This window comes from Lepidochelys kempii, chromosome 3 (genome assembly GCF_965140265.1).
Source record: "Lepidochelys kempii isolate rLepKem1 chromosome 3, rLepKem1.hap2, whole genome shotgun sequence".
Lineage (NCBI taxonomy): Eukaryota > Metazoa > Chordata > Testudines > Cheloniidae > Lepidochelys > Lepidochelys kempii.
The window spans coordinates 106,093,791-106,148,615 of record NC_133258.1 but is presented as its reverse complement, the minus strand read 5'-3'; the positions used below and the strand labels follow the sequence as shown (position 1 = coordinate 106,148,615).

The window sequence follows — 54,825 nt, the reverse complement described above, 5'->3', positions numbered from 1 at the left end:
CTGCTGCCATGACGTGTGCTACACCAGCTATGCTACTATTTTTGGCGTGCTGGTTCAGATAAGAGCTAACAGGAATAGGTCTTCATGAGCTGGGAATCACACCCCTAGCTCCAAGTGTAGACCTCTTCTTAAAGATGCAAAACAAGAAAGTAATGCCACAATCACAAATTCCACAAGGTTAGGGGGATGCTACATTACAGCTTGTACTAGTAAACACAAAACTCACGCTTAGAAAGAGAGGTGTAGTGGTTCTCACACTAGCCAGAGAACTGACGGGCTATATCAAGTGTCTGTGGCAAGGTGATCAGTGCATCATTATAGCTTATCTTTGTAGCTCCAGCAATTCCATTGATTGTTAAAGGGTGAACTTCTTCAGTGAGATGAATGCTTGGATTTATGTTTGTTCTATAGCAAAATCTCTAACTCAATTATTTTGGATTGTTTGTTTCTTGTATTGCTAAATGTCGAAGGCAAAAATATCTGCAGTCCATAGCTTTCCAGCACAAAAAAGATTCAGCGAGAACAATTTCCCTCCCATTTCAGGCTAAAGCCAGATGATGCAGAAATTAGAAAACCTTTTTGAAAAAATAAACAGTGTCGTCAATGGTCAGTTGTACTGAACGCAGCATTTCTGGGGGGAGGTAATGCATTTTCACATCTGGAGATTCGGGGTCACACCTGGATTAGATCAAAAGAGAAGACAACTTTGGTCCCCGTCCTAGACATTTTGAACACATCACAAAACCACCCTCCAGCCTTGCATTATTCAATGCAACTGGAAATGTCTGCTCAAAAAAGGCTAAGGACTTGAATAGTGAGGTTGGTGCAGGTCAGGAAAGAAATGTACCTGCAGATGTGAGAAACAGCTTGCTCTGAAACTTCCTGTACTATGCATGAGTCTACCCATGCTATTTGTTTTTCATTTTCAGGATCATTAAATTCATCCATAATGTTAAAAAACTAGATTAAAAAACCAAATTTACAAATTAAACACAATTGATATTTAAAACAAACCTGCTTATTCATCAACAGGGTTGGAAACATGGTAAGGTGGCTCCACACAAACACTGATCTCGAAGCAGCTTGATCATCTCCATTGTGTTAAAAAAAATCACATCTACATAGTTTGCACTGTGTGTGTGTGCAAAGTAATGACTGCCATGAATTTATGCAAGGCTTCTAAGTGTCCAGTTCATTAATCAGTCTCTGCCACAGAAGTGTTTCTAAATCACTTGATATAACATAGCATAACAGCTTAATCATAGCAGTGTAGGACTAGCAGGGACCTTGAGAGGTCATCTAGTCCAGTCTCCTGTGCTCAGTAACTAACCATTCCTGACATCCGATGAAGTGAGCTGTAGCTCACGAAAGCTTATGCTCAAATAAATTGGTTAGTCGGTAAGGTGCCACAAGTACTCCTTTTCTTTTTGCGAATACAGACTAACACGGCTGTTACTCTGAAACCTGTCATTCCTGACAGGTGTTTGCCTAACCTGTTCTTAAAAACCTCCAAGGATGGGGATTCCACAACCTCCCGAGGCAATTTGTTCCAGTGTTTAACCACCCTGACAGTTAGGAAGTTTTTCCTAATGTCCAGCCTAAACCTGCCTTGCTGCAATTTAAACCCATTGCTTCTTTCATAGAATCATAGAATATCAGGGTTGGAAGGGACCCCAGAAGGTCATCTAGTCCAACCCCCTGCTCAAAGCAGGACCAATTCCCAGTTAAATCATCCCAGCCAGGGCTTTGTCAAGCCTGACCTTAAAAACCTCTAAGGAAGGAGATTCTACCACCTCCCTAGGTAACGCATTCCAGTGTTTCACCACCCTCTTAGTGAAAAAGTTTTTCCTAATATCCAATCTAAACCTCCCCCACTGCAACTTGAGACCATTACTCCTCGTTCTGTCATCTGCTACCATTGAGAACAGTCTAGAGCCATCCTCTTTGGAACCCCCTTTCAGGTAGTTGAAAGCAGCTATCAAATCCCCCCTCATTCTTCTCTTCTGCAGACTAAACAATCCCAGCTCCCTCAGCCTCTCCTCATAACTCATGTGTTCCAGTCCCCTAATCATTTTTGTTGCCCTTCGCTGGACTCTCTCCAATTTATCCACATCCTTCTTGAAGTGTGGGGCCCAAAACTGGACACAGTACTCCAGATGAGGCCTCACCAATGTCAAATAGAGGGGAACGATCACGTCCCTCGATCTGCTCGCTATGCCCCTACTTATACATCCCAAAATGCCATTGGCCTTCTTGGCAACAAGGGCACACTGCTGACTCATATCCAGCTTCTTGTCCACTGTCACCCCTAGGTCCTTTTCCGCAGAACTGCTGCCTAGCCATTCGGTCCCTAGTCTGTAGCTGTGCATTGGGTTCTTCCGTCCTAAGTGCAGGACCCTGCACTTATCCTTATTGAACCTCATCAGATTCCTTTTGGCCCAATCTTCCAATTGGTCTAGGTCCTTCTGTATCCTATCCCTCCCCTCCAGCGTATCTACCACTCCTCCCAGTTTAGTATCATCCGCAAATTTGCTGAGAGTGCAATCCACAATATCCTCCAGATCATTTATGAAGATATTGAATAAAACCGGCCCCAGGACCGACCCTTGGGGCACTCCACTTGATACCGGCTGCCAACTAGACATGGAGCCATTGATCACTACCCGTTGAGCCCGACAATCTAGCCAGCTTTCTACCCACCTTATAGTGCATTCATCCAGCCCATACTTCCTTAACTTGCTGACAAGAATACTGTGGGAGACCGTGTCAAAAGCTTTGCTAAAGTCAAGAAACAATACATCCACTGCTTTCCCTTCATCCACAGAACCAGTAATCTCATCGTAAAAGGCGATTAGATTAGTCAGGCATGACCTTCCCTTGGTGAATCCATGCTGGCTGTTCCTGATCACTTTCCTCTCATGCAAGTGCTTCAGGATTGATTCTTTGAGGACCTGCTCCATGATTTTTCCAGGGACTGAGGTGAGGCTGACTGGCCTTAGTTCCCAGGATCTTCCTTCTTCCCTTTTTTAAAGATTGGCACTACATTAGCCTTTTTCCAGTCATCCGGGACTTCCCCGGTTCGCCACGAGTTTTCAAAGATAATGGCCAGTGGCTCTGCAATCACAGCCGCCAATTCCTTCAGCACTCTCAGATGCAACTCGTCCGGCCCCATGGACTTGTGCACGTCCAGCTTTTCTAAATAGTCCCTAACCGCCTCTATCTCCACAGAGGGCTGGCCATCTCTTCCGCATTTTGTGATGCCCAGCGCAGCAGTCTGGGAGCTGACCTTGTTAGTGAAAACAGAGGCAAAAAAAGCATTGAGTACATTAGCTTTTTCCACATCCTCTGTCACTAGGTTGCCTCCCTCATTCAGTAAGGGGCCCACACATTCCTTGGCTTTCTTCTTGTTGCCAACATACCTGAAGAAACCCTTCTTGTTACTCTTGACATCTCTGGCTAGCTGCAGCTCCAGGTGCGATTTGGCCCTCCTGATAACATTCCTACATGCCCGAGCAATATTTTTATACTCTTCCCTGGTCATATGTCCAACCTTCCACTTCTTGTAAGCTTCTTTTTTATGTTTAAGATCCGCTAGGATTTCACCATTAAGCCAAGCTGGTCGCCTGCCATATTTACTATTCTTTCGACTCATCGGGATGGTTTGTCCCTGTAACCTCAACAGGGATTCCTTGAAATACAGCCAGCTCTCCTGGACTCCTTTCCCCTTCAAGTTAGTCCCCCAGGGGATCCTGGCCATCCGTTCCCTGAGGGAGTCGAAGTCTGCTTTCCTGAAGTCCATGGTCCGTATCCTGCTGCTTACCTTTCTTCCCTGCGTCAGGATCCTGAACTCAACCAACTCATGGTCACTGCCTCCCAGATTCCCATCCACTTTTGCTTCCCCCACTAATTCTACCCGGTTTGTGAGCAGCAGGTCAAGAAAAGCGCCCCCCCTAGTTGGCTCCTCTAGCACTTGCGCCAGGAAATTGTCCCCTACGCTTTCCAAAAACTTCCTGGATTGTCTATGCACCGCTGTATTGCTCTCCCAGCAGATATCAGGAAAATTAAAGTCACCCATGAGAATCAGGGCATGCGATCTAGTAGCTTCCGTGAGCTGCCGGAAGAAAGCCTCATCCACCTCATCCCCCTGGTCCGGTGGTCTATAGCAGACTCCCACCACTACATCACTCTTGTTGCACACACTTCTAAACTTAATCCAGAGACACTCAGGTTTTTCTGCAGTTTCGTACCGGAGCTCTGAGCAGTCATATTGCTCCCTTACATACAGGGCTACTCCCCCACCTTTTCTGCCCTGCCTGTCCTTCCTGAACAGTTTATAACCATCCATGACAGTACTCCAGTCATGTGAGTTATCCCACCAAGTCTCTGTTATTCCGATCACGTCATAGTTCCTTGACATCACCAGGACCTCCAGTTCTCCCTGATTGTTTCCAAGGCTTTGTGCATTTGTATATAAGCACTTGAGATAACCTGTTGATCGCCCCTCATTGCCAGTATGAGGCAGGAGCCCTCCCCTCACAGACATTCCTGCCTGTGCTTCCTCCCGGTATCCCGCTTTCCCACTTACCTCAGGGCTTTGGTCTCCTTCCCCCGGTGAACCTAGTTTAAAGCCCTCCTCACTAGGTTAGCCAGCCTGCTGGCAAAGATGCTCTTCCCTCTCTTCATAAGATGGAGCCCGTCTCTGCCCAGCACTCCTCCTTCATGGAACACCATCCCATGGTCAAAGAAACCAAAGCCTTCTCTCCGACACCACCTGCGTAGCCATTCGTTGACTTCCACGATTCGACGCTCCCTACCTAGGCCTTTTCCTTCCACGGGGAGGATGGACGAGAACACCACTTGTGCCTCCAACTCCTTTATCCTTCTTCCTAGAGCCACATAGTCTGCAGTGATCCGCTCAAGGTCATTCTTGGCAGTATCATTGGTGCCCACGTGGAGAAGCAGGAAGGGGTAGCGATCCGAGGGCTTGATGAGTCTCGGCAGTCTCTCCGTCACATCGCGAATCTTAGCCCCTGGCAAGCAGCAGACTTCTTGGTTTTCCCGGTCAGGGCGGCAGATAGATGACTCAGTCCCCCGGAGGAGAGAGTCCCCGACCACCACCACCCGCCTTCTCCTCTTGGGAGTGGTGGTTCTTTGTCCTATCTTCAGAGGTTAAGGAGAACAATTTTTCACCCTCCTCTTGTAACAACCTTTTATGTACTTGAAAATTGTTATCATGTCCCCTCCCAGCCTTCTTTCCCCAGACTAAACAAACCCAATTTTTTCAATCTTCCCTGATAGCTCATGTTTTCTTTAATCATTTTTTTTTTTTGCTCTTCTCTGGACTTTCTCCGATTCTTTTCTCTAATGTGGGGCCCAGAGCGGGACACAATACTCCAGATGAGGCTTTACTTCTCCTGTCATGCTTACAACACTTCTGCTAATACATCTCAGAATATGTCTACTGCCCACATTACAGGGCGGCTGTGGCCACTCTGTGACATGGGCAGTGTAGACACACTTTATCTCCGAGGGAGGGCTCTCCCAGCAATAAAAAAACCCCACCCTGAACGAGCGGTGGTAGTTTTATTACCTGGAGACCGGCTCCCAGTGATAAAACGCTGTCTATACTGGTGCTTTTCAATGCTAAAACTTTTGTCGCTCAGGTAGTGTTTTTTTCACACGCCTCAATAACTAAAATTTTAGCGCTGAAAGTGGCAGTGTAGACACAGCCCAAGAATGTTGTTTGCCTTTTTTGCAACAACATTACACTGTTGATTCATACTTAGCTGGTGATCCACTATGACCCCCAGATCTCTTTCTGCAGTACTCCTTCCTTGGCAGTCATTTCCCATTTTGTATGTGTGCAACTGATTGTTCCTTCCTAAGTGGAGTACTTTGCATTTGTCCTTATTGAATTTCATCCTATTTACTTCAGACCACTTCTCCAGTTTCTCCAGATCATTTGGAATTTCAATCCTGTCCTCCAAAGCTTTTGCAACCCCTCCCAGCTTGGTATCGTCTGCAAACTTTATAAGTGTACTCTCTATACCATTATCTAAATCACTGATGAAGACATTGAACAGAACCAGACCCAGAAATGATCGCATGGGACCCCACTCAATATGCGCTTCCAGCTTGCCTGGGAACTACTAATAACTACTCTCTGGGAACAGTTTTCCAACCAGTTATGCACCCACTTTATAGTAGCTCCACCTAAGCTGTATTTCCCTAATTTGTTTATGAGAAAGCCATGAGAGACTATCAAAGCCTTACTAAAGTCAAGATATACCACATCTACAGCTTCCCCCTATCCACAAGTCTTGTTACCTGTCAAAGAAAGCTATTAGGTTGTTTTGATATGATTTGTTCTTGATAAATCCATGTTGACTGTTACTTATCACCTTATTATTTTCTAGGCGTTTGAAAATTGATTGCTTGATTATTTGCTCCATTATCTTTCTGGGTACTGAGGTTAACCTGAATGGTTATAATTCCCCAGATTGTCCTTATTTCCCCTTTTTATAGATTGGTATTATATTTGCCCTTTTCTGGTTCTCTGGAATCTCTCCTGTCTTCCATGAGTTTTCAAAGATAAAAACTAGTGGCTCATAAATCTCCTTGGTCAGCTCCTCGAGTATTCTAGGATGTGTTCCATCAGGCCCTGCCAACTTGAAGACATCTAACTTGTCTAAGTAATTTTTAACTTGTTCTTTCCCTATTTTAGCCTTCAATCCTACCTCATTTTCACTGGCATTCACTATGTTAGACATCCAATCATTACTAACCTTTTTGTTGAAAATTGAAACAAAAAGTAATTTAGCACTTTGGTCATTTCCACATTTTCTGTTGTCTTTCTCCCCACATTGAGTAACAGACCTACCCTATCCTTGGTCTTCCTCTTGCTTCCAATGAATTTGTAGAATGTTTTCTTGTTACCCTTTCTGTCTCTAAATAGTTTAATCTCATTTTGTACCATGGCCTTTAATTTTGTCTCTACATGCTCTTGTTGTTTGTTTATATCGGGGTGGGCAAACTACGGCCCGCGGGCCAGATCTGGCCTGCGAGCCATTTTAAGCCAGTCCGCAAGCCACACCATGGACTCAGCCCCGCGATGGCGCTCTGGCCAGGGCCCTGAGTCAGAGCCGCACCACGCGAATCTGTCCCACTCCATTGCTCTGGCTGGGGCACTGGGTTGGGGCTGCATCATGCAGCTCAGCCCCGCTCTGGTGCTCTGGCCAGGGTGCGGGGTCAGGGGTCAGACCACATGGCTCCTGGAAGCCACAGCATGGCCCCACTCCAGCTCCTACACACTCCAATGGGAGCTGCAGGGGTGGTGCCTATGGATGGGGCAGTGTGCAGAGCCACCTGGCCACACCTCCACATAGGAGCTGGAGAAGGGACATGCCACTGCTTCTGGGCGCTGCTTGAGGTAAGCGCCACTCAGACCTTGCACCTCCCTGAGCCTCTCCCCACGTCCCAATCCCCTGCCCCAGCCCTGATCACCCTCCTGCTCTCCAAACCCCTCGATCCCAGCCCGGAACACCCTCCTGAACTCCAAACCTCTCATCCCCAGCCCCATCCCAGAGCCTGCACTCCCAGCTGGAACCTGCACCCCTGCCCCAGCTCTGATTCCCCCGCCCCCGAACCCCTCGGTCCAAACCCAGAGCACCCTCCTACACCCCAAACTCCTCATCCCCAGCCCCACCCCACCCAAAGCCCCAATTTTGTAAGCATTCATGGCCCGCCATACAATTTCTGTTCCCCGATGTGGCCCTTGGGCCAAAAAGTTTGCCCGCCCCCTCCCCCCAGTTTATATTCATCCTTTGTAATTTGACCTAGTTTCCATTTTTGTAGGACTCTTTTTTCAGTTTCAGATCATTGAAGATCTCCTGGTTAAGCCAGGATGGTTTCTTGCCATACTTCCTATCTTTCCTATGCAGTGGGATAGTTTGCTCCTGTGCCCTTAATAATGTCTCTTTGAAAAACTGCCAATTCTTTCCAAGTGTTTTGCCCCTTATACTTGCTTTCCATGGGATCTCACTTACCAACTCCCTGAGTTTGCTAAAGTCTACCTTCTTGAAAGCCATTATCTTTATTCTGCTGTTCTCCCTCCTACCTTTCCTGAGAATCACAAACTCTATCATTTTATGATCACTTTCACCCAAGCTGCCTACCACTTTCAAATTCTCAACCAGTTTCTCCCTATTATCAAAATCAAATCTAGAACAGCCTCCATTCTAGTAGCTTTCTACACCTTCTGAAATAAAAAATATCTCCAATACATGCCAAAAACTTGTTGGATAACCTGTGGCCTGCTGTGTTATGTTCCCAACAGATACCTGGGTAGTTAAAGTCCCCCATCACCACCATATCCTGTGCTTTGGATGATTTTGTTAGTTATTTAAAAAAGCCTCATCCACCTCTTCTTCCTGGTTAGGTGGCCTGTAGTAGACCCCTACCATGCCATTGCCGTTGTTTTTTACCCCTTTTATCCTTATCTATAGACTTTCAACAAGTCTGTCTCCTATTTCCATCCCAACCTTAGTCCAAGTATATAGATCTTTGATATACAAGGCAACACCTCCTCCCTTTTTTCCCTGCCTGTCCTTCCTGAACAAGCTGCACCCTTCCATACCAATATTCCACTTGTGTATTATCCCACCAAGTCTCTGTGATGCCAACTATGTCATCGTTGTGTTTATTCACTAGCATTTCTAGTTCTTCCTGTTTATTCCCCACACTTCTCACATTAGTATACAGACAGCTAAAATACTGATTTGATTTTCCCCCACGTTTGCTCTTGTCTCTCTCTTATCCCCATTATAATGGCCCATGTTCCCCCCAGATTCCAACCCTTCTTCCAGGTCTCCACGTTTTGACTTATCAATGGGCTTTTGTCTCTTGCCCCCTTCAAGCCTAGTTTGTGAATGTTAATATAGGTCTGACATTATCACTAGTGCACTGTGAAGCCATGTGTAAGTTAGGAAGAGAAGTATGGCATGAGCACTGGACTGGGTATCAGGAGCTCCCAGCTCTTGCAACCCTGGGTGCCTTGAACAAACAAACTGATTTTTCTGCTCAATTTCCCCATGTGGAAAATGGAGTGTTGGGCTTGAGTCCCAGTTATTTTGGTGCAAATCTCTGTGTGACGCTTTTATTAAGAATGGCCTTTTTGTTATAACTTAAATCAGCAAAAAATCTACTGAAATTATGTAAAAATAGAGCATTTTTATTCCATTTTGAAGTGAAACAGATTACTTAGCCAAAAATCACTATTCATTATTAATATTAATTAATTTTATTTAGCAAGTACCTAAAGGGTGTGAGGTGCCTTGTAGCATACACAAAAGGGGGGGGGGGGGTTTAACTGAGGTCATGTGTAAGTTAGTAACTCATACAGGTTTGTCCACCTTTATACTCAGACTTCATAAGCCTGATTGTGATCTCCTACTCTGGTGTAATTCCAATTACGTGAATGGGGTTACACTAGTGTACGAAGGGATTTAGGCCCCCTGGGGGCTACCTGCAGCTATTTGACAAATTTCTAAAGGACACTCATGATCTGAGGAACTGGAAGTTGCAAGGTAAGTCAGGGTGGGAGCTGCACAATTTTCTGCCTCCTTGCTGTGTAAAGGAGACCAGTTCAGAATCCTTTAGAGATGGTGGCACTTGTAGACAGCTGTACAGGAGCCAAAGCTAGTATAATGTACTCTAATTTATCTACATTCACTCACAATTTAGCCCTGTGACTCTCCATGAGTGACTCTAGACCATGTCTTTATGAGAAGAGTTGCAGTGGTCTAATTAAATCAGATTTAAATTGGTCTAGTTAAGCAGCTGCAACCTCCTGATATAAATACAATAAAACCAGTTTAACCCTTGCTGAAATCAATCCATTTTAAAATTGGTTTATTTAAACTAGTACAAATTTTCTCATGTGGACCAGGCTTACAATTTATTAATAAGAAAGTGTAACTCACTCAACATATATCCGTACCTTCTTTAGGCTTGCTTTGAATCCCCTCTGAATTTGGCCTATGGCCTCTGCCCTAGTTTACAAAACTAAGTTTAGACATAACAGACAAAAAAGAGGTAAGGTAGGGGGAGAAAAGGATACCATAAAAAAGTACTTTGGTTTGTAAAGTCTTCCATGGTATTACAGTTAGGCAGACTTGGCAGTAGAGACAAGTGAACTGAAATCAATGGATCCGTTGGTGGCAATGTCCCAGAAGGAGTAGGAGCTGGGCTACCCAACACTCACCTCTCCTGCCAAAGCTGGTGATCCCAGTGCATTTTCAGTGGAGAAGTTCAGACTGAGTGTGCCAAAATCCATGCAATTAGCACATTTCAAGTAATACTGTGGCAATACCACCATGCAGGATGTGGAAACTAAATAGAATGCAGTCATGTTCCTTGGCATGAACTGAGTTAAGCACAAGGATTCCACAACCCCTTCAAGATCCTGAGACATACTTTTATCAGGTTGTGCCTAATGCTATCAAGACAAACTCATCCCTGGTCCAAGGCCAGTAATTCCAGGAAAGATCCAGGGTTGAATTTGGCACATTGTCACTTGCCAGTAGTTTCTCCCAAGATTAATTTTATTTTGTAGGAATACTAAAGTAGCTGATAAAATATCCTGGTATAAATCCCTTCCCTCGCCTGCCTTTTCTGAAATTCTAATCTCTGCTTTTGCTCACTCTGCCAAATGAAAATCAATGCCCCTCCCTTAATTAACTTTCCATTGTGGATTAGTCCACCGAGGGAATTGAGATCTTAATTGTAAAGTCCTCTGTCTTGTTCTGCTGTGTGCCTTCATCCAAATTTCCTTCCTGTACTTTACAAATCCGATTTGACTCTTTTCTTGCTGTGGAGGGGATTTATGTGGGTAATTCCTCTTTAGAGTCAGTGAACCCATGCAACATAGAACAGGAATTGGCCCTACTACGTACTCAGCAAAATGTACTGTTTGGCCTGCACCTTGCTAGCGACAATACTAGACTCATAACTGATGGGTGTTGATATCTTCTGTTGTTCCCCTTCTGCTGCCTGTCCATCACAGTCTGTATAGCGTCAAATATCCATAGTGGAAACATTAACCAATGGTAGAGAGGACTTCTGTGCTGCTCAGAAAAATCTCTAGCCTAAAACTGAAGTGGAATTTAGCCGTTTAATTAGTGCTTGTGTGATAAATGAAGGGGGAAGAGGTAGCTCCTTTTTATGGACAGCCAGCCAGCCAGTTAGCTATAAAACCCCTGTTAGTAACTGTTCTCTACTTGGTTTACCTGTAAAGGGTTAAAAAGTCCATAGGTAAAAGAAAGGGAGTGGGCACCTGACCAAAAGAGCCAATGGGAAGGCTAGAACTTTTTAAAATTGGGAAAAAACTTCCCCTTTGTCTGTCTGTGTTGTTCTCCCGGAGACCAGGGATAGGGCTGGAACTATGCTGTAAAAAGCTTTGGGCCAGGTATGAAAAATCATCACATCATACCTAGAAACTACTCATTTGAAACCCCAGATATGTAAGTAGATCAGGAAATGTCTAGGAAGACATGATTAAGTTTATCTGTTTTATTTCTTTATGGCTTGTGGACTCCTCTGCGCTCACCCCAAATGCTTTTGTTTTGCTTGTAACCTTTAAATTGGACCTCAAGAAAATCTTCTTAATGCTTAATTATTGTATTTGCTCTTTTTAAATCTAGCAATAGCCTAAGTTTTCAGATATATTTTTCTTTCTGTTTTTAATAAAATTTACCTTTTTTAAGAACAGGATTGGAATTTTGTATCCTAAGAGGTTTGTGCACGTTTAATTAGCTGGTGGCAACAGCTGATTTCCTTTGTTTTCTTTCTCAGCTCTTCCCCGGAGCGGGGATGAAAGGGCTTGAGGATACCCCCCCGGGAAGGAATTCCGAAGTGCACCTTCCTGGGTTTTCAAAGGGGTTTTTGCACTTGGGTGGTAGCAGCATCTACGCATCCAAGGTCAGAAAAAATCTGTAACCTTGGGAGTTTAATACAAGCATGGAGTAGCCAATATTAATTTTTAGAATCTTTGCGCCCTACCCCACCCTCCGTCCTCTTCTGCACTCGAAGTGCCAGAGTGGGGAATCAACCTTGACAGCTTGTATAAAGAAAAAGTCCTGGTTACAGAGCTTGTAATCTTTAAAGGAACATTTTTTTTTTCATTGTCATAAAAGGTATTTGACTTTTGTTACTTTCTTCAACGTCTTAGGCCTCATCTACACTACAACTGCTTTGTACCTATACTGGCAGAGCCCCCAAGCATAGATACAGCATATACAACAGGAGGAGTTTTTCTGTCAGCATAATAACACCATCTCCTCAAATGATGCTGACAGAAGAATTCTTCTCTCAGTATAGCTGTCATTATACTGGGGTTTTGCAGGCATAGCTCTGTCAGCTCCGAGGCGGGGTTCACATCCCTGACTGACATAGCTATATTGACAAAACTTTAGAATAGATCTAGCCCATATCTTTCTACAGTCAGAATTCTGGGTGGCCCAGAAACTTACCGTTCCTATGGGAGATATCAAGAGGCTAGGGTCCCGTGCAGAGACTTGCTGAGTGCCCTCAATTATCCTGTGTGTTTTGAGAAATATGTGACTAATATAGTTCTCCTTTCAAAACACGTGGAAAAGAAAGGACCACAGTGTGAGGATTCTGCTGTTTGCAAACAGTATATACTTTATCTTGCTTTTGACAGCTGAGTGATGTTTCCTGGAGCCAGTCTTGAGCAATTAACTTTAGCCTATGTTTAATCAAATTCCAAACAAGGTGGATAGGTTAGTCTCTAAGCACCTTCAGCCCAACATGTCTAAAAGCTCAGACAGAGAAAGCAAGCAGGACTGAGTTATTGGCAATTCACTATTACTATTTAAGTCTTCTTGATTTTATGGTTGGATTAACCTCCCAGGACTCTGTTCCACAGCTCTGATTCTTGTGTTAGTGCAGTTATATAGAGCAACAGTGTCTTATTATTCAGTAATTCTATCAGGATAACCAGTGAGATGGTGGTTTTTTATTTTGAAAATGTCATATTGGAGCTTTTTATTTTTTAAAAAATGGTTGCTACGTTGGTACGTAGCAGGCAAAATGTGATGCAGAAGCAGTCGGATGGATCTTACACTTGTGTCTTTTTCAAAACAAAACCAATGCATTGTAGGTGTAACAAAAGGCTGCAGCTTCAGGTTAAATTATGCAAGTGGACCCAGGTAGAAACCCTTGAATACATGCACTCCAGGCTGGACCACAGAAAATCAGAACTCTAGTGAGGATAAGGAGGATGAGTTCCTTCTTGAAAACCTACCTTAGACAGGGAGAAGCTTCTAATGTTATTATGGTTGGCCCAATCTTGCAAGCCTTACTCACATGATCAGTCTCATTGAAGGATTACTCAGATGGGTAACAGCTAAAGCATCAGGCTGTGTCTAGCGAATAATACACTAAAACAGCAAACGTAGTTTGCACTGCATGTCCTATTAAATTGGGACATTGCTGACTGAAAGAATATCCTGCAAAAATCTATGAGTAATACATACTTAAGGCCAAAAGTATTCTAAATTAAAATGCAGTAAGTCAATATGATGAAGTATATTGGCTGCATCTTAAAAAGAAACCAGTTTTTGATGTATATAGCTAGGCTGTACAAGCACTGGAATGAACAGAAGAGGTTTCATAGAACGCTGTCAGAACAGTAATCAAATACCAATATAGCTGTGTGAAATTTGGATCTGTATTTTTAGGTACACACCCCCACACGCATATGCAGCCTCAATAGCTTATTCCTCTCCTCTAATACAATCAGGGATGCCTCCAGCAGGAACATGAGGCCAGGCACATTTCTAACCCAATTTACCTACACCACCCCCACTTAACTACCTACTGTATCATGCAACAGTAGGATTTTTTTCCCCTGTGACTCTAGCCTACCTCTGTAGTCTCATAACAATTACTCTTTAGGAACATAGGAATTGCTCTACTGGATTAAACCGGAGGTCCATCTAGTTACCATCTTGTCTTTGAAAGTGGCCAGCACCAGGTGACTTAGAGGAAAGGGTAAGAACCCTGCAGTAGGAAGATGTGGAATAATCTGTCTCTACCAGATAAGAGATTGGTTTAAGCCCTGAGCATGAGGTTTAATATCCTCTCTAAAATTATTTTAAATTATAATTATAAATTAAATTATAATTCCAGATTCATTATTGTTGTATTCCTTTTTCTTTTCTTTTTTTCCAAATACTCCATACATTAGTCCAATGTATGGGTACATCTTTCCTTACTCAGGAGCTGGATGATGTACAGGGTTCTTATCATTGTGCCACCTCTGTATCCATCACCTCAGTGCAACATCTGCCTCCAAAATTTAGGACTGGACAATTTTTCTGCTGGCTCATTACCCAATCTCTCGTTTCAGATTCTCATCACATCCATCTGAGCCAATAGGTTATGCTTGCCCCATAGGGGTCATGTGCCTATCTTCCCTTCTGACCTTCCTTGTCCTATCTTCTGTAAGCCCCCAGGGTCTTGTTCTCTCTTGTAGCAACCTGACTCATTCAAGTATCCCACTCAGGTCTTGGAGTTTTTTAGGCATCTCTCCATTCTGAAATTCCTATTTGTTGCATAAAATGGTGGAAAATTCTCATTACAGAAACCTCTGCTGAAATGTGCATGTATAACTTGCCTGCATTTTAGGCCAGGAGGCAACCAACCTGATGTGGGGACCAAGAAGGTACCTGGGCTTCCTCCCAACATGATTTCAGAGATAAAGTTCTCAGTCCCAGTGCAGAGAACCCTTTCTGGCTGGCAATGCAGTGCAGGATTTTCCTATTTCCCTGACATGCACCAGAGGGGCAGTTCTATCAACAGATGGAGGAACAAATAAGGCTTTAATAGGCTGCATGCTATTTATTCTCACTTGTAAATGGAATAGTTTATACAGCACATAGGGGCTTTGCTATACTGTAGCATTAGGCTCCAGAGAGCGGACCTAGGAATAGGACTCCCACTTTTTCAATGAGATGTATCCCCTTTTCTCCATGCCCTCCCTTCCCACTTAATAAACCTACCTTTCTAGTCACTATGCAGTGATTGATATACTCACAAAAAATTAATGTCACTATGTCCTTGAATACTCCAGGGCTTCCCCACCACTACTCATTTCTGAAAAGTGACTGACTCCCCCCCCCCACTGGATGCATCCGATGAAGTGAGCTGTAGCTCATGAAAGCTTATGCTCAAATAATTTGTTAGTCTCTAAGGTGCCACAAGTACTCCTTTTCTTTTTGTCCAGTGTTAATACATTTTGAGAAAGCTAGTTTAAATTATTCCCTAAATGGACCAAAATGCACACCACAATGATTTAAACCATTAAAAAAACCTCACACAGTTAGCTTTCTGGAATTTATTTCTTTTTTTAATACAGAGAAATTGCAACAAAAAAATCCTATAACACCACACGCAAACAATATCATAACCAATTATTTTAATATCAACATTAATTTGCTATATACATATTCTTCCCTCTGCAAAAGTGCATTCTAAAAATGTCTCTAAAAGAAACCTTTACTGACAAGTTGTTGTTTTTTAAATGGTTTTAATGGTGACATCACAATGTATTTGTCCATGGTTACCTGATACAGTAAAGTGAGCAGTATAAAACTAAAGAAACTGGGTTAAATGTCTCCCTCTCGTTGGAATACATTTTCTGAAACTGACTTATTCCTCCAATTAAACCACCTTAGAAATTAATTTTTATAGACTAATTACTACTAGACAAAAGCAAATTCTGTATTTTTAGCTCAATAGGGTACAAAGTACTGCATCTTTTAAAATGGCTTTGTAGCAGCAGATAGAACAAGAATTTCACCCAGTTCATGTTGAAAGATATCACACATTTTAGTATGTAAAATTATCTGTTTTGTTAATTACATGTACCAAAATCTGGTTTTAGAAGTCCTATTGATGGAAAAATTAATTTGCATATATGCAACGTAAAGTTTATCTGAATGCAAGCATCTCCTTTGGAAAGTTCATTTGGAGACTGTAGATATAAAGAGTACATGTCCTCACTATGACATACCTATAGAGTGAGCAGAATGAGCCTCCAAAAGTCAATGGACTGTATTATGGCTTACAAATGCAAGTTTCACATGCACCACTTTAAGCAGACCACAGTGGAGGAAAAGGGGGACAGAGAGGAAGACTTGAGCCAGACAGTCCAAGCAACCAGCTTTTTAAAGTAGACAAATTGTTTCCTAGTTGAAACATTTAAAAGCTCAAGACATTTTCCACCCTTCACCAAGATGCAAAGCAAATCAATTTAAGTCTCCAGTTTAAATCTTAATGTATATTTTAAAAGCCACCATTGGATCCCAACCCTATAATTGGATCCTTGCACATGTGCAGAGCCCAGCTGAAGTCTGCATTGGCAAAAAGGTCTGCCTGTACAGATTAGATTGCAAGACTGAGGTCTGAGTTGGCATGTTAAGCAAAATACAACTTTAGGTAACGTAACTTGAGATCCAGTTCTCACTACATCAAGAAGCACAAAAAGCATTTTCTACAAATTAGGGACAATTTACTTTGCAGGGGAGGGTAAGAGGAATATTTTCATAGTTCAGTTGGCTTTCAATAAGGATACTTTTTACCCATGTGATGCTAACATCCACCTGAAAGCTGTATTTTTATAAGAAAATAGGCATTGTTTCAAGCAGTAGCATCGATGCATTCAATAGCAAAATAAAAAGTTTCTCAAGACTTAAATTGTTTTATTTTCTTGGACACAGTTCCACCTACAGTCCTCTGAACACTTTCTTTCAAGATGACCTTAAACATGCTTTATCCCATCACACTGTTTGTTGAGTTCTTGGCACTGCTTTGCAGATACTGTACAGTCTTTCAGAGTAGCAGCCGTGTTAGTCTGTATGCATCCGATGAAATGAGCTGTAGCTCACGAAAGTTTATGCTCAAATAAATTTGTTAGTTTCTAAGGTGCCACAAGTCCTCCTTTTCTTGTACAGTCTTTGTCATACCTTTATCCTTTTTTAAAAATGGCCAAAGTCATATTTTGCCTGTACTCATGCTACAGATTGTCATACATAAATTAAGCCATTGAAAGACAGACATATTAACTGGAATATTTAGGAAAGCCCCAAAGAAACCAAGACTCTGATTCTCCACTCCCTTGCATAGTCACTTTGCAAAGTGAGTGAAAAGCAGGTATAGCATGCTACCATTCTCATTTTCTTTGATACCAACTTTGCACTGGTATAAATGACCACACGAGACTCAAGGCAGAGAAGAATCTGGCCCAAATATTGAATGATACAGCAGTCTAAGTGCCCTCTGTTCCTCTCCTTATGTTTAAAGCAGTTTCTCATTGCAACATGATTTTAGATCACCAAAATGCAAAGATGGGTGCAGTAGACTACATCTACAATCAAGTCAGTTAAAGAGATTTTAATAATGCTTTCAGGCACACATGCTAGATCATTTGAAATAACTAAATATTTAGTCATTGAGTGCACAGGTGGTGCCTGTGTATTAAAATACGCTCTACATGTCTTGAGGGCTTGTCTTCACTGAGGAGTTAACTTAAATTATAACTCTACACTCATCTACCCACAAACCCTTAACTCAAATGCTTTTAACTCAAGTTGGCTGGCCTGTCACGGGATTCAGGCTACAGCTTAAGTTAGCATAACGCATCAGCTGCTAACATAACCTTTCTGCAAGTTATATTTTGCAGAGAGGGCTCTCTCACTCGAGTGAGGCTAACTTGAAAGGAGAAAACTCTGCAGTGAAGACAGTGGTCTTGTCTACACTACAGAGCCTTTATCAGTCATAGTCATGCTAGCAAAGAACCCTACTGGAGATGCAGCACATGAGGACAAAAGACGACATCCTGCCAGCGCAGCTATACCATCTCCCTGAAGGCCGCTTCTGTTGGTATAGCGTCTAAACTGGTTGTTTTGCCAGCATAGCTATGTCGGCTAGCTGTGTATCTGTGTGATTCTCTCGCTCCAGCATTTTCCGAGCCAACATAGCTATGCCAACAAAACTTTATAGTGTTGTTGTCCAAGCCATAGCCTCATGAAAGGAAAAATATGCACTGAGTTTCTTTGTGAATACAAAATCAGTCACTAAATAACCTGGGCACAGAGTTCAAGTACCAGGTGTATGTTTTGTTTTGTAAACAGGTAGAAAAAACAGTCAATACAGTAGGTCACCAGTTTTCTTTTGCTTCTCGCCCACTTTGGTTGTATGTTTTTTGCATTCTTTTATAGGACATGCAGAATATCAAAGCCATTTTAAATTCATACTTGCAATAAACATTATAATTGGGGGAACCCATATTTTGTTGTATAAACAGTGCCTTACCACTTAAACACTGTTAGTTTTTTTTAATGTGATAACAGACACCATAGTGATGAATGTGCTATGAAGAAGACTCCTCAAGATCAATCTAAGTTAAGTAATAGACTTTTTATTTTTAAATTCTTGCACAGAAGAAAAATAGGGAAACAAAGAAAGAGAACATTGGCAAACTTTATGGAGACGACCCCTCTGATACCAATTCATTATCTGGTATAGTCTGTTACATGTGGGAATGTAAAGAGGAATTACACTCAACTTTTTTAAAATACACATCGTTTCCAAGTCCTCAGAATCAACTGGACAATATCTGGATTTACATATTTTTGAAAGACTAAGGTGCAATAGCTATTTCAGCAAATGTACTAAACTTCGTTTGAAATAAAGTCATGACGCATTCTCATACTAATATGGCACAAATACCTCACAGTGCTCACAGATCTGACTCAGCCCAGATAATATTTTTCAAGATCCTCTTTACAAGTCAATCATACCAGCCTCAGGCATGCTGTCTAAAGTTCCAACCCCCACCACACATGTGCACACACACCCCCCTTCATAACTGGTTTGCAATGCACCACATCTTCCTATGTGTTCCTTCTGTGCATCACAACAAAGTTCTAAAAATATTTGCAAAGCAAATAACTTTAAATAAAGTGTATTAAAATCTCAAGCTTGTTTTTGTATAAACAATTGACCTGACTGCTAAAACTACAACACTGGTGGAAACAGTACTATCTCCATACAATCTGTCAGTGAGGGTAACTCATATCAGATATATGCTGCAGGAAGACACCATGCCAAAAAAGGTTTCTAAGGTTACGTTTTCTGGCACAGATTTACATTCACTCGTCACAATATTTTAGTTTACCCAATTCTGGGAATCTGAAAGCAGACCAGCTAGTATAATTTAAGGGTTTTTTAGGTCTAATCCTGCCCCCATTGAAATCAATGGTAAAGCTCCTAAAGAATTCAGTGGTAACAAGATTGGGTCCTTCATGAAGATTTCCCCTCTCACCAAGCCCTAAAGGTGGTGGGCCCACAAAATCTTCCATTTCCAAATGGGTCTCATCCTGTTTTGTAAAACCCTTCCACCCCTTTAAGCTCTTCTGTGATGATACAAAAATTAAAACCAAACCATTTAAGCTGAAATTTCCCCCATTCTTGGCATTAGTTGCCTTGCCTCCACCCTTTGCTGAAATCTTTTCAGGAGGACCAGGTCTTAGTAACACGCATATACATATTAATATTATATGTACATAGACACACAAAGAAGCTGCTCTTTCAGTTAGAAAAGAAATTAATTTTGTCACAGAATGGATCCTATAAAAAGGTGTCTAATAAAGTAGTAATACCCATAAAATAGCTATTACTAAAGCAAAGCTTTCGTCAATAAGCCTCCAGAACTTTAAATGAAGAGAATGGCTTCACAAAGTGGTAGTCTAGATTTCCACAGTGGGGGCACTGCTGGACGTTGCTGTATTCAGAGAAATACTGCATCCCAATCCGTACGTCTATTACTGGCTTTCCACAGTGCTTACAGTTCAGTCGAGCCTGTCAAAAAGTAGACAGAAACACTGTGAAACACTCCAATTTGCTTCCACCCTTGCCATAGACAAAGAGAATACACCTCACACAATCCATTTCTCTTTCCTAAGGACAGGCTTGATTAGGAAAGTATAGCTTATGAGATTTGATGGCAAGGGCCACTACTTAACTGGAATGGCAACTTCCTTCACTGGAATGCCTTCAGGTGATTTGGCAAAAGTACTGAACACCTCAATTCCCAATGAAACCCCTTGCAATATTTAGCGCAAAGCGATAATCAAATAGGTAACTCATCTGCATTCTGATGGTAACCTGGCTCCTTAGATAAGGCTTCAAATGTTGCTTCAATTCCTCCTTCCAAGTACATTTTTTCATCAGGCTGGCATCATCACATGACTTTCCAGATTTTTGGTGGACTAATTTAAGGGTAAAATTAACAAGAATGCCTAAATTCTATTTTCAAAAGTGACTGAGGTGTCTAAATCATTTAGGCACTTTTGAAAATTTTACCCTGTGTGCATTTCAGTTGGGGGTGGAGTGTGCTGGGGAGAACTGCTGAGGCATGATGTGTTTACCTTAACTCTTTAGTAAGCCAGCATCTTTAGACTAAGTACAGCACAGCAATGACCGAAGCAAGAAAATGTTCAGATAACATAGTATGATTAATTTGGTCAGAGACCATCTAAGCAGGGAATCCCAACTGAGCACAGTCCATGCTAGTAAGTTCTATAGATGGTGGTGGATTTCCCACTTCATACAGTAGCTATAGTTAGGATATATGAGCTAAAGTATAGGAATAAGCAAGTTCTGCTGAGTTTTTGTAAATTAACATTCTAGAAAATCTACAGAAAGTACATTATAATATAATTATATTACATGTACCTGTATGGATGTTATTAATGAACTTCTGAATTCTTGAGACATTGGGAAAAAACCTCAATTTATCCTATGTGAAAATGAAATATAGTTCTACCTTTGACTCCTAATACTGATAGGAATTCAGATCTGACTGGTCAATCAAGCAGAATTTCCAACTGTGTAAATACATATGTTGGTTTTGTGTTTATTAATCCCTAAAATAAAACTCAAACCCTTCACACCATTATCGCTGTTATGTGCTGTTGTTAAATGCTGAAGTAAAAAAGAAAAGGAATTTTTAAGTCTGTGCCATACAATTCTTTATCTACATAGTTAAAAACTATTATTGTGATGCTGTTTAGACTTCCTATATTTAAACATAATCTGACTATCCTGCGTATCAGCATTTTAATCTTTATGAATTAACAGATTTACAGGTTACGGTATTTCAGCATCATGATATGGTATTTTTAAAGTACTGTGCATGATGAAATATATTTAAACATTAACAGTCTATGTAAGAGTTAGATATTACTATAGTACAGCAATATAGTATACAAAGTATTTTACAAATTCCTATTAGACAGGACCTTGCCTTGAGGAGTCAACATTATTTGGATAGATGAGAACCAAACTGTAAATGTAAGGGTGAGAATAGACAGAGCCATCAGCAACAGACCGCTGGGTAAAATATGTGACTCTTAAGGAGAGATTTGGGAGTGCAAAAATGCAGGCCACTTGACAAAAACAGAACAGCAGGCTGTTGCAAGCACAGCAGGGAATGTGCAAAAACAGACTCAAGAGTGGGAGGAGAGAAGATAAGCAGAGAATAGAGTCCATAATGGAGTGTAGGAGGAAACAAGGGCTGATAGGTATGGAGGTGGGGTCTGAGCTGCAAGAGCCTTAACAAGACAGCCTAATGGGTGCTTCTGAACATAAACCACATCTCAAAAGAACAGTAATGATCTTCAATAAGAGATCTTAATTCATTTATGTACAACTCAGGTTGAGAGGACATTAAAAGCCAGTGTCTGATCTGCTTAGAAGCTAAAGATTCCAAAGCATTCTTTGATGGAACATGCGTTTGCAATAATCTCCTTGGCCAAAGTTTCACTTTGTCCATCACTGTTGTGCTCTGAGATTTTTTAGAATAAGGTACCAGATACTACTTTTCAGTTAAAATAATTTAAGGCAATTCAGATTTAGTTTACATAATGTATCTTAACTCTGCCCCTTTGCACACATGCTTTACAATAGGGTCTTCTGTTACATGGTCATGCAACACACCTGTAGGTGCAGTAGCAAAGATGAACATATCTAATAATTTAGGTGACTGAAAACTAATCATTTTGTATTCTATTATATTGAATTGCTTACCAAGTACTTTCACACTGCCCACTGATCATATAACTAAGACTCTTGTAATATGCACACATAGGGAACAAGAATTAAGATGAAAGTGTGAAACAATCTAAATTGCCTGATTTTTGCAAGATCAAAATGTCAGCCTTAATACTGCATTTAAAAAAAACCTTCCTATTTAAAGAGAGGCTCACAATTTAAGAAGTGCACAAAACTGTGAGGTAGCGCTCTTTACTGTAGCTGCTACTATGGGAGCCAATTAACTACAAAGCTTGATGTTTACTCATCTTCTCCAGGAGCAGCAACAACTCTCTTCTTCTTATTACCTACCATTGTTTATTTTTAATTTTAAACATACGCATTAGTAATGAGAGCTAATGAACATTTGTGCTCTGACAAGGTTTCTTTGATTGCAAGGTCTCCAGGGCAGGGACAGTCTTCCCCTGGTATCTTCTACAGAGATAAGCAACTTGTTGGTACTTAGGGCTAGTCTACACTGGCAGCACTTTAACATGTGTGGTCGCAGCGCTGTGAGGCTCTAAAAAAAAAAAAAAAAAAAACCACCTCAACAAGGGACACAGCTCCCAGTGCTTTACAGCACTGCAACTTGTTGCGCTCGGGGGAGGTGTTTTTTCACACCCCTGAGCAAGGAAGTTGCAACACTGTTAATTGCCAGTGTAGACAAGCCCTTAGTAGTAATAATACAAAGACATTGCCCAGGAAAGAAAGGTAACTGGGTAAACAATGCATGAAGGTTTATCCCCATTTGGGAGGAATTCATCTGAATACAACAGAGCTACTTATTGAACTGACTCAACCTGTTTCTCCTTTCCCCTCCCCCCCGCCCCCAGGCCATTTGCTGAACAGACTCCCCTAGCACTTGCTTGGTGTGACTCCTATAATTAATCAATGGAGTATCACTTTGGGCTTGGCTACACTTATATTTTACAGTGCTCTAACTTGCTGGCTCAGGGGGTGTGAAAAATCTGAGCACAGCAAGTCTGAACGCTTTAAAGCGCTAGTGTAGACAGGCTCCAAGCGCTGAGAGCGAATCCCCTCGTGGAGGTGGATTACCAGGAGCGCGGAGAGAGCTCTGCCAGCGCTCGAGTGTGACCACACTCGCGCTTCAGAGCGCTGCTGTGGGAGCGTTCTCGCAGCAGCGCTTTGAAGTTTCCAGCGTAGACATACTCTTATACCTCTACTGGATCATCATTTCAGCGTTACACCAGAAATTAACATTTTACGAACTACTGTCCACGGCTGCAAGGTGTTGAGCATCTCCAGTCCATCAAATCACTTCACCACACGTTAATCTGCAGCAACTGCACCTCCACACAGCAAGATTCTGAGCATTCTGTCCCCTCCATGAGATTTTCTCTATCTAAGGTATAAACTGGACTACAGTCAAGTCAAAACCAAGTTTCCTCAAAATTTGAAGATTTGCAGGATAACTTCACTTTACTCATTCTGAAGATAAGAGAGAAAGGGGAATTCTTTGAGCACAGAAAATCTCTAAGCGTTTCCATTACTTTTGCCTTTTCACCTGGACTACCCCTTGATAAAACAGCTGTAGTTCAAAACAACTGACCAGACCTTGAATAAAAGTGCTATTTTAACAGTAATTGCAGTTTTGCTACTACATTGCTATAATCCCAAAATGAACTGTGATGCAAAAGCTTGATTTGCATGAGATATTTTGTTGTGATTATCCAATCTAAGCATCAAGGTTTAATGCATTTTAAATTATTCTTAAATGTATCTTCATTCTAGCCCCTGCACCAATGGTTTACATTAGTTTGTGTCTAATTTTTTTTAGACCTCCTGTTCCTGCAGACCCCTGCACATGAAAATTTCATAGATTTTAAGACAAGAAGGGGACCATTAGATCATCTAGTCTGGCCTCTGGTATGTGATGCTGGTTTGTGCTCTTAAACTAGGGGATTTCAGGAGGAAGGAGGGAAAATAGACACAAAAACTTTTGCTTTGTTTACCGTCAGTTGGAGCTTCACCTTATTATGCATAATACTAACCTGACAACAGGGAGAGGCTGCCAGAATATCATAGGTATACATGGTTCCCAGTTGATGCCAGCTTCCATCCCATCGGGACTTGCACTTAATGCAGATAATTTTGTGAACCCCTTCTAAGCAGTCGACACAAACAGCATAGAGGTGCATAAGCCTTCCTGTGGACAGGAAACACATTTCTTAAGGAAAGGAGACATTATCCAAAAGTTTTAAGCAGACATTTCCTGTAATGTGCCATTTTGTCATTATACAAATAATATTTTTTTTAAGAGAGAGAATGACAAAGTACAGAATGCTACTTTATAGACATGCCCAAAGTGTTTTCTAAAGGGGCAAAAGGTCCCACTTTGTTTTTGTTTTTTTTTTTTTAAAGTGGGATGTCAGATCCTTAATTTTCTCTTTGCTGGAGGATTTTGGCAAAATACTATGAGGACCTGGAAAGTGATGTCACATCAAACTGACTCTCCAACTCCAATAATTCATCCACTGTCAATTCCCACCTCAAGGAAGAAGAGTTGCAGCTCACTTGCCAGTCTGGTTTGACAGTTATATTCAAGTCTGCCAAATGTCTTGCCAAGATTTTCCAGCAAAGAGAAGGAAATAATGACGTGTCATTCCTAATGTGAGAAACCATAAAAAAGTAGAAAAAAGCAAAACTGCAACTCTTGGTTTTGCTTGGCAGTACACTTTAAGGCATGTGTATTGAAGACATGAGCAAATGATGCTTTAATGCATATTACTTTTTCAGATCTCTATACAAACTTCAAAATACCATATAGTATGTTAGACACTTTCAATTCCAGTGTGAAGTGTTAAAATAACTCTCTCTCCATCATATTTAATCAGAGACTTCCTATGCAGGGGTGAATTGTCAAGAGTTGGGTAAATTACACTGACTTCCATTGCTGCAGACAGTTCAGACTTCAAGACTGAATATTTACTTTATAAAAACCATGAACAGACTTATCAGTGGAGACTTACCCCAAGATACAAAATTCAGATGATAATATAAAAAGCTTCACACAAGTTTTGGAGATCCAGTATTTTGATCTGGGCTCATCCCCATGTTATTGAACTGAGCACTGGCTATTTGACTATGTACATCATACTGTAATACAAAAATCATCACCGGATATTTTGCATTACTGGTATGCAAGAAAGTTATGATCTAATATTCAACTACAAATACCATCTACAAAAGAGTTGTGTGTTGTGATTTTCAGGAAACAGGCACTTATGAATTAAAGTGTTGAATGTACAATTTCTTAATTAAAGTAATGAATTCATGAATCTAGCAGCTGCTTTGGAAAAAATCTCAAAATATAGAAAATGTCTGGAAGCCAACAAGTACAGTTAGTCTATATCAGAGATTTTAAACAAGTTTTTTTTTTTTTAAGCAAACCTTTTAGAGAAATTGAGTGGAGAATAAAGCCTTCCAATAAAGCTTTCAATTATTTTTGCACTCCTGTAACTTTAAACCGGTAAAAAAGAGATCCCAATCTGAGAAAAATTTATGAGTTTTTAAGCAAAATTCTACAATCTTCAAAAAGTAGTTTATTATGGGAGTTTTATTACTCAGACCCTGCCTTACAATACTCCTAGAGTACAAATACATCAAGATCTGTTGCTCAGGTGAATATCTGGAAATGTAATCTTCGACATAATTCCATGCATTAGAAATCTTTTACTGTGTACCAGAATTAATAACTTTTTTATAGAAGACAGCTTTAAATGTACTTTACAGTATTCATAGCTTCTGCACACACAGAAATATTTCATCTTCACCACCATTAATTTTGAGATTCCTAGTTAAATGGCTTGATGGCTAAATCACTCACTGAAATAAAGAAATAATTTGTTTAACTCAGGAGGGAAACAGTGTCCTGGAACAGAGATTCACAGTTTAACTTTGTATGTTAAAATGTGCACTAACAGAAGATTAAATGTAATCTTCTTGTAACAAATCATTCTATTTAAGACAAAGGAAAGTAAACTTCAACAATTTAGACAATCTCCTTGGATCTAGTATTTCACAGGTTTACATAGATCTTCTAAAAGTTAGGAAGTAATGAAATACATGTAAGTAATAGTCATGTTAAGAAGAGTTTCTGATTATTTTTGACAAGTGTTAAATTGACATGTGACATTTTAATCGTTGCAAAAGTATTGATTAAATTTGGCAAAACCATGAGCACATTATGCACATCTCCTCCAAAAAAGGGACAAACACTCTTGCCCCATATCACTACATATTTATCTTAGATCATTTGCTCTTTGTCTGTCATTTTTTTTCCTTTTGCAGTACATTAGGTATTACGGAAACAATTCTGTTAGCATGGACAGAGCTTAGTGACTTAGTGCAATGTAATATTTATACCATTGTTTGTTAAATCAAGTAAGCTTATTTAATGGGTACAACGACCATGTATGGGATATAACAAACTTCATGAACAGGAAAAAAAATACATCTTAAAAATACCTGCTTTATGGGGTTGTCTTACTCCCACTTTCTTGCTTTTTCCATTAAATTCTCAAAGTAATCCCTGCTGTGTCAACCAAAGTAGTAATAATTCTGTTGACACTTGTCTTGCACAGATTGTTGCCCCTCCCTTCTTTGGTCAATTCCCTAGATTGTGCGCGCAGTTAGAGGTAGCAAGGCATAGCCTTCTTAGTCCTGCATATTATGCTAGCCCATCACCCTCTTTCTCACCACAAAATAACTTACTGGTTGTTGGGCTTTTTATTTTATTTTTTTTTTAAATTTAAACCAAACTGGCCCCCAGCAAGCTATCCAGCCACAAAGTGGCATGACCGGCTCCTCTGGTAGATGTCTAATTTCAGCCCCTAATCTAGGCTGCAACAGGAAATTTAATTTTAAGACAATGCATGACTTACTGTAAAACTCTCAGCAAATAAGGCAGTGCACGTGCAGTGCAACACAGAGTGGCTGGAAAACCATTACATGCTGTGCCTGGAACCCCGAAGGAAAGTCCCTTTGTTGTAGAACTAATAGCAAGGTATGTCAACGTTTACACCTCCCAGCCTATACAATATATCCCTGTTTCATGAGCATACTTATACCAAACTTTATTACTTCGATTTGACCCAATGATAAACTGGAAATGAATTTAGGCTTTACAAAAGCACTTGCTGCATGGGGATGAAAATCTAAAATGAAATGCACAAAAAGCAGTTCAATCATTTTAAAGAGACCCAACACAACTGACAAGACAACCTGTACCTTGAAGGTGACAGGGAACATCATATTCAATTTCATCGTGTCTCGATGGACTAAGAAACAGGGTTCCATCCACTAGTGGAAACTGTTCAAATACGGGCAGTGCCCTGTGGCACAGCGCACAGTTTACAACATTCCTATGGCTGGCACTAAGTGCTGCAAGAATAAATTTCCGTAGGTCCTCCCCTTGACCCACTTGGGCATCATCTTCCATCCGTACATGGAAAGTATTCAATTTATGCCTCGGTATATGAGTAAGTAGCTCAGATAGGTCAAGCCTTCTCAAAAATTGCACAGGGGCATCAAAATGTCCTGATCTATGCACTTGCAATCCAGATGCCCCGTAATCAAAATGGGCATTCCTGAACATGCCACCACCAGTCATGTTCTTTTTATGAGGTTCTAAGTGAATGGCATTCTTTAAAAATTCTCCTAAGTATCGTGAAGAACGAGGGCCGCTAAAATGTGCGGGGGCAAGAATAGAGTAGCCTGTAGGAGGGGACTGGCCAGGAGAGCCACAGGGAGAACGAACTGCATAGCTCCCACTAATTATGCCTTTCTCTTGAGAGTTCTGCCTGTCCATCGAATGTCTTCGCTGAATATCATGATTGAAACCTTTTTGTGGCTTGTTGACAGGCCTGCACTTTTTAGCATCTTCCACAGACTCTGCCATGGACCTGCCTGAACTCTTCTCTGACACAGACTTTTTCTTCTTCTCATCCTGCATTCGCTTCACTTGGTACCAGTCCGTGTCTTTCTTTAAGTGACCCTGCCCACATCGGCAGGAGCAAAAGCGAAAAGCGAGATCATATCCCTTTTTTGTCCACATGTTTTGACGACACTGCTTTTCGTTCCAACTCCTTGCTCTGCCAATGCAGTTAAACTGAACAAGAATGCTGCTTTCCCACTCATAAAAACATTGAAGGTGCATCCAGGTGCTGTAGGGACAATGTTCATTGTTGCATACAACCTTCTGGTAGTCATCTTTTTCTAGATCAACAGGCCTTCCAAAGCTACAGATCAGTGGAGTAGCACAAGGTGCTTCTGTGGGACATAAAACAGAGACATTAGACCTTATGCTGAATGCAATTTATTTGCAATATTTATTTTAGGTTTGCCTGATCAGGCGTATAGGGAATCCACCACAATTACTGATTTATTTATTATCATGGTTTTACAAACTGAGAGACTTCTGCAATATAAACAAGATTAGAAAAAACTGCCACATTAGGCTCTCATCCGACAGAGACTTAAACACCTGTGTCACTTCAGGTTCATGAATGGTCCCACTCAATGGCACTATTCAGGCATGTAAAAGGACACATGTTAAGCCTTCACAAGACTGGGGCCTTAGTGTATTAATAGTTTTTCTTTTGTTGTTTCTAGTGTCGCACTGTGGGTCAAGCCCTAAAGCCTATACATAGCAAGTATATGCGGGGTCCATGCAGGGTGCTCACTGGGAGAAAAAAGTCCTTCTCTAGAAGTCTGTCCATGGCCATGACTACACCCTCAAGCCTAGAGTAGTCTCTGTGGCCGATGCAGCTGCCTCCTCGACAGGGTTTGTCGGCCAGAGCTGCATATTCACCTTACCCCTCTTTGGCTATGCTAGAACGCAGGGAGCTCTGGAAGAGCCACCATTCCTGCATGAGCTTCCAGCAGGCAGCCTGCTTCCTTTCCCTTCCCCTCATGCCCCCACTAAATCAGTTCAGCCACACTGAAGGCTTTTGGAAACCACTGAGTCAAGGTATGATTTACCCTTATGTGAATCCCAAACCAGCTTAACTAGCAGCCTTTGCTATGTTCTGGAGCAAGAACAGTCCATTTGAATTTCCCTGTCATATGAAACTGTCTGCTTCTGTACCTGTGTTTTCCATTATTATGGTTTATCTATTTTTTCCCTAATCTAAATGTCTGTTGTAATATATGGAGAAACCATTTGGCTGGCTTTTGGACTTGTAACTGAAGATGAGAAGGGCTAGAAGCGGTACCGCTGCCGCTTTCTGGATTGCTGAATATGAAAACTTTTTTTTTTTTGGGGGGGGGGGGGGGGCGACAACTTCTAATACACGAAGGATTTTTGCAGTATAGTTAACCTTGGTCAAACCTTAGGAGATTTGACTCTGATAAGCATCAACATTTTCAGGCACTGAACCCAATATTGAGGATATTCTTTCACCTCCCACAACTTTTCTTACCCTGCACTTCCTCCCTCCACCTCACTTCCCAGAAATCATTCAGAATTTTAGCAGATCAGGCAGGTACTATGGCATTCAGATAATACCACCCTTCTCCAGGGCTTCTGTGGTCAAAGGCAGCCCGGAGCCCAATGTGCAAAAAAGAGTGCACAAGTCAGGGAGCAGAAGGCACATCAGGAGAGCTGACAGAACTCCTGGACTCTGCAGAAGAATTATATGGGAAGTAGATAAGCCTAGTGGGGAGGGAATTTCATCCCAAGCTGGGGGACAGCCAACAGCTACAGAGGAGCCCACAGTTCAGGCGGAGACATCCCTCAGGGATCACAGAATCACAGAAGATTAAGGTTGGAAGAGACCTCAGGAGGTCATCTAGTCCAACCCCCTGCTCAAAGCAAAACCAACCCCAACTGACGAATATATTAAAGGGAGACTCAATATCTTACTACAGAGGACAGAAAATAACTTGGTTAAGTAGAAGTAGGAGCTAGTGAGGAAACAGTCAAAAGTAAGAGTCCCATTTAGGTATAACACATGAAGTGGGGGAGGTTTAGATTGGATATTAGGAAAAACTTTTTCACTAAGAGGGTGGTGAAACACTGGAATGCGTTACCTAGGGAGGTGGTAGAATCTCCTTCCTTAGAGGTTTTTAAGGTCAGGCTTGACAAAGCCCTGGCTGGGATTATTTAACTGGGAATTGGTCCTGCTTTGAGCAGGGGGTTGGACTAGATGATCTTCTGGGGTCCCTTCCAACCCTGATATTCTATGATTCTATGATTCTAAGTCAAGCCACTGAATCTTGACCAAACGCTTACATACAAATACTAGGAGTCTAAATACTAAAGATGGGTGAATTAGAGTGCCTGGCATTAAATGAGGATATTGAAATAATAGGCCTTGTGGAAACTTGATGGGATAAGGAACATCAAGGGGACACCATAATACCAGGGTACCAAATATACAGAAATACACAGTAAGGTCACACTAGTGGAGGAGTGGCACTATATGTGAAAGAAAGCATAGCATCAAATAAAACAAAAATCTTAACCGAATCAAACTATCACAGTATCTCTATGGACAGAAATTCCATGCTTGAACAATAAAAGTATAGCGCTAGGAATATTTTACCGACCACCTGGCCAGGATGGTGACGGAGCATGAAATGCTCAGGGAAATTAGAGAGGATACAAAGGCAGAAAAAACCCAATAATGATAGGGGATTTCATTATATCCTTATATTGACTGGGTATGTGTCACCTCAGGAAGGGATGCAGAGATAAAATTATTAGACCCTTAAATGGCTGCTTTGTGGAACAGCTTGAACACACACACAGGGAGAGGCAAATCTTGATTTAGTCCGAAGTGGAGCACAGGATCTGGTCCAAGAAGAAAATATAGCTGAACCACTCAGTAATAGCTGACCATAACATAACGAAATTTAACATCATTGTAGAGGGGAAAATGCCAAAGAAACCCACCACAGCAGCATTTACCTTCAAAAACGGGAACATTACAAAAATGAGGAGGCTAGTTAAATGAAAATTAAAAGGGTTAGCCATAAGAGTGAAATGCCTGTAAGATGCATGGAAACTATTTAAAACACCATAATAGAGGTTCAAACAAAATGTATATCCCAAATTTAAAAAAAAAAAAAAAAACGTAAGAGGACCAAAAATAAACAAGACACTGTGACTGAACAGCAGAGTAAAAGAGATGGCTAGTGGGAAAAGGGCATCCTTTAAAAACTAGAAGCGAAATCTTAGTGTGCGATGTATAGAAAGGAGCATAAACTCTGGCAAATCAAAAGCATAAGGCAGGCAGGCCAAGAAAGAATTTCAAAGCAACTAGGGAAAAACACAAAAACTAAGAGCAAAAACATGTTTAAGTCCATCAGAAAAAGGGAGGCTGCCAAACAGTTAGTTGGGTCACTAGACGGATCTAGGTGTTAAAGGAGCAATCTGGGAACATGAGGCCATCTCAGAGAAGATAAATAAATTATCTGCATCAGTCTTCACAGCAGAGGCTGTGGAGGAGAGCCATTCTTCTTAGGTGACAAATCTGAGTAACCATCCCAAATTGAGGTGTCAATAGAGGAGGTATTGGAACAAACTGATACAATGAACAGTAATAAGTCAACAGAACCAGATGGCATTCATCCAAGAGTTCTGAAGAAACTAATATGAAATTGCTGAACTAACAACTGTGGTTTGTAACCTATCGCTTAAATCAGCCACTGTACCAGATGATTTGGAGGGTAGTGAATGTAATGCTGATTTTTTTAAAAAAAAGGCTCCAGAGGCAAATCCTGGCAATTATAGCCTGGTAAGCCTAACTTCAGTACTGAGCAAACTGGTTGAAACCAGAGTAAAGAACAGAATGATCAGACACACAGATGAACACAATAGGTCAGGGAGCATCAACATGGCTTTCGTAAAGGAAAATCATGCCTCCCCAACTTATTAGAATTCTTTGAGGGGAATCAACAAGCATGTGGACATGAGTGATCCAGTTGATATAGTGTACCGAGACTTTCAGAAAGCCTTTGACAAGGTCCCTCACCAAAGGCTCTTTTGCAAAGTAAGCAGTCATGGGATAACAGGGAAGGTCCTCTCATAGATCAGTAACTGATTAAAAGATAGGAAACAAGGGTAAGAATAAATGGACAGTTTTCACAATAGACAGCAGTAAATAGCAGGGTTCCTTAAGGATCTCTACTGGGACCTGTGCTGTCCAGCATATTCAGAAACAGTTTGGAAAAAGCTCTGCTTCAGCTGCTTCTGGCCATCACTAAAAACATTACGCTGATTTAAAATACGTTACTTTTATTTAACAGCCACCTCCACTTTAAGAAACTTTCCATAATCTTATACAGTGGCCATGCATAGACACATGCAGTTCATTTTAAGACAATCAAATCTTCAACATTCTAGTAGTATTGTTGCCCTTTCCTATAATGTTCTGTTAAAAGGATAATAAAGCCACAGAACCTTTAGCAAATTCATGAAAGGTAAAGAACTGAAAGCTCTGGAAACCTTTTTATCCAAAACATACATACAGACAGCATGGAAAAAAACTACCAATGCTGCTCCACCAATGTGCCTCAACTTTCCTCTGAAGAGATCTACCTCTTAGTGTAAGAGGTCAATTGAGTCTCCATAATTATTTATTCGATCATTCTCCTCTCTGTTCCTAATGCCAACAATGGTGTCCACAATAGTGGCAGTTTCTGAGATGTAGATACCTTTTCTCTCAAAGTGTGAAGAGTATGCATTCCATTTCAGAATACATATTCTGTAAACAGATCAGATGCAGAGAGGAAAACACCACAAGTAAACAAGCTGGATGGAGAGCGTCAGGAGACAGCTATGGTATCCCTCTAGCACCATTTAGGAAGCTCATCCAACTAATACCAGGCCTGTTTTCCTACTAGTTATCTAAGCTCACAGAAACTATGGTGGGGTTTTGTTGAGTTTTATATTTCTAGTCTTCATTTATTATTATTTGTTGTTACTATGGCTCTTAAAACTTCTCTTCAAGCTGCTGACGTGTATTACTGGGTATACTAACATTGGCTAAGATAACAAAAAACTGAGTTTCCTAACCCAGCTACTCATCTGATACTGCCCATTTCAATTCAACAGACATCATGCCACATCAAGCAATGCTTGTGCAGGCTTTTTTCCTTTGGCTCTAGCAAGTAGTAATACTTTTATGATACTTAAGATTTGAAAAAGTGTATCTTTTGATTATAGCATATTAGGCAATAATATGCAATGTATCCCAGAAGAGCTAATTAAAATTAAACCATCAAAGGCACATCATAATAAACCCGATGCTGAAAAAGTTTTTTTTAAAAAAAGTACACTGTGAAAATCTCTCATTTACACATCCTCCAGCATTCGTCTACTTTGTAATGCAGTCTTTCATACCATTTTTGAGGGAAAGAAACCAAAAGTCCAATACCCCCGTAAAAAGTTTAAATATTCTCTAATATTTGTGTGCACAAACACAACTGAGATGGCCTATAATTTAATTATCGTTTTAATTTTATGTCCAGAGTTCTCCAATGTTATGTTTTATTAAAACACCCTTTGGAACAGAGCACAAGCACTAAATCTGTTCCTTGTTATTAACTATTTTAATTGTCCTCATCATCATCAAGGATCTACAACCTATCCTGAAGGATGACCCATCATTCTCATAGATCTTGGGAGACAGGCCAGTCCTTGCTTACAGACAGCCCCCCAACCTGAAGCAAATACTTACCAGCAACCACACAACAAAAACACTAACCCAGGAACCTATCCTTGCAACAAAGCCCATTGCCAACTGTGTCCACATATCTATTCAGGGGACACCATCATAGGCCTAATCACATCAGCCACACTATTACAGGCTCGTTCACCCGCACATCTACCAATGTGATATATGCCATCATGTGCCAGCAATGCCTCTCTGCCATGTACATTGGCCAAACCAGACAGTCTCTACGTTAAAGAATAAATGGACACAAATCGGACGTCAGGAATTAGAACATTCAATAACCAGTTGGAGAACACTTCAATCTCTCTGGTCACTCGATTACAGACCTAAAAGTGGCATTTCTTCAACAAAAAAAACCTTCAAAAACAGACTCCAATGAGAGACTGCTGAATTGGAATTAATTTCAAAACTGGACACCATTACATTAGGCTTGAATAAAGACTGGGAGTGGATGTGTCATTACACAAAGTAAAACTATTTCCCCAGGTTTATTTCCCCCCCCCCCCCATACCGTTCCTCACACGTTCTTGTCAACTGCTGGAAATGGCCCATCTTGATTATCACTACAAAAGGTTTTTTTTTTTGTTTTGTTTTCTTTCCCTCTCCTGCTGGTAATAGCTCACCTTACCTGATCACTCTCGTTACAGTGTGTATGCTAACACCCATTGTTTCATGTTCTCTGGGTATATAAAATCTCCACACTGTATTTTCCACTGCATGCATCCGATGAAGTGAGCTATAGTTCATGAAAGCTTATGCTCAAATATATCTGTTAGTCTCTAGGGTGCCACAAGTACTTCTTCTCTTATCATAAGTAAAGCTGATAAAACACTTCCTTTGTCCCACCCTCGTAACACATACAGTTTGCTAAATGCCAAAAATAAAATATCCATAACCATTTGGACAATACTCGTGCCTCAGCAGCATGCAAACAAAAAATGGGATTCATAAAATAAATGCTAGAAATAAACAAAAAAATAGCCCATGCTTTGCACGGAGGGCATCCATAATCATTTTTTGTTGTTGTTTGTAATCTTCTTTGTTACATCTAATGGATATTTTAACGGCAATTGCAAAAGAGTGGGAGGGATTCCCCCCCCCTTTTTTTTCCTTTTCTTTTGCGCTGTTTCATGATGGATAAAGTGCTTTGAAAGGGATTTGGTTTTGTTCCCTTCCCCACAGCCTTAGAAATATCAGAACTGTGAAATGTGGTCTTCCTTAGTTTTTCTGAAGAACCTACTGGATGTCTCAGCATTGTACAGTGGGCAGGGCAAGGCTCCTGTCTCTCCTGCACAAAGGTACAATTGCAGAATGGGTGGCTCTGGAGCCTGACCATGTAGTAGTGAGAGACAACAGTGGGGCTCCATATGGACCACAAGGCTTGTCGACACTCAGCTAATTGCAGAATGGGACCTAAGAATCCAACAAGAGTATTATCCAGATGAACATACACGTGGGTATGTATCTGGATGGCAACATACCAAAATAACTGTTCTGCACTGTAAGACAAAACAATACCTCTCATCCCTTCATCCCTCTAGTTGCTGTCCCTCTCTTATAATGGATTGGGTGGGGCTTTCCTTTTAAGAAATGTCTTCACTGTGTTCTGTGCAGATATTGGATCTGGTCCACTTCTACGCTAATGTAACTCCATTGATTTCAATGGAATTATACCAGTGTAAAATTGAAGTACTGTGTTGACTCAGGCCCACAGCAGCTGAATGTATGTAAATATCAAAACACATTTGAATACATTATAGAAATTTTTAAAAATACATATTAAGTCCACTTTCTTCTACTCCCAACTGCCTCACATCACTCAAAATATTTAATGACCAATTTGAAAGGAACCCCTTGGTCTGGATGCCTAATGGGTACAGGCCACTGTAAATTTTGAAGTTTGGGCTCCGTATGTGCTTCCATATACTCCACACCCACTACAGAGTGAAGTGGCTTGGGAGAATGGTCACCAGACCAACTAGGTCCAGAAAGATTTAGATGGAAGGGATGTCTTGCCAGGAAATGCAATACCTCCACACACACACAAATCATCATCTCATTACTGAGTTATCTGGGACAATCTTCAATTTGAGTGAAGATCTTCTATCACAAAAATCAAATTAGATTACAATTTCAACTAAATCTAAGACAGGATCAAATAAAACTTGATCACCACATAACTAGGGCCTTACCATCCTAAATCATGGTAATCTTATAACTTAACGATTAAGCTTAGAATTTTAATACCAGAGGAAGTAACTTAAACTTGGTCCCAAAGAATGATGATATGCATGTGATGGATACATACAGATACTTATAAACTAGAATGCACAAATATTCCTATTCCCTTGGTTTGCTTACTGATGTGATTTCTTTTCCATTTCCTGCTTTGAGAAATTACACATTATGTTCTTGGTGTGGGTTTTTGTACTGTGTTGTTACTCTTACATATACAGGCTTGTAAGAAGTAAAACAATGTTTAAGCAGGTGGTTCTCAACCAGGGGTCTTCCAGAGGGTACATCAACTCATCTAGATGTTTGCCTAGTTTTACAACAGGATACATAAAAAGCACTAGTGAAGTCAGTACAAACTAAAATTTTGTACCAACAATGACTTTATACTGGTCTATATACTATACACAAATGTAAATACAATATTTATATTCCAATTGTTTTATTTTATAATTGTAAGGTAAAAATGAAAAAGCAAGTAATTTTTCAAGTAATAGTGTGCTATGACACTTTTGTATTTTTATGTCTGATTTTGCAAGCAAGTCATTTTTAAGTGAGGCGAAATTTAGGGTTACGCAAGACAAATAAGACTTCTGAAGGGGATACAGTAGTTTTAAACCAGTTTTAAACCTTTTTCAGATATAAAAGGCAAAAAGCAACTGGTTAAAAGAAAAGGTATATCTGAAGTGAAATTTTCAGGATAGTCCAGTTGAATCAATAGTTCTCTTGAATCAATAGTGAAATGCTTATAGAAGATACTAGGGATCTGTATGCAACCAATGTATGCCAGAAGGATTGTGAATAGACTGTTTTCCTACATATTGTGCCTCCTCAGCCAACAGTCTACGATAAACCAGGAACAGATTAAACTTTTCCATAACTTCTTCCTTGTCCCTCATGTGCTTACTTTATTTTTGTAGGAAGCAGTCTTATGAAGCTGTAGTCTTACTTTACTGTAATGTCTATTCACTATAATACTGTCTCTTTGCAAAAAGAGTAGTTGATACAAAAAGTTTTAAATACAAAGACTACATGAGTGAAATTCTAAGGTTTTAGATTGCAACTGCAAAGAAATAAGGAAAAAGTCAAACATACAATTCAAATAGCATCAGGGATTCATCCTACATTATTTATATGTAAAGTCAACATTATTATGTACAGTACAACAAAATATGTGCACATATACTAATGTTTAAGTACATGTAATGATTATTTCATATATACACATCTGATGCTAATCAATTATTGATACAGGAACCATATATTTGTGTTTCCTGACTTAAACAATTCAAGTTTCGATTTTAGTGCTCCAAGCTATTTTTAAATAGACAAACAGTTTGCTCAAACATTCATTTAAACAAGTTTCAAATTTACCTTTGAATTACAATCCTCCATCTCAAGGACTGAGATCACTAAAAATCTATCGAAATTAAACCAACTGTAAAACCTAGTTAGTTTAGCATGTGGTAATATGGCTTGTTTTCTTAAACACCAAGCAATTGTTTTAAAGAATACTATAGCCAGTACTACAAAACAGTGACTGAGCTTTTTTCAAAATCTCAATATTTTACGTTTATTAGGAAATAAGGAAAACAGAGCAGAGCTTTAACTTGCTGACATTCCCTTGGAGGAACCCTTTCTGAGTGGCAGACTCTCAAGGGGTTCCACACTACCTTAAGGGCAGGTCATGTGGCCTCAATGCCTCTGAGACTGAACCTCTGGGCTCCTGCATCACACCATGAGATCTGCTCACCAAGTTCAGCCGAGATAGACTCTTGATCAGAGACTTGTATGCTGTAAGGAACCCTTGCACTGCAGGAAGTATTTGCAATGACACCAGGCAGCTTTTTCAAAACATTAGGATTTATTAGTGAACCAGAACATAGCATCTGGAAGTCGTTAGGTTAGCATAGTGCATTCTCGCCAAGCCAGCCTTCCACCCAGTGAAGCTCCCATGGAATCCCTTCCTGGCTCTAACTCTGTGTCTCACCAAAGGGCAGCCCTTAACCCAGCCACCTGACACCTTTCTCCTTTGTTCTCAGGCTGGGGGCTGTGCTCTGCTTCCCTGATGGAGGTGGGGGGAAATCTCCTTCCCCTGGGTTGTTTGTTGCTATGAATATCCTGCCCATTGGGGTTCCTCTTGTCTTTTCAGATTCTCTATTGATATGGTCAGTTTCAGCCCATCCTTTAAAGATCCATTCATTCTACCCCAGACAGCTATGTGACACAAACACCCCATGTCTCTTACTCTGCTCCAAGAGCAGCTTTAACCCTTTTGCACCCATTGGGTAGCAATGCAAAGTACTGAGGCATGCACATGATTCATAAAAATATTACAGACAAATCCCACTTCATCACACAAGCATCTTCATTTTTCCCCCATTAAACACGATGATAGTTTATTTTCTCCCAATCTGTTTAGCAAATATGAATACTGTACTCAAAAATAAAATATTGTTCCTTTTGCCAGAGGCTTGTTTAGCATTTAAACTCAATCTGCTTCCAGGTAGCTGTCTAACCACTTGCATCCATTTAATGGTTCCACTTTCCAATTTTGGAAGCCAACATGCACTTCAGAACAGGTCCCTTCCAGTTCTGATATTGAGTGGTTGGCAAGACTAATGAATGATTAGCAGATGCCTATGTCATAAAAGTATCCATTTAGTAGAGCTTTTTGCAACATTTAGGCATCTTTGCCAAATGCCAACTTAAGTAGTTCTGCTCTGCCTATCTATAATTCCTCCTATAGTTTTACCTGAAGTTGCTATTCTCTTGTTCTGTGATTCTTTTAAGGAGGGCAAATGAACATGTGGTATTGCTGTAACAGAATGGCTTCTAGGTTTATGCCCAGACGTGGCTGCATTTCAGAGACACGAATATCAAGTTCTGATTCACCAAATATATGATTGTTTAAACAAGCCTTGTTTCCATACAAGTGATTTCATGTATTGGTGCAGTAATTGTTTTGTGACAGTTGAACAAATACTTTTATATAGCTTAGCGTCTAATAAACAGATCAGTCCTCCCAGTTGTAAGACACATTTACCTGTTTCTACTGACTGAGAAAAACAGAATGACAAACGCATAAGAACTCCCCCCATACACACACACACTTGATGATGTAAAGACAATTTGAATTCACTCTTTGAAGCCTTCCCCATGGCCTTTAATTCTTTGAAGCTCTTCAGAAAACTAATCCCTATGTCTCAGGAAGAAGAGCCTAATAATTAATGCAGATTTCCAGTGCTTCCGCCCTAGTAGACTAGCAGTGTGAAATTCCAATTCATGATATGAATAAAAGGGTCACTGCAGTGAGATTACTGAATTCCCCTCTTAAGTACAGTACCCATTCCTAAAGAAAGGAACTGAGGCCTGGTCTATACTACAAACTTGGTTGATGTAAACCAGTGGCTCTCAAACTTTTTTTACTGGTGACCCCTTTCACATAACAAGCCTTTGAGTGTGACGCCCCCTTATAAATTAAAGACACTTTTATAAATGCTGGAGGCAAAGCGGAGTTTGGAGCAGAGGTTGACAGCTAGCGACCCCCCATGTAATAACCTCACAACCTGCTGAGGGGTCCCGACCCCCAGTTTGAGAATCCCTGATGTAAACTGTCTTACACTGACCTAACTCTGTAAGTGTTTCCATTAAAATGTAGCTCCCACCGATGCTGCTTGCCCATTATACTTAATAACTCCACCTCCGCGAAAGGCGTCGTGCTTAAGTCTATGTAGTTAGGTTGACACAATGTCAGTGCAGACACTGTGTTGCTTACATTGACTTGCTGCCATTCAGAAACCATCCCACGATGCCCCACACTGGCAGTTAAATCGGTGCAAGCGCTCCTGGTGAGGATGTGCACTGCCAACCCAAGGAGCATAGTGTGGACATATAAACCAATTCAATTACTGTGGTGGCTATACGTCAATGTAACTTAGGTCTACTTAATTTTGTAGCGTAGACTTGCCCTGAATCTTAGTGTAGCTGCTTTAAGTGGATGGGAGAGAGCTCTCTCGTTGGCTTAATTATTCCAGCCCCCATGAGCAGCAGTAGGTATGTCAGCTGGAGAAGCTCTCTCCCCAACATAGCGCTGTCCACACTGGCACTTAAGTCAGCATAAGTTATGTAGCTCAGGATGGGTAGCTAATTTACACCCCTGAGCAACATAGCCTAAGTCAACATAAGTTATGGCTACACTACAGCTCTACTTATAGTAGAAACACATCCTCCCTCTCTCTCTCTCCCTCCCTTCCTAACGTTACAACTGCAGTTTAGATGTATCCCATCTTCACAGCCTTGCACTCTTCCATGACACTCCAGTGCTGCAGTCACTGGTTTCTTATTCAAAGTTGAGATAGCCTTCTGCATCTGAACTTTCACTTCTGTGAACTAAGCTGTTTCCTCAAAACTTCTGCATTTCTGTAATCCTGAATTTCTGTGAAAAGGACTCTAATTAGAAGAAGGGTGAGACTTTTTTTTAATCATTATTTTGTGTGTTATTGTAATTCAGGTGCCTTTTTAAGGTTCCAAACCATATGGATTTATTTCCTATAATTTAGGCCCAATCTTGCAACATGCTGAGAACCCACAACTCCCAATGTCTGTACCCCTGAAGAGCAATGGGAGCTCAAACACTTGGCATCTCAGTTGATCTAACCTTTAGGCTGAACCTATTAAACTGCGAACACACAATAACTTTTGTCTAATATTCTATAGGCGGAAAAGTAGAGGAGCAAGGATGGGTTCAGGACCACAACTATCAAGCAGATAAAAGTGTGTGTCTGTATGATGATGTAAGGGCGGGTAGAGAAAGAGCTTACAGATCTCTCCCATGCCCAGAAATTGTTTTGTCACTGCTGTTTACAAACAAATGGGAGGGAGATCTGGAATGAGTGGATGCAAAGAAAACTCCCCTCTTAGTTCTTTCAACAGTCTCTCACCAGTTTCAAAGAAGTCTGTTTTTAAAATACCTTCTAAAGCAAAGCCTAGTAATAAATATAGGTCCGTGAGCATGGAATCCAGCCCATGGTTAACCATTTTGAGAGCATATAATTTTTTTAATTTCCTGACATCTGCATGTATATTTGCTTACCTCACACGTATACAGGAACAGTCTTTATTGTATTCATCAATACTACACAATTGCCTCTATCTGCACAGATTTGTAATTTTATGAACTGTTTTGTCCACAAAAGCAAGTATTTGCAGTTTCTAGAATCCTACAAATAGGTATTACAAATACAGCATGAAGGCTCTTTTCAAAAATAAAGTGCACTGGTGTAGACAATAAAACAGTTATGTTCAACTGAGTTTGGAGATAAATAGAATTATGAAGCGCAAGTTATGCTTTAGTATCCTATTATAGGTCATATTTTTATGTCCTTACACTTAGCAGTACTTTAACTCCACAAGTGGTCCCATTTAAATCACTCAACGAGTAGAGAATATTTGATAGAGAATATTTATCAGTGCTTAGCCATAGTGATTTGTATTCCATAAATATATATTGTGACAAAGTTCCTGCTCTACCTTGGTGGGTCTTGCGCTTATTGGCGGATTTGATCGCCTTGGAGCTTTGTGGCAGCCCTCAGCTTGGATGTTTTTCTGAATTCACAGTCCAGGTCGACTCCTCCTGTGTCTGACCAGGAGTTGAGAGGATTTGGGGGGAACCCAGGCCCGCCCTCTACTCCGGGTTCCAGCCCAGGACCCTGTGGAATGCAGCTGTCTAGAGTGCCTCCTGGAACAGCTGTGCGACAGCTGCATCTCCCTGGGCTACTTCCCCATGGCCTCCTCCCAACACCTTCTTTATCCTCACCGTAGGACCTTCCTCCTGGTGTCTGAAAATGCTTGTACATCTCAGTCCTCCAACAGTCCACGTTCTCACTCTCAGTTCCTAGTGCCTGGAGCAGGGGCTCCGCAAGGAGATCTTCCCCCACGGAGGCTACCACGGACCTGGTCGCTGTGAACAGTTTCCAGGTCCGGAGGAGGTCCTGGTAGAAGACCGGCAGCCTGGAGAGGTCTCGCGGAAGACCCGTCGGATAGAGATAAAGGAGCTGCCGGTCATATTGGAGCCCTCGGAAGTGGCGCAGGAAGGTGTGCGCCAATACGCTCCATGCCGCACTACCTGCACCATAAAGGAGCCTCTGCAGGGCCTGGAGGCGGAAGACATGGACCTGAGTGCGGAGACACTTCAGGCCCTGCCCTCCCTCCTCCAGGGGTAGATGGAGAACCCCTGCAGAGACCCAGTGCAGTCCTGACCAGAAGAACTCCAGAATCAACGTCCGCAGGTTGGCCAAGAAATCCGGGGCCGGGACCAGGGTGTTGAGCCGGTACCAGAGCATGGACAGGACTAGCTGATTAAGCACCAGTGCCCGCCCTCAAAGGGAGAGACACCAGAGTAGTCCTGTCCATCTCCGGAGCCGCTCTACCACCCTGCCCTCTAAACCGTGCCAGTTCTCCTGCGGAGACAGATGTGTGGCAGAAAGGTAAATGCCGAGATAGAGCACCGGACCCGCGCTCCACCGGATGGTTTGAAGCGCGGGTGGGAGGGAGCTCACCCCTACCACCAAGCCAGAGCTCTTGACCCAGTTGACCCGGGCAGAAGAGGCTGCCGAGTAAACGGCCTGGCAAGCCTCCACCCGCGCCAAGTCGCTCGGGTCCTGGACCACAAGGAGCACATCTTCGGCGTACGCCGACAGGACCAGCCGCAGCTCCGGTTCCCGCAGCGCCAACCGTGTCAACCTCCTGCAGAGGAGACAGAGGAAGGGCTCAATCGCCAGAGCGTACAGCTGGCCCGAGAGGGAGCACCCCTGCAGTACGCCTTGCCCGAAGCGGACCGGTTCGGCCAGGGTCCAGTTGAGCCTGACCAGACACTATACGGAGGCGTACAGCACCTGGAGAAAACCCACAAACTGGGGTTCGAAGCCAAACGCTCGCAGAGTGCTCAGGAGATACCCTGTTGAACGCCTTCTCCTGATCCAGGGACAGGAGGGCGATCGACAGGCTGTCCCTTCACCCGAATTCCAAGAGGTCCCGGACCAGATACAGGTTGTCGAAGATGGTGCGGCCCAGTACGATGTAGGTCTGGTCTGGGTGGATCACGTCCGCCAGCACGGATCCTAACCGCAGCGAGATGGCTTTCGCTGCGACCTTATAGTCCGTGCTGAGGAGCGAGACGGGACGCCAATTTCGTAAATCGCGGAGGTCCCCCTTCTTTGGCAATAAGGAGAGCATGGCTCGCCTGCACGAAAGAGGGAGGACCCCTCTCTGCAAAGACTCGGCCCAGACGGTGACTAGGTTTGGGCCGCTTCTTGATTGGCTGCAGGTGTTCTAATCAGCCTGTCTTATCTCCAGAAGATTCCTGATTGTTCTGGAACCTTCTCTGTTGGGAAATGGAACGTCCCTGGCTTGCTCCTCAGCTATCTGCTTTCTATTCTTTCCTAAAGCCCCCTGGCCTGGATTTTTCTTACTTTTTGATTCTGCCTTAGTTCCCCCCGCTTGGCCCCCCGACCGGGCCAGACGCTTTTTTGTTTTGTTTTTTTGCCGTTTTTCTTTGCTGCCGTTGAGTGCTGATCGGCTGCCAGCTTGCCGCCAGCACCCCCCCCCCCACGCCTGCTCTTGGGCGCAGCTATTTGCCTTAGCTGAAACCCCCGGAGGAGGGGGGGGAGGGAGATTGCCGACCCGCTATCCGGAGGGGGGAGTGGAAGCCCCCAGACCCAGCCGTTTTGCTGTCAGCTTATCTCTGCAACATTCCCGGCCCGCCGGAAGCCTTGCTACACAGCCAACACAGCTGGAGAAGAAGACAGAAGACAGACAAATCACCCAAGGAAGCTAGAAATCATCGTGGAGGGAGCCGTAAGACTGAGTAACTTTTTGAATTATACTCTCGTGGGGGGGGGGGGAGTTTGACTGCGGTTTAATTGCGTTTGTGGCGGCACAGGGGGTGTGGCACGGAGCTGCCCCCCGATCCATCGGTGCCCCCCCAACATTATTACAACTGTCACAGCCCCCCGCCGTCCGTCCCTGCTGGCAACCTGCCATCTGCCTTCGGATCCAGCTGTTTGCTTTGAACTTTGCCTTTCGGACTGGACGTAACAGCCAACCAAACGAGACTCTTTGGACAAACGTGCGTGGCTCCACAACCCCCCCACCCCCGGACGTTTCACCCCACAGCTTGCCCCTATCACCGGACCCCGATTTCTATTTTTTCCCCTCTTCCAGTCCAACCCATTTGGTACCCCCCACCCGCGCCTGCAGCCCAGCAGGGAGGAGCGGTTAATCTGCTTCCCCCTCCCCCTTCTGGTGTCTCCCCATCTCTCCCTGCTCACAATGGCGGGGAATGAGAGGGGCAAGGCCCCTCTAACAATATCAGTTGTCCCTCCCCCACCTGCCCCCCTGCCCAACCCCCTCCCCCCACCACCACCACTGTCAAAACACCTGCCACCGCCCCCGCTGGGGCACCGGCAGCAGGAGGCACCGGGGCGACTACTGCCGCTGCTATGTCCACCCCCCCTCCCCAGATTCTAGGACACCCCCCCCAGTTGGCCGGAAAGGCCAGGGCGGGAAGAAAGGAAAGGGCCCCGCTAAAACCACTAAGCCCTCCATGGCAGGGGCTGCCCCCACCGCTGTGGCCTCGTCATCGACCATGGCGTCCCTCCCTGCTGTTCCCCCCACCAGCTCTGCGAACGTCCCTCCCTTGGCCCCAGGGCGTATGCCCGGGCGGTGGCAGGCTCCCCCCGCCTGCCGCCTCGTCATCTCACCCACCCACTGCCTCCGCTACCATCACCAGTGGCCGGGGCCCCTTCCCCACCCTGACCAGGAGGCACGGTGTCCGTTGCCTCCTGGTGCCCGCCTCGCCCCACGTGGAGACATACGTGCAGGCGTTGACGAAGGTGGTAGGACCCACGGCTATTGTGGCGGCCTCCAAAATGTATGGGAAGGTCGTTTTTTTCTTAGCTTCGGAGGCTGCCGCCCAGGAGGCGGTGGAGAAGGGCCTGGAGGTGCGGGGGGTGTTTGTCCCCCTAGAGCCGCTAGAAGACCTGGGCGTTCGCCTCGTCCTCACCTCCGTTCCTCCCTTTTTACCCAGTGCTGCCCTGTTACCCGCTCTCTCCACTCTGGGGAAACTTGTCTCTGTCATCAGCCCTCTCCCGTTGGGCTGCAAGGACCCCACCTTCCGTCACGTCCTTTCGTTCCGCCGGCAAGTGCAGCTTCTACCGCCGGCGGCGGCGCGTGACAGAGAGGCACTCGAGGGGTCCTTCCTAGTCCCTTACCAAGGAGCGCGCTATCGGGTCTTTTATTCCACCGGAGAGGCCCGGTGCTACTTCTGCCGCTCAGCGGGGCATGTCCGCGGAGACTGCCCTTTGGCCCGGGGGGGAGGGGCACCTGAGACCCCCGAGACCCGGCAGGACATCGGCCCCGTCGTTGCCGAAGCCCCTGGCCGCCCGGCACCTGAAACCAACCCTCCTACTACTCGACCCGCCGCTGCTCCCATCCGGGCCCAAGAAACACCTCCCCTACGACGCCCAGGCGAGCAAGGGAGTCCCACCCTTGCTATTACCAATCCGGCAGAGCCTATGGAGGAGGGTGTGGCCAAGATATTACCGGGTATAGGAAAGGGCCCGCCCCAAGGAGAACCCGCCGCCCCTCATGCTGCCTCACCGTCACCCCCCTGAACCCCTGAACCATCGCCTCCGCCCCCCGACACGACCCCTGCTAACCAACCCCCAGACGACGCTATGGAGGGCTGGACCCTAGTTCAGAGGAAGCGAGGCAAGTGGAAGGCTCGAGCTCTACTGCACCCATCCGATGCGGAAGCCCCCCGGAAGACCAGGAAGGGAGGCACTGATATTGAGCCTTCCGCTATGGCCACGAGTGAGATCCATCCGCTGGTGTTGGGAGGGGAAGACAGACGGGCATTGGAGGGCAGAATCCCCCCTCCACGAGAGACCCTCCCCTCCGAGACCCCTGAGGAAGCTCCTTCTGCCCGGATACCACGCGAACCCCGAGGCGACCATTGAGGCGGGCCCTAGAGGAGAGGCCCCCGGGGTAGCAGGAGTGGGCCTCTCCTCCATGTATGCGGAGATTGAGGCCCTAGATTTGACCCCGGTCACCCAGGGAGAGGATGAGCTACTGCCAGCTGGCCTCGATCTGGGCAACCTCACCCCAGCTCCCCTTTCCCCATGCTCCCTCCCCCTAATTGCCTTCCCTGACGCTCGCTCAGCGCATGGGGCTCTCCAGCCCTCGTACCCCCGGGCGCGTACTTCAGGAGGTGAAGGCCGCCTTGACCCCCACTGCTCGGGCTTATGTCAACCGAGCCTTGCACGAGGGCGTATCCTGCCCATCCTCTACCCCAGGCCCGCCGGACCTTTCCATTGGGCCCCTACCCTGCCGATCCCAACAAACCCCTCACCCTTTCACTGCAAGCCGGCTGCATAAACTGCAGCCGGTCAGTTTTCAAATCGCACCACGGAAATATTTATACACACTCACGCTTCACACCCTTCACGCCCACACCCTGGTGTCCTGCCCCGATACAAAATGGCGGGACCTCCTGCCACTTTTGGAGGGTGAGCAACCTCGGTGGGCCAGCCTGTATTCCACCTTGGTCCCAAGGCCCGTCAGGGACATCAGCTGGCGGCTCCTTCACGGAGCTGTGAGCACGGGCGTGTTTCTGACACGGTTTACCCCCATCCCGGACACTTGCCCTTTTTGTAATGTGAGGGAAACCCTGGCACACGTATATCTAGAGTGTGCCAGATTGCAGCCGCTTTTCCAGCTCCTCACAAATATTCTATTGCGCTTTTGGCTTTATTTCTCCCCTCACCTTTTTATCTATACACACCCCATCCGTGGCCCCACAAAATCGCGAGACCTCCCGGTTAACCTCCTCCTAACCTTGGCTAAAACAGCCATTTGTAAAACCAGAGAGGGGAGGTTGGCCCATGAAGCGTCCTGCGATTGTAGGGCCTTTTTCCGATCCTCAGTACATTCACGTATCTGGGCGGAGTTCCTCTGGGCGGCATCCACCAACTCCCTTGACGCCTTCAAGGAGCGGTGGGTGCTGTCCGAGGTTCTCTGCTCGGTGACCCCGTCCGGTTCCCTCCGTCTGACCCTTTGATTGAGGGGAAGAGCGAGAGACACCAGCCCCAGCCGTTGCCGCTGTGGATACCATCATTACTGTCATCTAGGAGGAGTCCTATAATACATGGGTGTCTACCCCCCCCCACCCCTAAACCGCCCACCCCGCAGCCGTGCCCATCTTGCCGGGCACTCTCAGGAGAGGGATAATCGGTGACACTGGGCGCGGCACTAGGTAACTCGAGGGGGTGGAAGACCACGAGTGTCGAGGAAGCCCCCCCACTCTAGGCCACCAGGTAACTCAGGAGGGTGGAAGACCACGAGTGTTGAGGAAGCCCCCCCGCTCTGGGCCCAGGCTAGCCTGAACACTTCTCCCTCCTGAAAGCTGCTGTGTTATACCTTCTGTTTGAGTTGTTTTGTTGTATAGTTTGTTTTGTTTCCTTTGGTAATTCTTTGTAAGTGATACAATTCTTTTTTTTTTTTTTTTTTTTAAACAGAAAACACCTTCCTTGTTATCTTACCCAGGGAAAAAGGACTTACTTAGCCTGGGGCTAATATATCTGCCTTCTATTCCATCTGGCCCAATCCTGTCACAATATATATATGTTAGAATATTTCATTTTGAAAACTGAACCACTGATATATTCTTACACGAATTCTCTGGTCCTCTTTAAATACCCCAGCCCCATAATGTAATCAGTTTTTAAATTGTAATGGTTGACTAGTCACAGTTTTAGCATATTTTAGTTACTGCTGTGCCTACATTTTTCATTTTCTATTTTAAAATATTAAAATCAGGATATTTTTATATATTTTTTCCAGCCTGACACTTCTAACTGAAAGTAAATAAAGTAGTTCTTAAGAACTTATATAGTCACAGTTAAACACTACAGAAAGGTACAGCGGGACACCTTAAGTTTCTGGGGGGAGGGAGTTGTGGGGTTGTTTTGTTTTTTAAAGAGTCAGTTTTCAATCTGCATGGATAGATTTCACATGTGAATACTCTAATAAATTATGAAGCATCTTTCTTTGACAATTTCCCCCCAAAATTTACAATACTGACATTAGTATTCAGCACATAGTGGTACCCTTCACAACATTTCAAATTACTGTTTCCTCTATGAAAAAACTAAAAAATGTTACCTGCATTTCAGGTTATTTATTTTAAATTAGCCATACAGTAATCATGATAAACTTGGAGTGGGCATATTTTAGGACACCAATAAAAAAAAAAAAAAGGAGTTGCACACGTCACTCACCTTGTGCATTACAAGACACCACAGGTTTAATTATCAGTTTAACTACATATAAGACATACTTGAAGGCTGTGCAGTCACTACATATAATGCGGCATTATATTTCTAGCCATACCATCTTGAGCTATGACCCAACTCAGATCTCTCAAATTAAGCAGGGTCAGAGTAGGTCAATAGCCATATGGAAGGCCTAACGAACATATAGGTGCTGCAAGAAGTTGTTGTGGTGATTTAGAGAAAATAGTTCCAGCTACAAAGACAGCACTGAAACAATGCCTTAGCAGGTGAAGAGGAAACTGCACTGTTAGGAAATTCATTTGAAAATGAAATTGTATAAAAAAAAAAATAGTCTTGATCATGGAATCACAGACTGTAGCATAATGCATATGCACAAGGGGGACGAATTAAGTTTGGACAGGGAACCTTAATTCTGGCTTTTCCTACCTTTTGAATGCTTGACTCCACAACCCGAATGTACTTTTATCATAATTTGTGTGTAGTAATAGGTATGTTATAATATTATCCAAAATTGAGAGGGAGGGAGGAAAATCAGGTTATGGTACTCTATAGTAGAACTATACTAACTTAGGGAATCTGAAAACATTCCCAAAACTCACTGCAGTACCACATCTCAGGGTTTGAAAAAAATCCTTTTGTAATCAGCTAAGAATAAGTGAAATATCTCAGATTTATGAAGCCTGTTGTCTCAAAGGCCCTATCTACATTACACCTCAAAGGAGATTCACAGACTTTAAAAACAACAGGGACTTTATTATGAGCCCCCAGATGGCGGACCCACTCGCACAACTGCTATATTTTGTAGCGTAGGCAATACTCTACAGCATGTATTGGGTTCTTCTAAAACCATGGTTTGAACTGATCTAAAGCTTTGGACGTACAACCTAAGACAACTGTGAGCAGGAGTTACGATCTGATGGCTGTTTGGTGGCCAATGTAAAACGAGGTTAGTGTCCACATAATAAACACCTTTACTGGTAGTCTCAGTGGGGAAGAAAAAAGCCTGAAAGGAGCCTGAATTAACTTTTCACTTCTACCAGCAGTCCCGTCAGGTTTGGGATGAGGCACATTGGCTGGCAGGGCAGTCTGACTGTATTGGCACTGCTCAGAGCTGCCCCTGTGGATTCCAGTCTCCAGGGGTTGTCAAAAAGACTCTGAAACCTGTCAGAAAGACAATGAATCCTAAGGGAAACAAAATTGAGTTCAAAGGAACTTTTCAGTATGATTTTTCAAAAGGTAGCGTCGACTTCTTGAGAACCCGATCAGAATAGAGCTAAGGTATGCAAAGTACTTGGTACAGTCAGAATTCTTCTTTAAAAAGGGGAAACTGTCCAACTGGAGGGGAACGAACAGTGCTATCAGTATGGTACTCAGAACTCCCATTGTCTTCAAACGGCATCTGTATAAGAAATGACAACACTTGCTACCCACAATGCTACCGGTATCCCACTGGTTTCATTTGGGTTAGGGAGAAAAAAAAAAATTTTCCCTCCTTTTGTCACCTTGAAGTGGTCAGTTCATACAGATAATATCTAAACGAAAATCGTGTTTGCAGACCCAATACTTATTCTCTGATTAAATAAAAAAAGTAAAAGGCTCTCGTCACGTAACACGGCAAACAAGGTAAAAAGGTTCCAAATCTTCTCTTACTTCAATTTTTCCTATTCATGCACCTAAACCAAAAAATAGGACCTAATCACTTACTCTACAGAACTATACACAGAGTATTATTATATTCTTATAAAAAACAGTCTGACAGAGGCCTAGTGAGATAAAAAGGTTTGTAATTAACTATATTAATTCCATTAAATATATGCAACAGGAGCTCTCTTCCCCCCCAAAAATGAAGTGATACTCTGGTGGCTGACCTTTGTGACTTTGTCCTCACCCACAACTATTTCACATTTGGGGGACCATGTATACCTTCACGTCAGCGGCAGTGCTATGGGTACCCGCATGGTCCCACAGTATGCCAACATTTTCATGGCTGACTTAGAACAACGCTTCCTCAGCTCTCGTCCCCTAACACCCCTACTCTACTTACGCTACATTGATGACGTCTTCATCATCTGGACCCATGGAAAAGAAGCCCTTGAGGAATTCCATCAATTCATTTCAACAATTTCCATCCCACCATCAACCTCAGCCTAGACCAATCCACACAAGCGGTCCATTTCCTGGACACTATTGTGCTGCTAATAAGCGATGGTCACATAAACACCACCCTATACCGGAAACCTACTGACTGCTATACTTACCTACATGCCTCCAGCTTCCATCCAGGACGCACCACACGATCCATTGTCTACAGCCAAGCTTAAGATACAACCGCATTTGCTCCAATCCCTCAGGCAGAAACAAACACCTACAAGATCTCTATCAAGCACTCTTAAAACTACAATACCCACCTGCTGAAGCGAAAAAACAGATTGACAGAGCCAGAAGAGTACCCAGAAGTCACCTACTACAGGACAGGTCCAACAAAGAAAATAACAGAACGCCACTAGCCATCACCTACAGCCCCCAAATAAAACCTCTCCAGCACATCATCAAAGATCTACAACCTATCCTGAAAAATGATCCCCCATTCTCACAGATCTTGGGAGACAGACCAGTCCTTGCTTACAGACAGCCCCCCACCCTGAAGCAACCACACACCACACAACAAAAACACTAACCCAGGAACCTATCCTTCCAACAAAGCCCGATGCCAACTCTGTCCACATATTTATTCAAGTGACACCATCATAGGACCTAATCACATTAGCCACGCCATCAGCGGCTCATTCACCTGCACATCTACCAATGTGATATATGCCATCGTGTGCCAGCAATGCCCCTCTGCCGTGTACATTGGCCAAACCAGACAGTCTCTACACAGAAGAATAAATGGACACAAAACTGGTATCAGGAATCATAACGTTCAAAAACCAGTAGGAGAACACTTCAACCTCTCTGGCCACTCAGTAACAGATTTAAAGGTGGCAATTTTGCAACAGAAAAGCTTCAAAAATAGACTCCAATGAGAAGCTGTTGAGCTTGAATTAATATGCAAACTAGATACCATTAACTTGGGTTTGAATTGAGACTGGGAGTGGCTGGGTCATTATTGAATATATTTCCCCACGTTAAGTATTCTCACACCTTCTTGTCAACTGGCTATATGGGCCATCTTGATTATCACTACAAAAGTTTTTTTCTCCTGCTGATAATAGCTCATCTTAATTAATTAGCTTCTTACTCCACTTTTTCATGTTCTCTGTATGTGTATATATATATATCTTCTTACTATATGTTCCATTTTATGCATCCAATGAAGTGGGCTGTAGCCCATGAAAGCTTATGCTCAAATAAATTTGTTAGTCTCTAAGGTGCCACAAGTACTCCTGTTCTTCTTGAAAAACTGTCATTGCTGATTAACAGCAATGTGCAAAATTGTCATGCCAAAGTACAAATCCAGTTGCATCTACTCTCCTAGCCTTGCTAACTTACTGATAATGGAAAAAGCTAAAGCACCGGTCCTGAATCCTGATTTGAATGGGGCTCCTCACATGGTCCTCACAGATTTGATTGCAGGACCCAGACCTATTGCTTTATTTGCCTCTCAAAAAAACCCAGAACCCCCTAACTTCACTTGGGTTTGTACAATTCTGAATGCTCCTTTAAAGTAACTAAAGCTTGGTAGTCTACAAAAGAAAAAAAAACTGCAAATGGTAAAATAAGTTTCCACAAGAAAACATCCTAGCAAAATGCTCTGAGCCAAAACTATAGAGCTCAAAAATGGCTTGAGGGAACTCAATTACAAAAGGATGACATAGTGTGCAAATATGATTACATTACACCCATTTATGTTAACTTTAAATTTATTTTTATTTGACATTTTATAATAAACCAGGACTTGACCATTTATTTAATCATAATTAGAAAAAATAAAACACTTCTAACAAGTGTTTTAAATGAAGGAACAATTTCCACCCAGAGCATTGCTTTAAAACAGTTGGCATAATGCAAAACCCCTCATTCGTGTTAAAAGAGAATTTCTGCTTAAACATGGATGGTACAAGCCCTGAAAGTTCTATACCAGTGCAATACAATAATCCTACCATGTAATACCTCCAACATTCACTTCAAAGGACAGCAAAACTGTTACAAAGCTGACCTTCCTGAAAACCTTTGCCAAAGTAAGGGTCTGGATTAGTGGCAGGGGATGGTGTTTCACTTCGTTTGAATCATGGCCACTGATAGTGAGTAACCTAGGGGTTGCAAACTGACAGTTTGTTACAGTACTGGATGGATGTCTACAGTTCCATTTTAGAAATCTGAAAAATTAAAAATAAATTACCTATGAGTTTAAGTTGTAAGTGCGCCCCAAGGGCTGCGATGGTAACACATTTCTATAAATGCAGCGGTAAGAATAGCCATCTTCATTAGAATGTGCTGAGCACATAAATCTATGACCTAATCTTAGTGCCAGCCAACTCTTAGATGGCTATCCCCCCCCTCCCCCCCAGTAATATGGTGCCTTTACCGCGTTTGCTTTCAAAGTGTGTAAGCTGTCAGGCCCCAATGCCTGGGCAGTCGGCAAAGTGCTCTCCACCTGTTTGACACTAATGCACACACCCCTGCACGCAAAGGGGGAGAGATCACTTGCAGGTTAACCGCAGGCTCCATCACAGCGCTCAGCCTGAGCAGATGACCCCCTCGCCCTTCAACGCCACCCGACACAAAGAAGAGGAGAATTGTTTTCGAGATAACTTTTCCTCTTGGCCCTTTTTCCTCCCTACTCCCCTCCCCACAGCCTGGTGTGGCGCATCACACGCGCTGGGAGCAAACACAGCCCAGAGCAGCACCAGGAAGGAAAATAAAATATGGGGCGGGGAGAAGAGACAGGAAAAGACAAGGAGTCTGGGCAAGTAAAAGCCTCCCGTGGCCTTTGCCAGCCCCCCACCCCACCCCACCGGCTGCACGGCGGGGGACCACATGGAGCTCACCAGATGACATTTTGTTTCCTATCGGGCAGCGTGGCCCGTAGGGCTGCACCGGGCGTTTGCTTTTTGCCCAGCTTTCTCGCGGCGCAGGGCGGCGGCAGCGGCCGGCCAGACCGCGGGCTGAGCATGGGGATGGGGGCGAGTCCTAAGTTGCCCATCACGCTGCAGCTGCTGCAGAAACCAGGGCAAACACCCCCCTCCCCAGCGCCGCCCCCCTCTCACCGCTCCTGCTGTCGCTGGGAGCCGCACCGCCTGCAGCCACCGCTCCGCCGCCGCCTCCGGCCGCCGCCGCCGCCACAGCCGCCGCTCCTCCCGATCCTCCAGCCACCCCGGCCGCCGCTCCCATCGCTGCGCCCGCCGCCGCCGCCAGGGCCAGGGCTCCATTTTCCTGCTCGTCCCCGCTGCTGTTCGCGCGCTTGTTCTTCTTGCCCTTGCTGCTCTTCTGGTTCGGCATCGCGGAGCTGGAGCAGGAGGCTGAGGCGGCGGCTGGTGAGGAGGCGGCGGCTGCTACCTCCGGCTCATTGCGGCTTCGTTGCAAACAGGGCGCCCAGGAAGGAGAGAGGAGCTGGCTGCGGCTCTCCCAGGCTGAGCGCTCCCTGCCCTCCCGGGCGGGCACCCGCCGCCAGGCCAGCCCAGCTGCGCACACACTTACACACGCAGCCGCCCGGCCCGGGGGAAGCAGCGCCAGGGGAAAAGGCGTGTCCCGCTTGTTTTGATTCTGCTTCCCCTACTATCGCTCTCCTCCCGCCCCTCTCGGCTTCCTCCTTTCACTCGCACTAGCGCTGGCTGGTGACAGAGGGGAGCCGCGCAAGTTAAAAGGGCGGGGGGAGCTACGGGGCTGAGCTCCGCCAGGGCAGCAAAGAAAGCAGGAGGCGCTCGAGTGGGAATGGAAAGCCGCCCCACGCCTTCCACAGCAGGGCCTGGTGGCTGCTAATGCTGTAGACGGAGCCATACAAGGCTCCTCCCTTTGGCCTAGGAGAAGCCTCACGTGCTCATAGCAGAGGGGAGCAGCTTCCTGGAAGATCTGCCCCTTTTCCTCAAGGAACAACCCCCAACAAATGCAAGGAGGGAGGCAGCGCAAGCTTGTGTTAAGTGTACTTCGCTGGAAATGCCTCTGGTCTTCTCCCTGGAAAATAGCTGGAGCTTTATTGGCAGGATTGTTAACGTATTTCAAAAATAAGGGACTGTTTTCTTAGCACTCCTGCTCTACCCTTCCTGATATTATTATTATTATTAATAATAACAATTATAGTAATAATAAGTACTCACCTATATTTGCATAGAGTATTTCTCGCTGCCTTTTGCAGCGCTCAGCAACTCCCGATTTTGTTGCACAGAGATGAAAAAATAAGGGACTGTTGGCAACCCTAGTTATGG

General features: G+C 43.4%; 1 protein-coding gene across 3 annotated transcripts; it reads right to left on the bottom strand.

The window, feature by feature from the left end:
- Nucleotides 1–15,395: 15,395 nt before the first annotated feature.
- Nucleotides 15,396–54,397, bottom strand: HECA (hdc homolog, cell cycle regulator). 3 transcript variants are annotated; one of them, XM_073337482.1, is made up of 4 exons: nt 53,671–54,396; nt 27,424–28,464; nt 24,186–24,340; nt 15,396–19,941 (listed from the first exon to the last, which is right to left on the bottom strand). In XM_073337482.1, the coding sequence occupies exons 1-4, from the start codon at nt 53,900–53,902 to the stop codon at nt 19,777–19,779; spliced, it is 1,593 nt and encodes a 530-aa protein (XP_073193583.1). In that variant the 5' UTR covers nt 53,903–54,396; the 3' UTR covers nt 15,396–19,776. The 3 variants fall into 3 exon arrangements, with proteins under 3 accessions (XP_073193583.1, XP_073193585.1, XP_073193584.1); XM_073337484.1 differs by lacking the exon at nt 53,671–54,396 and adding an exon at nt 53,452–53,658; XM_073337483.1 differs by lacking the exon at nt 15,396–19,941 and adding an exon at nt 23,007–23,622 and having other exon boundaries at nt 53,671–54,397.
- Between the last annotated feature and the right edge of the window lie 428 nt (nt 54,398–54,825).

Bases quoted from the DNA above. Each gene is read 5' to 3' on its own strand.
- HECA (XM_073337482.1), bottom strand. From the start codon at position 53,902: ATGCCGAACCAGAAGAGCAGCAAGGGCAAGAAGAACAAGCGCGCGAAC. The intron at 28,465-53,670 runs GTGAGAGGGGGG...TATGTCCCACAG, and splicing joins TCCCAGCGACAGCAGGAGCG to AAGCACCTTGTGCTACTCCA. The intron at 24,341-27,423 runs GTACAGGTTGTC...TCCTGTCCACAG, and splicing joins TGTTCCCTGTCACCTTCAAG to GAAGGCTTATGCACCTCTAT.